The sequence below is a fragment of the Carya illinoinensis genome, chromosome 9, assembly GCF_018687715.1.
Source record: "Carya illinoinensis cultivar Pawnee chromosome 9, C.illinoinensisPawnee_v1, whole genome shotgun sequence".
Lineage (NCBI taxonomy): Eukaryota > Viridiplantae > Streptophyta > Magnoliopsida > Fagales > Juglandaceae > Carya > Carya illinoinensis.
In genome coordinates this window covers 73,709-145,797 of record NC_056760.1, presented here as the reverse complement: position 1 = coordinate 145,797, position 72,089 = coordinate 73,709, and the positions used below count along the sequence as shown (strand labels likewise).

General features: G+C 34.4%; 5 protein-coding genes and 2 long non-coding RNA genes across 10 annotated transcripts in view; 3 read left to right on the top strand and 4 right to left on the bottom strand.

Moving 5' to 3' along the window:
* The window catches only part of LOC122277787 (myb-related protein 2-like), a 3,880-nt gene extending 1,119 nt beyond the window's left edge, over positions 1-2,761 (bottom strand). Inside the window, exons 1-6 of one of the 4 annotated variants that reach the window (XM_043087932.1) lie at positions 1,978-2,761; positions 1,672-1,890; positions 1,506-1,582; positions 372-432; positions 155-239; positions 1-43 (exon numbers count right to left, since the gene is read on the bottom strand). The exon at positions 1-43 is cut by the window's left edge and continues 27 nt beyond it. In XM_043087932.1, the coding sequence (XP_042943866.1) occupies positions 1-43; positions 155-239; positions 372-432; positions 1,506-1,582; positions 1,672-1,882 (477 nt within the window). In that variant the 5' untranslated portion in view covers positions 1,883-1,890; positions 1,978-2,761. The remainder of the gene's footprint in view (positions 44-154; positions 240-371; positions 433-1,505; positions 1,583-1,671; positions 1,891-1,977) is intronic. The other 3 variants (XM_043087931.1, XM_043087934.1, XM_043087935.1) reach the window with 3 other exon arrangements.
* A 19,716-nt stretch (positions 2,762-22,477) lies between these two features.
* On the top strand, positions 22,478-27,783 carry LOC122275011. The gene is made up of 6 exons (XM_043083914.1): positions 22,478-22,631; positions 22,709-22,759; positions 23,006-23,057; positions 23,549-23,607; positions 25,296-25,341; positions 27,491-27,783. The coding sequence occupies exons 1-6, from the start codon at positions 22,563-22,565 to the stop codon at positions 27,616-27,618; spliced, it is 405 nt and encodes a 134-aa protein (XP_042939848.1). The 5' UTR covers positions 22,478-22,562; the 3' UTR covers positions 27,619-27,783.
* A 3,406-nt stretch (positions 27,784-31,189) lies between these two features.
* LOC122277765 lies at positions 31,190-33,231 on the bottom strand. The gene is made up of 4 exons (XR_006229110.1): positions 32,875-33,231; positions 32,666-32,753; positions 31,659-32,590; positions 31,190-31,472 (listed from the first exon to the last, which is right to left on the bottom strand). It is a non-coding gene; the product is annotated as an uncharacterized LOC122277765 (long non-coding RNA).
* A 2,726-nt stretch (positions 33,232-35,957) lies between these two features.
* Positions 35,958-36,957, bottom strand: LOC122275850. The gene is made up of 3 exons (XM_043085138.1): positions 36,891-36,957; positions 36,457-36,543; positions 35,958-36,355 (listed from the first exon to the last, which is right to left on the bottom strand). Exons 1-3 carry the CDS (start codon positions 36,955-36,957, stop codon positions 35,958-35,960), a joined length of 552 nt encoding a protein of 183 aa, XP_042941072.1.
* A 3,587-nt stretch (positions 36,958-40,544) lies between these two features.
* Positions 40,545-42,023, top strand: LOC122274953. The gene is made up of 2 exons (XR_006228467.1): positions 40,545-41,333; positions 41,589-42,023. It is a non-coding gene; the product is annotated as an uncharacterized LOC122274953 (long non-coding RNA).
* A 6,807-nt stretch (positions 42,024-48,830) lies between these two features.
* LOC122277668 (thioredoxin-like 1-1, chloroplastic) lies at positions 48,831-50,997 on the bottom strand. Its single transcript, XM_043087755.1, has 4 exons — positions 50,531-50,997; positions 50,070-50,246; positions 49,796-49,960; positions 48,831-49,418 (listed from the first exon to the last, which is right to left on the bottom strand). Exons 1-4 carry the CDS (start codon positions 50,795-50,797, stop codon positions 49,131-49,133), a joined length of 897 nt encoding a protein of 298 aa, XP_042943689.1. The 5' UTR covers positions 50,798-50,997; the 3' UTR covers positions 48,831-49,130.
* A 20,034-nt stretch (positions 50,998-71,031) lies between these two features.
* The window catches only part of LOC122276713 (tyrosine-specific transport protein), a 3,416-nt gene continuing 2,358 nt past the window's right edge, over positions 71,032-72,089 (top strand). The window contains exon 1 of the mRNA XM_043086619.1: positions 71,032-72,089. This exon is cut by the window's right edge and continues 633 nt beyond it. Coding sequence (XP_042942553.1) covers positions 71,140-72,089 — 950 coding nt within the window. The 5' untranslated portion in view covers positions 71,032-71,139.

The following is a 72,089-nucleotide window of genomic DNA, read 5'->3' as shown; positions in this document are numbered from 1 at the left end:
CACTTCAATTTGCATCTGTAGTGCTTCACTTATATGTAAGTTTCTGGAATTCAAAGTTTTAGTTGTTAAATTGAATTTGAATAGTCAAGCTGATTTAAAACAATAGATAGATTTAACTGAACATAAAGAGCATGAGATGCTATTGTGTTCCTACTTGTTTGTCTGGGGTCCAATACTGAAATTGTTCGAAGTTGTTCCGTTTGCTTCAGATACTCTGTCACACCCCAGTCCAGCCATACCTACATGCAACGAGTCGGATTTTGTTCCACCTCAAATGCTTTGTAGGAAAGATGTCCGTTGTAATTCTAAAATTGCATGTAAATAAATACTTGGAAGTGTTTACACAGAATCTTATGAGATCGTCCTCTTACCGGTTTTGTTGGCCCCACTATTAGCCTGTCCATGCAAATTTTTACTGAGCCTGTACTTCTGCTAACAACAAGGCAGAGTTAGCATTTAGAATATGTGTTTTGGGTATAACAACCCCATCCCTTAGGAAACCCCAAATTAGATGAAGTGTTTTGTGTAGATTTCATTTGCACACTTGACTCTTCTCCAACGCAGTCAAGAAGGACACGTGGAGGCCCAAACCTCAAGTTTTTTTTGTTATACTACCATGTTTGGGCGTAAAGAAACGGATGAAACTGAAAATGTTCAAGAATCCCTTTTTTTTTTTTGTAAGTTGAGATAAAAATTTATGGGTCTTTTGAAAGTTGCGAGTCCTTAAGAAAAATTTGTTTGGATAGTGGGAATTAATCCTACATAAACATGAAAAAAAAGTAATTTTTAAGACCCAAACTTTTTAAAAATAATTGAAGAAATATTAAAATATATATAAATTATAAAACAAAAACAAAAAAAAAAAGTCATCACATTCCCGTGGTGGCATTCATGTTAGGCACCGAAGTGACTTACAAGGGCCACCTCTGGATAGCAGCTGTCATTAAAGTTTCGTTTGGATATTAATAATATCTTAAATAATTTATGAATAATAATAAAATAATTTATAAATAATAAATTATTTAAAAAAAATAATAAATTATTTATTAATAATAATGAAATAACTTAAAAATAGTTTAATTTCCAAACACACGCATGGAGTGGACAAGGGTGGCCTACATTTGGCAAGTCCAACTTGGGCCAATAGGGGATGCGGCTTTTTTTTTATTTAAAAAGTGTTTTAAATAAATGTTCGGTTTTAAAAATGATGTTTTATGTTTTGATTTTTATTTCAATGATATGGTTTAAGTGAGGACAACGTCCACGTGTCAGCTTTTAATTGGCTAACATATATAATATTCATAGGATGGGTTTGTTGCGAGTTACTTAGAAAAGATGACATGAGCCGAAAGTAATAACCTGGGAATTATTTTACAAAGCCGTAAAAATATCAGGATTGGTTCTACGATTAACCCTAAATAAAAGATGAGACTAGGAAATTTCTGTTACTGTACTGGAATTCAAGGAAACTTTCATAACTGACGTTGGCTAGTATTGATATTCACCTGAAGATGACTTTTGAGGTGGTATAAGGTGAGTCCTGGAATCCCCATGAGTTTCATCACTGTTTTTGGAGTAGCCTCTGCATTGAAAGAATGAAATGTAAATTAGCTGAAGTTTGATCACCTGTAATTACTCTCTCATTCTCCGTAGGTTGTTATATACACTCACTGTCTGCTCCTCCTAACTGATTCACCGCTTCTATGAAACGCTCGTGTAGATCTGGGGTCCATTTAAGTCTAGGCTTAGCATCAGTTGAGAGGACAAGTCCAGAATCTCCAGGACTGCTTCCACCTTGCAGGAATAAATGTCTCTCGGGAGGAGTGGACATTCTTGAAGAAGAGTGGATGTTCTTTCCTTGATGTTGGTGATGATGGTACATCTTCTGTCCTTAAAACAAAAACCTGACATAAGTTTATCTTGATGTAGAGGCTCTAACAACCGAAGTGTTGTGCTCAAGATCAGTACTAATTTTACCTTGTGCGTGCTTTCTTTTTTCTTCTCCTGATCCAAAATGATGGCCCTGAGTTTTGGAGCTTGATGATACTCTATTCTTCAGGTACAAGACAACGTCTTGATTCTCAGATAAATAGAACTGCGCACAATTGCTCTTGCTTGTCTGCCTTCTCCTTCGCCTACTTCCCACAAACCAAAGGTGTTCTAAGGCGCGGGCTTTATAAAGCAAATTGGCCGGGTGTGGGGGGCCACGGGATGGAGGTTTCGAGGCATAGAATCTTTGTTAGAGCCAATGGAGTACCTGCCACAATGCAATATTTACAGTGACTTGAAAAGAGATTTTGTCCTTCCTACTTTACTAACCGTGGGTCCTGTCCTCAAGCTCCACTTTCCATTCTCAGAATTGCTACCCATTTGAATTCTTCTGCAGTATAACTTTCTGTAACACCTGACACCTTGTATTAGGTACCAGAACTGATGCGCCACAAAGTCCTTCTGTTTTGCGTTCGTATTAGTCCGCCCGGCATAGGCAGGAATCTTATTCCAGGCATTAAGAGACGAATTTTATAGCAGCTTGGATTAGGAGAATCCACAATTGCTGTTGTCTTGAGACCTTCGAAGCTCACCCCTCACCCTCTCTCCTCATGGAAGATTCTTAAGACTAAAATATTTTTGTTCTCACGGCCTTGGTGTTAAGGGTCCTTTTTGCACTCCGTTGTCGATCTTCATACTAATTGTAAAAAGGTTTTAGTTGAGTGTCATCTGTGTTAAAGGATGCAGATGGAGACACGAAGGAGGAGTTTTATATGGTTTTTTGGAGAATGTAGAAGAAGATTCTGTTGACTGGAGCACCTGCATGCTATGGAATTATATAGTTAAGAAAGAAAAAAAATGATGGAGGTGCTCCTTGGACATTGTTTGGAGGCAAGGAATGGCATAAGGAATACATTCGATCTTGTCTCCTTCAGTAAGTTTGGTACTTATTCAGCGCACGCATATAAAATAGAAGAGGGCCCCAAAACTTTTGCATTCTTCAATTGGCATAAGACAGCCAGTCCCGCACCGACGAATCCTAATCAACTGGGACCCGGTAAAAAGAAAAAAGAAGAGTTGTACTTGCTTCCATACTTGCATTTGATGATAACCATGACAAGTCATCCCTTGAAGAGGACCACTTTCCTTGCTCTCGACTCCTGACTTAGCTTTGGAGATTCTCATGTTTGAATCTATGAACTTTTCACGCTCTATTTGATTACTGCTTTTCTGTTGCTGCGTTTGTCAATATAAGCTGCTTCTTCTTCTTCTTCTTCCTTTTTATTTTTTTTCAGAAAAGTCAATATAAACTTTTAAATATGTTTAATTTGTAAATGTTCAGTGACTGAAAAAACAAATAGATAAATTTCTGCATATTAAGTATTACATTTTGTTATTACATTAAATCTACCTCTTCTAATATCTAATTTAAATTTTTGAAATAAATAGTAACTTCACATAATACCCGTGTAGAGAATATGAGTTATAACTCTGACTTTAGATTATTATTTAATTAAATATAAGTTGTACTCAAGTGTGGATCTTTTTTCTTTCCAGTGCCTTTTTCTTTCAAATATCGTCGGCATTAAGAGCTTTTCCTTGTCTCTGCCCAGGGGGGGTTGAGTTTCGGTGCCACCCTCCCTCCTCTTGTCTGGTGTCAAATTGGCGTAGTATATAATGTTTTTTTTTTTTTCCGGTTTTTTGCTTTCAAGTTTTTCCGTCCATAGCACAAAGAAATGCCGATCTGCTACCTATTGGACCTCTCTGATAGCCATGCTAGTAGAATCTACAACTGCCGATTTATTGGACGATGGAAGAAAACTACCCAAAAGTGTGGGGCGTGTCTCATACGCAGCTTATACCGCGAGTGAAATTCACACACCACTGCACAAGCAAGCCTCTGCCGGTGTCACACGTGGCTTCACAGAGATTAGTAGCCTCAGACCTTTTTCAGTGTATCAGCGCGCCTTCTAGTTGCTATATTCCTATGTTCACACTTTTCCTAATAAATGATCAAGGTGAAGTGGATGAGGAAGACTCCTACAGCCAGTCTAGACAAGTAAGTTGCAGTACACACTGTCTCATTGTGACTAAAAGTCGCAGTTTAATAGTTTGTTAATCAAACTATTCAAAATCGCTTTAAGCGGTTTTTTCCTTGATGGAAAATGGGTGAGAGCCAATTTTGACTCCAAATATCCCTTTTTATTTTTACTAGTATTACATTTTGTTTGTTTTGGGATATTTGTTGGGGTCTCTCACCCCATTGAATCCTATATCATGTAACCTTTAGTTTTATCAATCAAACTATGTGCTTAGAAGGGGAAAAAAAATTACATGTATTGGGTTATGAATTTGTTGACAGGGATAATACAAATATAAATAATAAAATTCACTTTTTCGTATCCATCAACTTAAACTTTTAGAACATATGATAATTTCATACATTTTTGTATGAATGAGTGACTAAAATGCAGATTTAGATACAAACAAAGATTCATATTTACATGACACATATGCATTCACGCATGCTAAAAAATGTTCGTCCCACGACGCATCCTTCCTCACTGCATCTAGGTAAAAAAATTTCTTGCATAGCACTGTCGATGTAATATCGAGCAAAATATAAACTAGCATTGTTCTTTTGGTCTTGCCCCAAGCAAGCTGTGCAAGTGTGGCTTGTAGTGCATTGTGCTAATGCTGTTTTACCGGATTGAAGGCTCTGGCCCAACGGTGATTGTCAGGTATTATTCTAAATCAATTTAAAATTACAAGAATAATATCCATATGATCAACAGCTAATGCAGAATAAATTCGTATATAAGCTGTGGAGACCAAATCTGCCAAATCTCCATCAAATTAAATGCTATACAAAAACAAAACTTATTCATATGAATGAGGACAGAGCTGATACGAAGATACCTACCTAACGAGCACTCTAGATATGTTTAAAACGAGCATTTGCTAAACTAATTAATGAATTTGTACGAGGCTAAGAGTTCGATCATTAAAATAAACAAATGAAAAAGAAAATAATTCGTATTCCTTGAATAATATCTGCAGATTACTTCCGACTGGCCTTTCATAGAAAGATCGTTGATTCCGATTTGTGAGGATATTTAACGCAGTTTGAGAGAATCTATAAAACCGGCCTTTATGTAAAGCGCTCTAAAGCAAAATTCCTAAATAGTTTGCTGGCATGTGGATAGGAATAAATTGCACAAGAGGCAGGGATTTGGTACCATGCTAGATATAGCTCTAAGTTGCTCTCGGTATTTGAACTCATGTCTTACCAACTTGGCGAATTCTATTGGATTTTGATGACTAGCAACAAGGACCTTCAAAATTCTTGGACGTCATTTTATAGCATATTTGAATAATCCATATAATGTAAGGTAGCGTAAGAAATATGACAGATTTATGGATCAGAATCATTTAGAGTTCATTGTCCGAATTGCATGTAAGTTAGATTTAGAGAGGGTTAAACAAAATATGTGGATCTTATGTTATTCAAGTGGATGTTACGCACAAAATTAATTATCGTAGGATCTACATGCATGATGTGTATTTCTATATGTAATTTATTATGGATTTTAATTGGACAAAAACTTCTAAAGAACCGAATCCAAAATGATAGATTTAGTTGTGTCCTGCCAAGAGTTAACAAGTATAAATATTTGGTCGCAATTCGACTGAAAAAGAAAAAAGAAGGGGGAAATTAAAAGAGAGAGAGTGGCTAGCTGCAGGAAATGAAAAACGTTCTCGTTTGGAGAGGTTAGGGATCGATGGATGTCTTATTAATGTGGTTGTGACCAGACGTAAATATAAGAGTAAACATGTTGCTGCAACTTTCATTTCATGTCTCTCAACAAGGACCCAGTGATCTTTCTGATAATGGTACATGTAAAGTACTTAGCTTTCCTTGATATATTGCGGCAATATTGCCCAAATGCCCTCACATACTTCAAATCTCTTTTCCTTTCATGCGCTTCTGTTTTCAACAGTATCAGGGAATAATACTAAGCTTTTTACTGATCTTGTTTGCCAATTGCTATTCCCTTCCTCTCTCTACGATGTTATTCTGATCTCCTCTTTGGAACAGAGAAGGTTTTTTTGTTCTCGTACTTACACTTCCTTTTGTGGGTTTTATATCAATATAAATTTACTTTTGAAAACGAGAAGAAACTGCAAAAGAGAGAAGCACATCATATGTGTATATATATATGTATGAGAATCATGTTATGGACTAGTCAATCATAAGCAAAAACTTTGTTAAGACGCCTATTATTGGCTGTGGCTTGTTGACCACACATGCTGGCAGTGGCTCAATTAGAAAGTAAGAAATGACCGCGGAATGCTATTCCTTGTGGAGAAAAGCTGGGGGCCGAAAAAACGTCTAAAAGATTCCTATGGAATAGGAATTTTAGAATCCTAACTCAAACTAAAGCCAATAGGTCATATTCTCAAGTCAAGAATTTAGTTATTCTTCTCTACCCAAAGCCACAAAAAATGGGTTCTTAGTTCCCACCCAGCTTTTCCACTTTATAAGCTAGTTTAGTTAGATGCCTTCCAACAACATTCAGTATGAGGGCTGTGACCCCAGCTTGTATGTATGTAATGTCACTCTAGTAGAATATAATTGTCATGTTAATTTAGAAACGGACAGGTTTGGGACTTAAGAATTTTCAACTCAAATTTAAAATTCTAATAATGATTTTTTAAATTTCTACACAAAATATAATAAATAATTCAACTTTTTTAAATTTTAAAACAATTATAATACTAAAAAACAATATTTTAAACTTTCATCTTAAATTTAAAATTCTCGTCTCTACCCTCGAGCCTCCCCTAACTGCTTGGTTTTTCCGATTATCCTTATGCTGATGGGCTCGTACGTACGTACCATATATAGCCCATGACATGCATTTACGTACGTAGCACGGCTAATATATACATCCATTCATGTTTAGTATATATAAATTTGTACTCAAGAAACTGTGGCATGCACTAATACAGTGTGTGAGTGCGTGTCATTAAAAGTGATGACAAAAATAAAAATAAATAAATAAAAGAAGCTGATGGATCATACTTGCTTTTGTAATAAAGTAATTATATAATATTGTTATAAATGGTTATTAAGAACGTTATATATATATATATATATGAACATAAATCTATCTCTCGTCGCCAAATATTAAGTTTGAAATTAATTAATTTGTTATAGGCATTTTGTATTATATGGTGGTTTTGACGAAAAAGGCCGGGAGAACGAACTTTATATGCAATGGACAATCGGTCGTGTAGCGTCGACCAAATAATTGAACTTAATTCGTATATCGTACCCAAAATGTAAATTTTGGATCATCCGCTACTGGCCGGCTATATGAAGTTCACTTTGGTTCCTAGCTAGGACATACAACAAGGCAGCCTTCTACCAAAATCATCCTGTCCCATGTCTAGTTGTTTCATTCCTAAAATAGTCATGATAAGTACTGGCGATAATGGTATATATTATACCTTTTTTTTTTTTTTTTTTAATGATTTTGTACAAAACCGATACTGGTACTTTATTCGGCACATTCTTCTTCTATATACACTTTCTTAAAAGAAGCCAGGTGTCTATTTCATGCATATATGCTCTACCATATTCATTCGTTGGATAGTCAAGTTGTTAACAAGAGCGATATATACTAGGTCCAGACTCCAGAGCACTAAACTTTCACTCTGGCCGACTTCTTTTTCCGAACTGTCCCCTCCATCCATTCTTCTTTTCCATTTGACAAAAGGATGTCGTCCAAATGTTTCCCTCTCGCTGCCGTATTTAACATTAAGAAAAAGTAATATAAACACAGTAGGTAAGTTATTGAAAATTTAAAAATATTCAAAGATTTTACAATATTATATATTAAATCAAATTAATTGTAGTTTTGGGCGCTGAGTTAATATTGAATAAAAGCTAGATATGATGTCATTATGATGCATGGGGAGCATAAGGAGGGAACAACTTTTTGGTCAAATTAACTGGCTCGTACTGCAGTAATCGGAATATGTTATGTGTATTAAAAGTTAAAACCAAAAGAAAGAGGCTGTTGATCTATACTAATACTGCATCAATTTTCAGGGTTGGGAAGAGTGAATGTGATGCGACGAATTGTTTAATGGTTTGGATGCTTGGATTACACTTTTTACAGGAAGAGCCACACGTTTGAAGGCCACTTTGTGTGGCCCTGGTCGTTATTCTTTCATTATATATTATTATGCTTCAGGTTTTTCGGACCTGAATAAACAAATAGATTTTGGGATTCCAATTTTGGTACATGCCATCCAACCCCCATAGCCATAGGAAGGGACGGACTAAAAATTTGAAAAACAAAAAGGAATGTTTTGTTTTAAATCGCTCACTCACGTCCTTGTATATTTGTCAAATAGATTGCTAATTATGTGTTTCTCTTTTGATAATAATATCCTTACATTTCCTTTATTATTATTTTACTACCTAATTTTTTTTTTTCATTTTGCTTTTTGAATATGAATTGAAAATATGAAAAAATGACATTCTTGCATAATCTAGAAGAAAATAAATTCAACCAACCAATGTAATCATATAATTTAATTAAAAATAAATTCAATTTTATAAAAATTTACCTTCTTTTACTTTTTAAGTCAATGTTTATAAAATTAAATTTATTTTTAATTAAATTATATAATTAGGTTAGTTGATTCAATTTATTTTCTTGTAAATTATGTAAGAAGTTTATGTTTGAAATTTTTAATCCTGATTCAAATATCGAAAAGAGAAAAAAAAACCAAATAATAAAATAATAGTAAAGAAGATGTATGGATATTAGTAAACATCACTCAAGTATAAAATAATTTTAATTTCAAATTTTCAAATTTTTATTTAATTATTATAACTTTCTCAAACTGTCAAAATAAATACAAAAAATAATCTTATTTTTTAAATTTAAAAATAAAAATAATATTAAAAATTATATTTAAATAATTTTATAATATTTTTATTCAATATTTTTACTTATTTTTTAAAATTTAATAAAATATTTTAACTCGAACTATTTAAATACTATTCACATTCATACTAAAATAGTTGAAGTATCGAAACATTCCATTAATTTTAACTAAGGTAATAGTAGTAATAATAATAATAATAGGCTAATAATTATGTAGGCCCTTCACGGGCGACTTCACCCTCTAGCAAATTAGCAATGCCATTTCTATTAAATTTCTTATAAATTCTCCTATAATTTGATTAAAAAATACACTTCTTAAAATTGTTTTCTAAATTTTACTTATCTTTCAAAAACTTTCTACATTCCACTTCATATTCTATTAAAATAACCTTTTTCTGTTATTTCTTTATTAGTTTTCCTATTCCTTTATTTGTACATCTTTAACTAATTTTTTTTTTCATCTCAATTGTGACATGTTTTTCAAATTTCAACTACAACAAATATGAATATGAGAAAAAATGTAGATGATTGGAAGAAAAATTTATTTTATTTGTTAGAATATATATATATATATATAAAGTGATTTAGAGATGAGTAGTAGATTCCTAAATATAGTGAGTCACTATTCACTTACTAAGACTTTTTTTTTTTTAAAAAATAAGGAACCAGCTGGAGAGGTACTTTTGTTAAAAAATTAAATTTATTTCCTAAAATTTAGGGATTTGGAGGGTTATCTGCTTCCCTTATAACATTCTCATCTGGTCCTCTAAAGTTTTTTCTAAATTTTAGTTAGAAATGACACTCCTTATATTTTTATTCTAAATTTTACACATCTTCAAAAAATTCTAACATCTCATTCGCTATCATTTCTTTATTCTATCAAAATAATATTTTTCTATTATTTTTTATTACTTATTTCTCTCACTTCCATTTCCATTCTTAACTACTAATTATTTTGTTTTATTCTTTTCTTTTCAAACATAACATTCTACTAATTTTATAAATACTTATATGATTTTTTCCTGATACAGTATTATTTTTCGAACCAACATCATTATTAAAAATAATATTTTTTAATATGTGCATTTTCCAACTCGATGATATTTTTTTAATATAATTTTTTCCGCATATATAACAATAATATTTGATTTGCATTTGTCTAACAATAACATTTTTTCATTTTCATATAACAGTAATATTTTTTTCAGTTTCTTTAATGGTAATACCTATACGTGTATTGATGATAATTTCTTTTTTTATTATTTATCCAATAGTAAACATTTTTTATCCCTTATCTAATGGTAACATTTTTTATTTTTTCTCTAATAATAACATTTTTTGTCATTTTTCAAACGGTAACTTTTTTTGTCCTATATGTAACGGTAATTTTTTTTCTCTATCAATATGCATTCTGCTTGCATTCACATTCTCAGAAACACAACTCTCATTTGATCTAATAACCAAAATTCAAAATTTCCCCTATCTCCCACTCCCTTCATCAAATGACTTGTTCTTTTTTTCGTAAATTACTCATATATTTATTATCTGAAAATAAGTTGGATGTTGTTCTTAATGATGAGGTTGATGGAGTGTCATCGAGGCATCGTGACAATCGCCAACATCGTAAGTTTATTCGGTATGATCATAATCAAGGGCACGAGTGCCTTTTTCGCAACTATTTCATAAAAAATCTAGTATATCCCTTAAATATATTTTGAAAGAGATTTCAGATAAATCATCCTATCTTTCTCTGTAATTTAAATGATGTAGTGGCTTACAAGCCCTACTTGGTCCAAAGAAGAGATAATGTTGGAAGATTCAGTTTATCTTCTATGTAAAAGATAACCGTAGCACTTAGAATGCTGGCATATGGGGTTACTGGAGATTTATGGATGAATAAATATGTATAAGAGAAAACACTACAATGGAGAGCCTAAAAAAATCGTAAAGACAATCGTAAGTGTTTTTTCAAATGAATATCTACGTTCTCTAAATGTCAATGATATTTCTTTATTGCTTGTTGTTGGTAAATAATGAGGATTCCCAGGAATGCTGGGAAACATTGATTGCATATCTTGAAAGTGAAAAAAGTTATCCCTTACCCGAAAATGTATGTACTTTGGTCACATCCGTGAACTAACTATTATTTTAGAAGCAGTTTTTTCATATGATATTTGGATATGACATATATTTTTTGGTATGCCTAGTTCATATAATGATATTAATGTGCTAGAGAGATCTTTTATTTTCCTGGAACTTGCCCAAATGCGTGCTCCTCTAGTCAATTACTCAATCAATGTCAATGACTATACCATGGGGTACTACCTTGTGGATGGTATTTATGCCAAGTGGTCAATGTTTGTTAAGACAATTCCATCTCCACAAGGAAATAAGAAGAAAATGTTTACTACAGTACAAAAATCAGTAAGAAAAGATGTCGACTGTGCATTTTGGGTACTTCAACAATGATTTACAATTGTTCATAGACCTTTATGAATGTTCAAAGTCAAGGAACTAATAAATATAATGAAAGCATGTGTTATTCTACATAAGAGTCGGACTACTATGCTGCCTAATTGTTATCAGCATCAGTCCATTTTTTTTTCAATTTTTTTTTCACATTTTTTAATATATTTAATTATTTTTAAAAAATAAAAAAATACATCAATATACTTAAAATCATTTCCTTAATCATTAAATAAAAGAAAAAAGAAGTTGACAAGTGGTACCGTCCATGTGGCATAGTAGCTTTATACTACTAAATAATATGGTCATTGAGGATGAGCGTGATGATAGTTAGGATATGAACATAGAGTATGATCAATTTGATGATGATATTCAAACTGTTGCTCAGTCCAATAAGCTAATTTATCAACTTCATTCAATGACATCATGAAATTAAAGATAGGTTGGCACAACATTAGTTTCAAGCAGATTTAATTGAACATCAATGACAATTTTATTCCCGACAATAAAAGAGAATTTTCTCTTGGATATTTTCTCTTCTCTTTAGTAGTGACTATGTATTCCCGCTTCTTCAATTTCCATTCCAAAAAACATGTTTTCTCCAAAAACATGATGATAATTATTGTAATATTTTCATTATTTGTAATAGTTTAAACATTTGTAATTCCTTAAGTAATCAAGCAACATCTGTCCATGTTAGACAAAATTCTTGTCCACATTTTTATGCTATCTCATTAGATACTTCATAATATACAAAGTATAAAATACACAAATGTGCGAAATGTTTAATAATAACCCTCAACCTTAGTCTCAACACGAATGTTTAAAATGCCAAGCAAATTATACAAATATCATTGAATTCAATAATAAATAAGTTACATAAACAAATAAATTTTTCCCAGCATTGCGTTTTGCCAAGATCTCCCTTTGAAGTTGCTAGAAATATACCAGTTGAACTCCAGGCAATAGATTCACATTGAGCAACATCATTCCCTTCTTTCTCTCCCAATACTCTCTCTTCAAGTTCCCTCTAGGCAATTTCCAGTTTCTCCGCCTCCAACTCCAGTCCCTCGTTCTCTTGTCTACTTTTATTTTCATCTCTTTATCGATTATATGCCATCTTTTCTGCCTTGAGTCGGAAGAATTCTTTCTCCTAAGCACGTGACTCCTTCAGAAGAGTATATTTAAGCTTGCTCAGCTCCACAAGCTCATCTGATGTCCTGCCTTGGGCCATACATTTTCATTTCTCAACTTTTCTTCCCATTAGCCTATCCAATTCAATGACATCATTATCCATAACATTCTCGGCCTCTGTACCACCAACTGAATCAGGTGCAACTGCTGAGGTATGCATCGAGGTCGGGGACATCATCGACTTTCGCTTTGTCCAATCCTTTGTGCAACGCTAAATCCATTTCGATTGGTTTTTCAATAGCTACCAACAATGCTCGAACTGAAAGGCAAGTGATTGACACATGATCTTCGCTTTGTCAAACTTCCAATTCAAGCATAAAATGAAATAATTAACCACCATGCAGATAAAGGAAACATATCGTATAAATACGATAAAATGTGCAGCAATAATATAAAAGTAGATGCTTATACATTGTCTTGCTCAATCATGCCACTTTGATTCAACTTTTCAACTTGGGTGAGTTTAGCACAAAACTTGTTTGCTGCCTTTTGAATGGCTGACCACTGATGTATTAAGAACCTAACACTCCGTTCATTTGTAGTTTTTTTTATACTCATTGAAGTATTGACTAATTTTTTTTCTAAAGTTGGGCGTGTTTTTGGTCCATTCTCTGGATGGCATCAACGCTACTATTTAGCATGCGGATACAAGTAACTTGTCTTGTTCGGAGGTGAAGTTCGCGTCCTTGGCTGCTTTTTTTTGCGCCAAAGGCTCTCTTGGATTGGGGTGAAAAGTCATCCAAAATCACAGAAGATTATTCACTTTGATCACCATAAATGTGGTCAAGTTGAGGCTCCTGAGTCAGAAGATTAGTGAAAAACATATTTCCATGGTCATGTGAATCAATCTTTAATAAATTGTAGACACAGAAGAAACGGTATAGATGTTAGACAATTAAGAACAATATTTGCAAGTGATTTTGGTAGCCAACTGAGGAATCCTATAGTTACATATGAGCACACTTGGCACCCTCTCTCGAATGACTACAACAACCGGTTATCACTGTTTATTGGCCGTCTAGGTTACCATGCCATGAAGATGTGTGCCAAAGTACCAAAAGTCCCCACGAGAATTTCTCATCATCACAGCCGAGGGGTTAGAGAACTCAAATCCAATACTAGGTAGTTTGCATAATGAATAAAAACATAAATACAGAAAATAGAAAATAAGAGCATTCTCATCCGCTTCCCTAAATACTTGTGTGCTCCATGGGGCTCATAATGGTTTAGATCATTTACATCATGTGTGAGACAAGTGCTCAACTAAGATAATGGTTGAAAACGAAAAAACCTTGGTTGCCTTTTGTGAAAATGATCACAAAATAGTTGGTGGCCATCTGAGTTCGGATTACCTTGCCATATCGATGGAGTCCCATTAAAAACACTTGTTGTGACGCCCCCAAATTCCGTTTAGGATCGGACGGACATTTGAAGCGTTGAGACATGCAACACAAGGTTACCTGCTCCCGTTCATGACATATAAGATGCAATGTTCCTAACATGCATATAACATTATGCAATATTCGCAGCGGATAATTTTTTTCTTTAGCAATACTATGCACCAAATTGAAAATATCCCAAATGCTTAAAACATACTTCATACATAAAGACCAATTGAGTAGATCACAACACTAGTCCAAAATGGTTATGATCCAAAAAGTACTAAAGATGCAACTCCATTGTACAAGTAGTAATTTACGTTAACTACTATATTAACATTGACGTCGCACCGTCGCTTAGTCAACTGTGTCTAGTTGATCAGCTCCTGATTCTCCTTCAGGTCCGGTAACAAGATCTACCATTCGGGGGGAATGGTAGTTGGGACTACCAAAGTGAGATTTGATTACAAATCTCAGTAAGTTAACAAAAAAACTTCCATACAAACTAATGATGCATGCATGACAGTCAAAGCATAAATGCATAATCAAATTCATAAGTAATTAAAGCATAACTTGGCGTACAACATAGCATAATTGACATAACTTAAATTGAAACATGAACTGAACTTGACTTGACATGAACTTGATCTGAAACTTGACTTAACATGAAAAATACATACTCCACAGTTGTTGTGGCCCCATGTATTCTACGTGTAAATACATACTCCACAGTTGTTGTGGCCCCATGTATTCTACGGAAACTTAAATCTTTAACTGTTTAAATACATATTCCACAGTTGTTGTGGCCCCATGTATTCTACATGTCACAATTGCTGTGTCTCACGTAGTGTATGCGTCACAATTGCTGTGACCCCATACATAAGTAATCAAGATGAAACGTGACTGGAATACGAAATGACTGAAGCCCTGACGTAACATAACGTGACTTGAATATAACTTGAAATACATGGCCAACTTGAGATAGAAATATTTCGTAACATTGCATAACATATAATAGACAACATATTTAACATGACATACTTGCAACAGTGAATATTACATGACTTGACATACATGTAATAGATGGCATACTTAACATGACGTACTTGTAAGGTACAGTAATATATGACAGAATATATTATGTAATAGATAAAAATTGACGACAGAATAAATTCTGTATAATAGACAATTACGTGATAACTTGGCATGGCATGACATATATGATAACACACATACATACACTGTAGTTCCTTTACTTAGCACACATATACAGTAGACTGCTAGTAAGTTAAAAACTAACTTACCTCGATCTCCGCGTTTCTTATAAAACTTCAAGTGCGACCACGAGGAACTGTAATTAGTGATTCTAAAAGTTAGAACTAAATCACTAAATATTTGAAATATGGAAAATACTAACTTAAAGAGTAAAATTTTCATTTTACTCTCTACATATGGGAAAATGACCGTTTTACCCATAACTTAAGGATTTTGCATACTAATTCCAAAAGTTTCTAAAATTTACATTCCTCATGTAAATTTTGTCCTAAACTTAAATATCAACTCAGAAAAATTTAAAACAAAACATAACTATGAAGAACACACTATGGCCGAAACATCCATAAGCCATTTCCCTTGATTTTTGTTGCAATTCCTTCCAACTTCAAAACTCATGCTTAAACCAAAATTTTGCAACAAACATCTTCCAATCCTAAGTTCAAAACCATACTTAAAACATCCATTTAGAAAAAACTAATAATTAACACCAAACTTTTTTGTAAAAAGATCCAAGCACTTGAATCACAAGTTTTGACCTTAAATCAAAACATCTCCAAGAATTTCAAAAATCAAATCTTACTTCTAACATATTCATAATATCATCCTAACATCAACCATGCTTTAAATCATCAAACTAAAGTCACCAAAATCACAAAATAACATTTGGAGTTTTTGGTTTTACACTTAGTCCAAAAACAGAAACTTTTTCCTCAACTAGTTTTGATAAATCTCTTGATCTATGACTTATAAATATATGATCTTCAAACCAAACCATCACATGGTTTAAAAAGATGTCCTAAAATATATATAAGCTTCTAATTCAAGATCACATGGTTAGAAATTAATCAAAACATAAATTTAGCCAAGAATATCCACACTTTAGCTTATCTGAATATCTCTTTACATAAAATTTCATATATTTGAAACTAACATCAAATATCTTTAAAATAATAATATAACATGTATATAAGATGTTTAGGATCCTCCAATAAAATTATCAAAGTCATTGGAATAGGTTTAGACCACCAAAGAGTTAAATTTTCTCAAAACAGAAACTGTTTTTCCTCTTCCAGTTTCTAAGTTTCTAAATCTAAGAAAATCTTTCATCAAAACCTTTAATCATGCAAAAATCCTCAACAAATAATCATATACACATGTTAACAATACTCCATAAAAATTTCGGACCAATATCTATCCATTAGCTTGGTCAAAAATTCCAAACTATAACATATTCTCCAGTTTATCTCCTAGAATGACCTTTCTATAGTTTATATAATATTTGACTAACCAAATGATCTTCAAATGGGACAAATAAGATATCCACGTAAACTAGACTAAAAAAGAAACAAATTATATGAAGGAGACTTTATGATAAAATACTTACAAAAGCTTCGAAATGGGTGTGCAAAAGACCTCCTAAAAGCTGTCCGAGAGAGAGTGTTTGATATTCTTTCAATGGAGTGTAAATGAAGATAATTTCGTGGGGAGAGGTGGCTGGAGATACTTATGGATGAGATATGGAAGAGATGAGGCTGGAGTTGAGAGTTGAGTGTAGTTTTCTCCTACCCAAAATATCTATAAAAGATTATCTCATAATATTCTATCCAATAGTATCTACAAAAAATCAACTTAAGATATTTTTATCTAATAATATCTATAAAAATCAACTCAAAATATTTTTACCCAATAATATTTATGAAAATTACCTCAAGATATTTCTTTTTATCCAATAATATCTACAATTTTGAATAGACGTTTTGTCCGAAAATATGAAAAAAATGTTATTGCGCCATAAGACTTTAAATAACCCTCCGAGTCTAATGGCACAAACCATAATACATTTTGACACTTCTAACTATCTCCAATAATCAAAAACACACTTCTGATACCATAGTAACTAATAACACTAACTATGTAGTTAGACAAAAACCTATACGATTAATGGATTCGTGAAAACTTATGGGGTTTTCACGAGGTTCCTAAAGTTAATAGAAATTTCACAATTGAATTTCTAGCGGGCTGTTACACTTGTGAATTAATCCCTTTCCATGAAGTAATTCTAACCATCATCACAGTCTTACACTAGACATGCAGCCTAGGAGAATAGGCCTAAATCAGTACCAAACAATGTATGAATGCATACGAAAGCATTGAGTAGAATTCAATATAACAGTAGCTTATTTAATCCAAACTAGGTAATTGAAACCAATAACAAGTCTGTGGTAACAATAGAATAGATACCACCATTACAATTAATAATGATAATTAATAATTACTAGTGATAATTAATGATACCACAAATAAACTGATAATTAATAAGTTCATGCCAAAACAAGTAAGTCCAGCTCACAAATGTTATGATAATTAATAATGATGTACAAACTTATCACAAGTCCATGGCCAAACAAATGTCATAATATTGCAATTTAAAATGTCAATTGCATGCTCTACTTCGAACCTCCAAAACAAACTGTCCGTACTCTTGTAAAAGCAAGTAACATGGTGCTCAGAGAAACTAAATAGTGTGCCAGGAGGGACAAAAGCATAAATAATTGAAACATGCTTATCTCCCTTTTTTAAGAGAGTAAAACTTGATTATTTCTAACTTTAGGGCAAGAAAAATACTTCCAAATTAAAGCCACATTATGAAGAAAAGTACTTTAAGCAATTGAGATTCATTTAAAATCTGACTGTTTTCTAACACACTAATCTGACAGGTCTTGTTTTTGGGGCAATGCATGGCACCCTTTCTATTATTATAATTATAGCATGTATATATATGGTTAAATTGTTTTTATGTGATTCATGTTCAAATAAAAATATATATAGCAGTTTCGAATGAAAATCCACAAGATACTAAATTCAATATTCAAGTTTACTGCCAGACAGATCATAGGTTGCAATGAAAAGCTAAACTATGAATGATAACTTTGCAAGCTTTCAATATTCTTTGAGTTGTCTATCCTCTGGAAGTAAGTTAGTAGTAAGTTATAACATGTATAATAGGTATTCGTTCACAGCAAATTTGCTGCAATTTTGCTGCCAGAGGACTAAGTTACTGCATTAAACTATAATCTGAAACTTATAGTAGTATGGTATCAGTTTATAAAATAGGGGCCAAAAAAACTACTTTTGAAGATTGTAAATTATGATATCAGAGACAAGACATATCAGAACAATATGCATAATGATACTATAAAATGCTTATGGAGATCTACTCAAGAAATCCAAACTCAGCATAACATTCTGCAAGCACAGCTTGCAATAGCATGGAAAGCTCTCCCCCCCCCCCCCTCTCTCTCTCTCTCTCTCTCTCTCTCTCTCTCTCTCTCTCTCTCTCTAAGCAGTGAAAAATAAAATGCTCAAACAACAAACAATTGAAATGAAATTGCTCACAGCAACTTAAGAACAAACAAGAAGTCTAAACTCAGCATAGGTCCATGCAAAAAAAAAAAAAAAACAATTTTTTAAAATGCCAAGCACTTGGATTGAAAAAGAAAAGCATATCGAGATGCATAGCTCTAAGAAGTCAAAAAGGTAACATAGAGCACAAGCCATGACAGATTGTTTGTAAACAGATCCAATCGAAACGCCAAATCCTAGAGCACTGTCAAGGACACAGGATCAAAAATACACATTTTAGTGGCCAAAGTTAGATCCAAATGTAAGGAAGCGTTATACAAAAAAATATGCATGAGATTCAGCCATGGGAGAGGGATTTATGTGTAAAATCGTGCGTTAGAGAAGATAGAGTCCAGCCATAGGAGGGGGCTTCAGTGAGTAAAATTGTGCTAGAGAGGAGTCCAACTTACATATATTCGGGCTGATGAAGAGAAATCACCGTCAATGGTGGCAAACGGTACGACAGAGGGCAATCGAGAGTGGAGAGAGAGGAATACGCTGGACCAACAATCCAAAAGGGATGAGAAAAGAGATTGGGGATGTACAATAGTTTCCCAAATACCTATATTTGGGGAACCACTGTATCTCCCCTAAATCAAAATTCTAAAATAGGGAATGAGGTGGGAGGGGATTTTTGATGTTCTTCCTAAATTTCTCCCCAAAATTTGAGAATAACAGTGGTTTAGGAAACTAGATGGGAATGCTCTAAACCCCCTAAATCTTAGGGAATAAATTTAATTTTTTTGACAAAAGTACCTCTCTATCCGGTTCCCTATTTTAAGGAAAACTTTTAGAATGTGAACAGTGGCTTTTTATATTTGGGGAGCTACAGTTCATCTCTAAATCAATTTATATATATACATATTGTTTATTCTAACAAATAAAATAAATTCTTTTTCTAATCATCTACACTTTATTTCATACTCATATTTGTTATGGTTGAAATTTGAAAAAGGGACTACTTGTGAAACTATGCTTTTTTTAAAATATTATTATTACAAAAGCACTAATTTTAAAAATATTATCATTTAGAGAGATGAGTAGTTTTAAAAAAATCGTTACAGATGAAAAATTGAAATTATGAGTACAACAAATAATGAAATAATTACGAAAATGTGAAAAAGATAAGTTAAAAAGTTTTCTTCTTATCATTCCCAGGCAGACAAAAAAATGAGTAGTTAAATATGTACATATAAAGGAGTAGAAAAAATAATAAAGAAAGTATAGAAAATAATTATTTTAATACAATAGAGAAAGAATAGGAAGAGATATATGATGTTTTTGAAAGATGAGTAAAATTTAAGAAAAAATTTTAAAAAATATATTTTTTTAATTAAATTATAGGAAACTTTATGAAAATAAGTCAATGGAAACGCTCTTGAGAATTCAGATTTGGAAGTCTAAAATTCAAGGACGTTGATATGTCCATAGAAGATTTCTACCGAAATCCACTACCAATTAGTTAAATTTTTTTAAAAAATTTTTTCTTTAAGCATTTTTTAAAACTATTTAGAAATTTTTAAAAAATAAAAAAAATCACATAGTCATTTAAAAACACATACTTAATCACTAATTAAAAAACTAAAAACAAATTTCGTTAAACAATCCTTTGTAAACCTAGTGTTTTCCATAATTCAAATGGGATGGGAATTGGGCCCATAGGTGTCGTGGCAAACGCAAATTAACTCAACATAGACGCCAAGCGGAGAGACGGTAGGGGTGTAAAAAAAAATTAGTGAACCAGTAAATCGGACTAGACTAGACCAAAACGGTGGGATTGGTCTGGTTCCGAATTTGATTCGATTCAGTACTGGTCCTGAAACCGATCAAAATCAGTCTTGTTCCAATTTTTTTTTCTAAAACTGGATTGGACCAGTTTATATATATTTTTTAATTTTTTCTATTGTATATAATTTTTATATATAATAAATTACTAATTAATATAATATTAAATTTTAAAATTTTATATCATTTTATTTATTGTATTAATAGTTATACTAATATTATATAGTACATATTAATAGTTATACTAATACTATATCACTATATATTATAATATACTATAATATATCACTATATTATATATTATAATATACTTTAATATATTATCACTATAGTATTATATACTATAATATACTATATTACATTAAAACAGGAAAATCAGACTGAACTAGACTAATAATCGGTAAAACTGGAATATTGGTTTAGGAGGATAACAGATGCGTAATTGGTTTTGAAAAATACAAACTCGGTGCATACCGATTTAGTCATAAATTTTGTCCAAAGTCAGATCGGACCGGACCGGTTACGCTATAGGATAGGGGCAAAATATCAGACAAGGAGAAAAACTTCAAGAAATAGTGCTTCTTTTTCTAGAGTCGAGAAAAATGGCTATAAAATGTCTAGTGTATATAAGTTAGATTTATTTAAATAAAGCTTACAAGAAGATAGAATGGAACGGTTAGACTTCCCACCAAAGAGGGATAGATTTGATAAAGGACATGAAATGTACCTAAATTGCTTCTCTTTCGGTTCTAGGACCAATAGATTTGATTAAACATTCAATAGGCTGAGATAGGGAGATCATCTTTTATACTTGCTTGATGCATGTTTTATATGCTAAAGGATTGCAGCTTCTTTTATATGCCGAAGGATTGCCATGTTTGTTGAGTTTTTTTCCCCCTCATCCTAGTCGAGTCATCTACGTGGCTTATAATGCCATTTGGCCTATCATCAACAAAGTAGCTCACAAACTAGCTTAATATGCAAGAATAATGAAGGATATGGAAATTTATAGGTATTTTATGCCAGATATAGTTGATGCAATGCATACTCTTCTTGACATTATATAAATGAAAAAATTTTCTATCTAAAATCTAAAAATATTAAATTTAAAGAAACTAAATTTTAACAAAACAAAACACATTTATTTAAATTTAAAAATAAAAGAAAATAATTAGAAAACATTGACAAAACATCTATCTTTTATTTTATTATATTTGATTTCAAGATTTTAAATTTTAATGATTTAATACATTGCTTTTCTTCTTTTACTGGTTTTATTTTTAATTTAAAATGTAAAATTTTTAAAATGGTTTGTGAATTTTTGATATTTTATACACGTGAAGCGTTATTGGCATGTTAAGTAAAATTTTTCCTGGGCTTTCTTAATCGAATTCAGAGTGTGATTGAGGCTTAAATTTCTTCCTCAAAATTTTTGTTAAGAGCTTTACTATATAAGTTCACACATACATTACATATTTTTTTTTTTAAAAAAAAATTTATTCATTTTAAACTAATTAAATTATTTTACTTATTTTTCGTATTCTAAACATTTTGGCAAATGAAAAAAAAAAATTTGATACTTGTGGATTTATTTTTAGAATTTTTTTTTTTTTATTAATTAATAGTCTAGGACTTATATCGCAGATGCAACTGAGAAATCAACCCTAGGTTTCTCTGTGCAACAAAGGCAGTTTGGATCAGCATGGTTTGCATTGATTAGTTGTAAAAAAAGTTTCTCTTATTTATCGGTTAACTGCAAATTTCTGTGGCGTTGTGTACATCAAAGTCTTAAGCTTAACGCTGCTCCGACTTGCTTCAGTGGTGTTTTGCTGCGTTGTGTTGTGTCGAACGGCTGAAGGAAAACCGAAGGAAGAGGAGCTGCTGGAGAACCGAAGGTGGAAGGCACGAAATATGAGCTGGTGGAGAAAGAAGCCATCTATTTGAAATAAGGGTAAAATGGACAATATACACGTTGCTGAGGTGGAGGGTGTGCCAGGTGTGTTGAGTGGGCTTCTGAATCATTTTTCAATTTTATTTGCGGTCGCTAGGGGTTTATTCTGGGAGAGGGTAGAGAGAGAGAGTGAGAGGGAGTATTTACAAGGGAATTATGGGGGAGTCGAAGCGTGATAGCAGTATGAGATGCCATCACTGCGCAGGTCCCCTTTCCAAGGAGATGGTTCGTGCCTTAACTTTCTTTTATCTCTTCACTGTTTCTGATTCAAAATTCAATTTCCTGCGGCCTTTTGATTGCAGGAAACTAGTCAGTGGACTGTTCCACCTCTTATCAGGGATAGCTTTTCCATGGTATTTTTCTCATATCCTTTTATCCTTCATAACCAATTTGGTCGTTTTTCTCGCCTAAATTCTGATAATTCGACAATTTGAGGATCTCGGTCAAATAGGTCTGTTTAGATCATCGTCTATTTTCACATACCCACTTGTGACTTACCACAATTATAAAATATTTCAATAAGCTTCTTCGACTATCTCTTCTTATTTTTGAGTGTTGGCTTTTAATAATGTTTTTTGTCTTTTTTTTTTGTGACGCAGATTGGCTCTGCTGTTGGTGGTACAACTAGTGCATTTTATGGATTCAACCACGGTACCGTATCCCACCCTTTCTTTTACTTTTTATTTTTTTTATTTTTTTATTCTTTATATAGCTTGTTATTCATTTATTCATTAGATGTTTGATATATCAGTTTTTCTTCTCTGCATGATGATTTTTGTTTCTCTGGTGAGTAAATTTTTTTTTTTGATAAGTAGACGATCGTATTAATCAGAATAGGCATAACCAGATGGTATACAAGAGGTAAATGGGTTTTACAAGTATGCAGTTGAACACTATTTTAACCCACACATGTATCTATATGTATTCGTGAACATGAAGCACAAAGCTTAATGTTTAAATATTCATTTAATGTGAACGCATTTATGATTTGAAAATCAACTATTATCTCTGTCTTCTTATGCAATATTTGGCTTTTGTGCATATATATGGACTTAGCAAGCAAGTTAATGCATTATTTTTGGCGGTGTGAACATTGATCCAGGTTAGATTCATTGTCTTTATTTGTTTATTTGCCATTTCAGTGATGCCAATAGTCCGGAGATGGGTAAAAGGCCCTATGTGGTTGCATTTTCTCATTGGTGTAAGCTTCTCAATGCTTTCATAACGAGTGCATTTCCTTAATACTCTCTTTTTCCTTTTGTGGTTTTGTTTCCCGTGAAGTCCTTGCAGGCCTATGCTTTGAGGGTGTATGTTAAAATCTTAAATCTTCATGAAATTGTCCAGTTGTTTTTTTTTTATAGGAGTTTTATGAAAATGGCACTAGACCTCTTAGGAAACAAGGGGTCCATGAACTATGTTTGTCTTTAATAATAGACCTCTTAGGAAACAAGGTGTCCAGCCAAATATGTAAGTCTTTAATAATAGATAATGGTGTATGGGTCCTGGAAATAATGTCAATATACAATATACATGTAGAGATGCCTGTGTGCAGTGTTTTTATGGGTCTTTAATTTAATATATTTTTTGATAAGTTTTTTTTTTTTTAAAAACTGATTTAGCCAACATGGGGGAATAGAATTTGACCACAATATATACTTGTTTATTGTTAGAGGTGTCTATGGGTAAGTGCATGTGCTCTTATTTTTCTTTTTACACCTCTACTAAATTTCTGCTTCTCTTTGGTTTGCTTGGCGTTATGCAACTTAGGGTATGCCTGTGGCAGGTCCATAGGTTACCACAAATTGGGGGATTACCACAAAAAGTGGTCTACGGAATGGGATCACATGAACAATTTATTTTGGGGGGGTGGGGTGAATGAAACATCAGGGCTAGGATAGAATAGTGAAGGGATGTGAGTTTGCTTGTGGTGGTCAGCGCAACAAAGGAATTATTTAGATTTGCTTCCAATTATGTATCCAGGATAGATTTGCATGGATAACCCCTTTGTGCATTTGTGTACCTGTGATCAATAGTGCATTCATAGATAAGAAATAAAATGCTGATAATCCTATCTCTCGGGTGGGACAATGTTTGTTGGATTTCCAAAAACCTTGAGATCATCAACTGATCTGATCACCTGGGGCCACTAGGGGCTTGTTTGTTGCTCTCAAAGCTGATGTTCTGCTTCTCAAGTTTAATTTTTGTTGGTCATTGTCTCATTGTGACCTCTCTGTCAAGGTTGTTACTTTGCATTCCTAGAATCACGACTTATGGGGCTATCGCATGATTAAGTTTAATGTATTTGTTATGATCTTGTGATTCCCCCCATCGATCACAACATCCATTTGGCTTGATTATGGGTGTATCGCTTTTGGCATCATGATACGTTAGCACAAGGGTCATATGACTCATACCTCATCTGAAAAAAAAAAAAAAGAAGCATTTTTTAAACATCGTTTATGTGACATTCTTTATTATCTTGGAAAAGGAAAAGAAAAAAAAAAGGAGGATGATATCTCATGGTGTGAAGTTTATAGTCTTTTGATAGTTATGTTTTGGCTTAGTGTCATGTTGGTGCTCATTAATTTCGTTCATTTTTTAGAGAAGTGATATATCATGTTGGTTGCTAGAGAGGTAAATGGGGGTATGACTTTAGAAAGGGTTGAGTGACATAAAGGAATTGCTGCCGTCCTAATTGGGATAAGAATTTGCTGAGTTGTTGAGTAGATTATGTTGGTTCTATTAATGGATGTTCTTCACACACACAACTTCAGAATTCAGGATGTTTATGATGCTTCTATTTTTTTCTTTGTATTTTTTCATGTGTTTTGGCTAGATACTGTTGAAACATACTTTGTTCTGAACAGAAACTTCATTGTTCAACTGCAGGCACCACCTGTGATAGTATTCTCTTCCGCTTGTGCAGGATTGTCAGGTCAGACATTTTTCTCAGACGTCAATTTTTGTAGTCTTAGTTTAATTTGTTAATGATCTCAATACCATCAAAGTGACAATTTTCACCTTGTTTTATTTATTTATTTATTTATTTCCTGTTGATGACTAATGGTTCAATTTTTTTTTTATACAATACCTAAAAACACCCTTGTGCTTCAATGCCGGCAAACTCTTCTGCCAGAGACCTTTTAGGGCCCGTTTGGATACTTAGAATATTTCAATATATATGTGAATAGTAGTGAAATGGTTTGAATTAAGATATTTTATTGGATTTTAGGAAATTAGAGAAAAAGTTTAATAAAATATTATAAAGTAAAAAAATTGTTTGAATATTTTTTTGTTTTGAAATTTGGAAAATTTGTATTATTTTTGTGTTTTGTTTGGGAATTTGGAAAATTTATAACGATTAGGTAATGATTAAATGAAAAAGTTGCAGATTTGAAATTGAATGGTGTTTTGTGTTTAGTGATGTTTGGGAAAGAAATATATGATAATACTTAATAATAGTTGTGTTACTAAATGGACCCTTAGGGGGATGATTGGGGAATGAGATGAGATGAGAATTCTGTGAATAATAGTGAAATTGTTTGTGAATAGTAATAAAAATTGAATAAAAATATTATAAATTTAAAATATTGTTAGAATATATTTAATTTGAAAAAGTAGTATTATTTTTTGTGTTTTGTTTGAAAATTTGAAAAAGTTGTAATGTTTAGATGAAAAAGTTAAAAATTTGAAATTAAAAACTATTAGTATTTGAGTACTTATAAAAAAAAAAGTATTTGTATTTGAGTGATGTTTGGGAAGAAAATTATAAGAAATTTTGAGATTAGATGAGATGAAATATGTTTCCCGAACAAGCTCATTGATGGGCTTAAGTTTGGGGCCTCTTAGGCATGCTAAATAGGTTTTTTATGGATGAGTGACTTAACCTAAATACATGGAGTTAAGTTTTCATTAATCCAATCTATTTTATTTGAGGAATCTTCTTCTTTATGGGTGTCATCATAACTTTTCTTGGAAATATCTTCGAAATCATCAAGACAAGTTTTATATTGTCAGGGTTTTACTAGTAATTCCACAACTAATGTTGAATGCTGAAAATGTATTGTGGTAGTATGTAATTTAGAGGTTCGTCCTTAAACGACTTCTTAGACGATTTGGTCACTAGCGTTCATAGGTATACCATCTTGGACAACCCTTTTTATTTACTTATTGTAGAAAGACAAAGAAACTTGAATTGAGAAAACACTTTAAGACCTCATGTTTTCCCCCACGAAATGCTGGAGAGCTCACTATTGTACTTTTCTTTAGTTCTCCGAGTTCATAATTTAGAATCTTGTTCCAGATAATTAGCCTTGGCCCATGTTTTCATATTAAAATGAACACAGTTTTTGGCTATTGTCATACCCACATAGGCAATGAAGTATGATCCTGGGGCCTAATTAAAATGTATGCTCTGTAAAGCATAAATAAATGGCTAGGGACTCGTGGAGGCCAAGAGAGCTGCTGCAGTAACAGAAATAGGAGCTTCATCCTTTTTCTCAAATTACACTAACAGCTGCAAAATGCATACAGGGAGACATAGCAATTAATTGCTTGTTATTGATCTAGTGTGGAATTGCCGGGGCTAGCATCAAGCATTTACTGATATTATCTAACGATCCTGCCAGTGGAAAGAACATGGGATAATGTTTTCTTTCACATTGGACATGGAAGCTTCCTGTACATAATTATTTTTGTTCCATCACCACTTTTGTACTTGTATTGGCAAGTCACACTGGCATTACACAAAGCTAGTCTTAGGAAGTATTGCCAGGGTATGGTCGGATCTTTGTCCTGATGCCGGGAGAAGCAGTTATGCATTCCAGGTGCTTACATTGGCTAGATAAGATGCATACCGAACTTTGAACTTCAGCCGTAATTGACACTATAGATTTTTTCTTTTTGTTTGGCTGTGGCTTGGTCGTTAGGCATTTACTTGGTGCTGATTGAAAGTTTTATAGGACTGAGATCTCTTGAAAATTAGGATTGTGATTTTTGTCGTCCTACTAGCTGATTACTATGGCACCGTCTATGTTGCTTGCATCAAAGGATCTCTAATGAAACTATTAGAAAAAATTCTGCAGGTGGTGCTGTTCCCGCCCTAGCCCAACTTGCTTCTTCATCTTATCATGCAGCAGTCTCAACTCCTCAATTGCCTCCACCTTCGCAAGATGACACGCTGCACGATTCCCGAACTTCCTCTACCCTGTAATAAGATCTGCTTTCTTGTTATCTGCGAGTCTGAGAGAGGAGTCAAGTACACGTGGATGCCCACTTTAGTAAGGTGCCTCGCGAAGTTCCATAAGCATGCATCCGTGTGCTCTTTTGATTATACAGAATACTAATATTTAATTGGGTTAAAAATTTTGTTTGATAATTATTTATTATTCAAGTCAATAAAACTGGCATGAATAAATCAAGGAAGGAGATGAAAGGAAAGCATTATAAAATTTCGACATGGATGCAATCTGTCCAGGGAAAGCAATTAAAAATTGAATTGGTTTTCCGTCGACAATAATTGCTAGTGCTAATTAGTCAGTTGCTTTATCTCAATTGAAAGCTTGAATCATGATATCAAAATGGTTCCTTTTGTTGAAGAGATATATCTGGTCGGATTTCCTTTTGTTGTTGGCGATGGCGTCAAGCGGTTGGAGGGATTTCCTTTTGTTGTTGGCGATGATTTCAAAATGGTTCCTTCTGCTTGGAAAAATTTTAAACATCAGTCCACGCACCATATTTTTTTTTTCTTTTACCAAATGTAAAATCAAAAGGATATAAAAGTAATTAAACATAGATTTTATCCCTTATTCCAGCTGGGGTTATATATCTATAAATACAAATTTAACTACACAGCAACCACAAGAAGAAGAACGGCGGCTTAGCAGATCCCTTGACCCTTCATTCTATTAGAAGCAAGCAAAGCGGCGTGAGAAAGTTGTTTGCATCTGCTTCTTTCCCCAAATCCTCTCTGCCTTTTTTTCTTTTAAAATGAACAAATGTACTCTATTGCTTGAACTAGTGGTGGTGGTTGCTCTGTTTTGGGGAGCCAAAAGTAGAGATAATTCTATTTTTGTTGTTGGCGATAGTGTCAAGCGGTTGGTGGTGCAAGTCAGGGTGGCTGAGCAGAGGATGGAGGTTGCTAGTCAAATCGAAAAATTGGACAAGATCAAAACCGGTAAAATCAAAAATACAGGTTTAGGAGGGTAACGGGTTCGGAATCGGAATTGGTTCTTAAAAATATAAAATTGGTGTAACCGGTCCGATCATAAAATTTGTACAAAATCAGACCGAATCGGATTGGTTACACCTCTAGCTAGAAGGTTACTAGAGCTGCCATTGATGCAGAAATCGAGAGGTTTTTGTGGAAAGCTATAGAAAGGTTAGAGTTCTGGTACTGCATGTTTGCGAAGATTGAGTGGGCCACTTGTGGTGTTATAAGCTAAGTTTAGCTACTACAAAGGTTTTGTGAGTTCTTATAATTTGGTTGTAACAAACTAAAGTTTCTATAGTGGATTTGAGGTGGTGATTTACACTCGGAATGGTTTTAGATTTTGAAGTCGTTCTTCAAATAAATTTTCACTTCATGATTGAGAATCCAAATTGTCCCCTATGTATACAGGAGTTGGAGATAGTAGAGCATGTACTATGGGAGTATCCTTTAGCTCAAGGTGTATGGTGTCGAGTCCCAAAAGCTCCAAAAATGTAAAATTCAGAATTTAGCTTTCAAGAAATTATTGGTGGCTATATTTAGCTTAGTTTTGTTTTTTTTTTTAATTTTTAATTTTATCAAAAAGAAGAACTAGAAGAATTGGCAGTAACCTCATGGTTGATATGGAAAAGAATGAATGGAGTCATTTTCAGAGATGAATTTATTCACCCAAGCTTGCTAATGCAGCAAGCTATACAACTTATGCAAGATATGAAGCAGATAGCCCAAATCAGTAACAAATCAGAGAGGAGATCAGCAAAAGAATAAGGCACTTAGACAGCTCCACCACAAGGAACTTACAAGTAAATTGGGATGCAGTTGTGGACAAAACACATTATAAGGTTAGAATTGGAGCAATTGTTAGGGATTGGGAATGAGTTGTTTTGGCTACACTAAGATTGAACAAAGACCTATCTCTAGACGCTTTTTTTAGCAGAAGTAATGGCAACTCAACATGCATTTGTTATTTGTCAAAACTTGGGGCTTTAGCACATATTTTAGAATGTGATTCTTTATAAGTCGCAAAAACTTTGCAGCAGAAATAAGAACATTGAAAAGGCTCTGGAATGATATTAACATATTCGAAGTCATTACTAGCCACTTTTAAAAACTGGGACGTGAATAAAGCAGCACATGTTTTGGCAAAAAATGCAATAGGCATATCTAATTTCATTGTTGATGTTGAGGATATTCCTTAGTTTATTTTTTCCTTGTCTAGTGAATCATAATAAAGTCTGTTTTTTATTTTGTTTTTTTTTTTAATTTTTAACTATCCCCAATTTTCTTTAGCTTTCCTAGTAAACATAAAGATGAAAAAATACAATGTATTTATTTTTCTTAAGACTGTTCATTCGGATTCTGGGTAGTTCTAGGACTAGGTTAATCTGGGTCAAATTCGAGTTTCGGTTTGTATCTGAGTTCCTTTTTTTTTTTTTTTTTTTTTTTTTAAGCCTATATAGTTAATACGAAATTTGTTACAACATTGATTTGTTAATTGTTTTTAAAAAGAAAAAGGCTATATATGTAATGAATCTCAACCACGGTAGAGCATGAGTCTGACCTAACTCAGATGCAAGCAAACTTCTTGAATAAATTCTCTATCCACCTACGGCACCCCTCATGGATGAATCGTTATTGTTTATAGCTATATATATATATATATATACTAGGTAGGAACAACGTGCAAAGCACGTTTGCTTAATTAAGTGTATTAACATTCAAGAAAGAAAATCACCAACCGTTCCAAACACACCTAGGATGATGCATATGGACGCTGCAGGACACTGCAGTTTGTTATTCTGTTAGCTGAGCTGTATATACATATTGGTTATTTTTTTGCTTCTTATTTCCATTATCTTGTAACTATAAATAGACGCATATGTACATGATAGTACACAGTCAATACAAAAGAATATTTTCCATACTCTGTTATTTCCTCATTTAGCAAGTTGCATTGCGTCTTCTTTCACTGCGCTATATCATTCTTGATAAAGTGAGGCAAAATTTTTAGTAAAAATAATATGATTTTTTAGAAAAAATTAAGTGAGAGATAGTAAAATTTTTTTATAGATGTAGACACACTTCAATGGGTACACACCCACATTATGCCATGGTTGGCTTCTCAAACAAGAGAGAGAGTTCTGGTACCTCATTCCAAACAACCAGTCAAATTAGCTGGCTTGCCCAATCTTCTTAATAGGTTGATTTTATTTATTCATTCATTAATTTGTAATCAAGAATACCTTTAGAAACCAGATTTCCTAATCTAATCAATCTCCTAGGTATACAAAAGATGAAGAGAAGTCTACCATATGGATCGAAGAACTAAAAATTGTTGCTGTCCCAAGGTCAAGTTATTTTGGGAGACTGAAAGCCTAAATAGGATGTTTGTGACAAACATGGCCACACTAAAATCATGCTATAGAATGTTTGGGACAAACATGGTCACCACGAAGCAGAGTAATTTCATGGAACATTTTAAAGCAATCAATAAATCCTTAACTGTATACACAGAAAATTTAAAAAATGATAATGATTATAGTATATGGTTTGCATAAAGAAAGGGGCCGAGGTATCAATATCCAACACCCTAAAATTATGAAAAGTTGAAATTTAGCAAATGTCATATGCAATACAAGTATGGTGAATGTGCAAGTTTCAATCTAGAGGCTTCAATAAGATTTAGAAATCATTTTGACAGTCTAGAAAGCAACCACAAAATCCACTCTAAAGTCTACCCATGATAGGTTTGCTATTCCTTGCCTAGGATACTTTACTGGTAAAGTTTTCTTCAACAATAAAAAGGCATACTCATAGAATCTTCAGGAATCAACTGATCAGCTGCAATCGGATATCACCTGCCAAACAAGTTTGCAATAAGCATTCTTGTCAAAGCCAACACACATATACAAGTTGAAACTATTACATATACAAGTAGAAAATATCACATACATATACAAAGAACAATAAAACAAAGATGCTGACATAAGATAGTAATATGGTTCCATTAATGAGCAGAAAAGGATTATTAAGGGTAAGGAGACCTGGATAAACTCTTGCTCTTGCTCGCGCTATTGCTTGCACTGTGCCTCTTTGGGCTTTTACTCTTTTGTTTCAGACGCTGAAAAAGAGGTAAGATGAAGTGTTTTCTTTAAAAAAATATGTAATAGAAGGTCGAACTAAATCCAATACCAAGATTCTAGGACTGGACATTGATTAATAGAACAAGTCTGTTAAAATAGCAGGTAATATAGATACTATTCAATCACGATACTTTCAAGAACATTTTAAAAAACTTACCAAGTTAGATGAGGCTCTAATAATTAAAATATCCCAGTACCATATCTCTGTACCAATGATCCAGCCACCCATTAAATGAGGGCATGTTGCAACATTTCTAATCAGCCTATTAATATTCAGAATCACAAAAATAATTGTTCAAACAGAAATAGAAAACATACCGAAGGCATTGAAGATTTGGATTTTGATCGAGATCTGCAAAAGTTCCAGAAACAACCCATTTTAAATCCACACGTTCCTTTTACCAAATTTGATCCAAGAGCCCTTGATGCCTCTTCCACAAAGTTACCATATCCAATCGGATACATGAAAAAGCCATAAATATTTAGCAGTTCAACAAAGAAAAATATCAGGTCAATATATATAATTCCAGCCTATAAATGCAACCTAAATTCATAAAGAAAATATCTTAATGAAAGCATCACAAGGTATTTTCAAGACACCAGTGGACTAACAGGGAAGAGAATTTGTTGCTACTGTACCACAAAAATCCAGATAAGCCAAATAGTGCGGCCTATTAACTTTGGCAATGTTGGAGCAGAAAATGATAATGAAATCGTCTCTACTGCTAATTGTTGGTGCTATTCAAATCCCAATGGCGCTTAGTTCACAAATATCTAGCTTTAAAAATTGCAACCATGATCTCCTTTGTTCCCAATGTAGCACCCATGGACAGCTGCAATGCTAAAAGAATTAGAACAAAGAGGCACCATCAAGGTTTCCAAAGCTGCCCATCTAAAAAACAGCATACCTCCATAACCAAAAGAGTTGCAGGCAACTAAAACATATCCCATCAAGATCCTAATTTCCAATCCCCACTTCACAGCATGTATCCATATCTAAAAAACAAAAAGGTAATTTTCACACAAAGCCTAAATAGGATTGATTGCACGCGAACTCTAGAGCATAGAAATAAAATATAAAAAAAAAAAAAATTAAGAGGGAAAAAGGACCACATACCATTTTCGTGATTCTTCTTCGCCATAACTCTGACAACCAAAGACGAAGAAGTGCAAAGCCTGGGTCTCCTCAAAACTCTGATCTCACACAACCCCCCATTTCTCTACTTTGGCAGAAGAAGTGGTTTTTCTTCCAAGGTTCCAAGACATGGGTTTCTCAGAAAACGAGTTTCTAAGCAAGAGAGGGGTTCGAGTGGTGTTATTGACACGAACGACCCACAGATCCATTCCTCTACGACCACTTTACCGAAAAATGAACTCGAATTTTCTGGTGCTTTCTTAGTCCTCTCTCTCTCTCTCTTTGAGACTACACTCCGAAGGAGATTCTGGGGCTTGACAAAAGCCATTGACAAAGCACATCAGGAACTGGAACTCTCATGCAGAAGACAAAACAACAGCGATGAATACGAAGAGGCACTCGGTGCCGGAAACCTTATTTTCCTTTCTCATAAATATTCTTTTACAACAACCAAAACCAATGAGACAATTGAAGTCGATGGCCAGACGGATTTAACGGCAAGTTAACGAAAAACATTTAAAATTACTGTAGCTCCGTTAAAACAACAAATTTCCGTTTCATAGCTATTTTTTATATATAAAGATATATATATGTCTCAATGACATCTTCGACATCATAAGCAATATCTAATTAAACTTCTTATAATTCTGATAACTTTTTTTTTAATAAAGAAAGTTTATTTATGAATAAAAAAATATTACAATTTTGAATAAATTCAGCTTGAAAGTTAAAACTGATTAGGTGGTTGAAAGAAAGAAAAGTACAGCCGCATCTAGTAAAGAATTATATAAAATAATTTTAAAAACTAATGTGTCTTTGTTTGATCATTTATTTTATAATAAAAGTAATTTTATAATCTGACGAACCATATCAAGTTACATCAGTTTATGATATTATTTTTAAGGTTAATTACACTTGTCCCCTCAAACTTCTACTCAATTCACAATGTACCTCTAAAACTAATAATTGCATCAAGGTGGATTTGCTTACTTTCAACACTTTCCAATCCTGCCCTTGGGTCTACCGACAACGTTAAATTAAATGGAAACGTCCTCCACATGCTGCTCACATGTATCTCCTTCACTGCAAAGACAAAACCAACCCTCACTGAAGGAGAAATTCAAAAACCTCCAAATGCAAAATTCGAAAACCCTAAGCCTGCAAAATTCGAAAACCCTAAGTTGAAAACCACTGACTTCCTCCAGACCAGAACAGAGCATTGATTGATTGCTATTCTCATTGGTGTTCCGTTCGTCTTCGCCTTGATCTGAATGGCTTCAAACATTTTTATTTGTCTTCATCGATTTTCTCTCTATCTTCTTCACGCAGTGGGTGTCAAAAAGGTGAAGCCATCTCAAAATGAGTCAATCTTATCTTCATCAAATTTGTATGTTCTTCATGTGGAAATGAGTAATTTGGCATGACAAATGTTTCAGTTTTGAGGATGTTTGTGTCCAATGTTGCACGCAAGTGGGTCCAATGTTGTATGCTTCCTAATATGACGCTAGTGTATTGCTGAGTGGTTTTAGTGGTCTCAGTTTGAGAACACAAAAACATGGGGGTGTTTTGTTGTAGGGTTTTGACAGAGGTGGTCCCTTGCATAGGAAAATGCACAAATTTATCTATTTGATCCAATAGTTTACTTTTGCTTACTTTCTGTTTGGTCTAATAATTGACTACAATCCATGACTAATTTAATTGACAATATTTTGTAAGATGACTACGAGGAATTTGTTATTTCAAATCCATCATGGTGGGCTAATTAATAGGCACTAGAATGAGGAATATGTTGGGAGTAAAACTAATGTGTACCATAAACCATATGATGAGGACCAGTTATCATTGATTGAGATACAGACGATTGTGACCAAGTATGGTTACAATCCAGGTGACTTAGTCTACTATAGATAGCCTGGTTTGGGATATACAATGGTCTTAAATTGCTTACATCTGACCATGATGTGAATGAAGATGAGGAGGAAGTAGAAGCACGTCGCCTTGGACTTAATGATCCATTTTGGATAGAGTTGAGTAGTGAGGATGATTTGTATGACATTGATGCCAACACAGTGAAACATCGAGGTCGAGGTCAACACCTATAAACCAGTGTTCACTGATGTTGTTGGTTAAGTGCCACTTGATGATAAAAAGCTACAATTTCCCTCAGATACTAAGGATGAGGAGGACAGAAGTGGTCCAAGGTGGCAAGAAAATGATGACAATGGTATAAAATACTCCTCTATTCTCTTGTTTATTATTTTAGTGTTCATTTTTCTAAAGTCGCTAAACAATGCTTGGTTTCACAATTAGCAGGTAACTTATCTGATATGGCACCAAATGATGTCTTTCAATCTCCTGTTCATAGTAGTGACGAAGGATATCGTGATTTTAGGTTCCCTGAGTTTCAACATGTTAACTTGGAGAATCCAAAAATATCCGTTAGAATGAAGTTTGGATTTACAACACAGTTTAGAGAGACAATAAGGAGGTTCAACCTAAATATTGGTAAGTTTATAATGTTTGCAAAGAATGATGTAGATAGGGTTACTATTGTCTGCAATACCACTAAATGTCCTTACCGGGTTTATGGGTTTTGGATTAGGCAACAAACTTTCCAGATAAAGTCTATGGATCCAAGACATGAGTGTAGCATGAGTTATAAGAACTTCATTGTCGCATCATCCTGGATTGCAGATAAGTTGATGCCACTGTTTATGAGCCAACCTAATCTGCCTATCCATTCACTTGCTGATGAGATTAAGAGAAAGTGGGGAGTGGAAGCTCCTAAAATAAAGTTGTATCGTGCTTGAGTGAAGATTTAGTTTACCATATTTGGCATCCATAAAGAATAGTATGCTAAGGTATGAGACTATTGTGAGACCCTAAAACTAGGGGTGGGCAGTGGGGCCCCGGAACTCACTGCCCCGCCCCAACATAGGGCGGGGCGGGGCCCCCCGGCCCGTATGGCCACCCCCAGCGGAGGCGGGGGACGGAAACGGACTCCCCCCGGTCCGTTTTTCCCCCGCCCCGCACCGTTTATATATATATAATATATAATATATATATTAACACCATCTACGGGACCTCTCAACACCATCTACGGGAACCGAACTGAAAATCCACCTCTCTTCATCTTCCCATTTCGATGGCAACGTCGACCGTCCGTTATTGAAAGGTAGCAACGCCACGTTTGCTGGCTGCCTCCGATTAGTACTGGTTTGCATCGGTACACGCTCCGAGCTCCAACCCTTTTGCATTCCGATGCCCGCTTGACGATAATTCGGTGTCCTGGGACTCGGCAACAAACCAGACTTGCGAGATGACACAGCCGAGCTTTTTTTCATGGTTGCCAGCCGTGGCAAAGAGGAGGCGACGGTAACATTGTTGAGATCCAATGAAGCGGGTCTTCGTCTATCTGGCTTCTTGGATAGAGCTTCAGATCTGGATCTCCGATCCTGACATTCTGCGTAGACAAAGGGAAAAAGTTGTACAAATCAAATGCTTAACATAAACAAGGTAAAACCAAAAGCAAAAGCTTTCAGTTTTCTTGTGAAGGAAGCGTACCTTTGAGAGCTAGAGAGAAGGAGCTCCTTGTAGAATCTAGAGGCTGATTCTTGTCTTTAAAATCTGTGTCGCTGTCTTCCTTTAGAACTGCGTAAGATACAAGGAAACAGTGAAGAGTGTACTGAAGGGGGGTGCGGGGAGCGGACGGATTGCCCCCCTACCCTGTACCCGGTCATGCGGGACGGGGTACCCCGGCCCCGCACACCTGGGGCGGGGGGCCAGGGGGGGTCTACCCCGCACCGTATGGTGCGGGTAGCACCCCTACCTAAAACAAATGTATCAAGGTAGTTCTTTGTTAATTAGGGTGGAACGAATAGCTCATGAGTTACCTCATATTTTTCAATAGATGTAAGTAGGATTAGCAGCCTGTATAGAGGGTTTTAAGGCTAGTTGTAGACTATTGATTGGTTTGGACGGTTGTTTCTTAAAATTACCATTTAAGATGCAGCTCCTATGTGTTGTTAGTAGGGATGCAAATGATAACATGTACCCCATTGCCATGACCATGATGGAGGTAGAGTTAAAGGATAGTTGGGGATGATTTATTGAGACACTTATACCTAATCTTGGATAACAACCTAAATGCGGGTGGACATTTATCAGTGACAAACAAAAGGTAATTTTGTAAATCTTTTAATATATTCTATTAAGTCAACCAATTAAATGACTACTCATCCAATATTTTTTGTAGAGTTTAAAGCCAGTAATGGAGGAGTTGGTGCCTTATAATGACAATTGCATTTGTGTGAGGCATTTATATAACAATTTTTGAGATACTGGCCACAGGGGTGTGGCTTTGAAGGAAAAATTATGGCAGGCGACCACAACATACACTACGAGGGACTTTGAGAGAGTTATGGAGGAACTGAAAGCCCTTAGTGAGCCTGCATATGACTATCTAAAGGTTATAGATCCATCACAATGGTCTAGAGCATGGTTTTACACATTTTGTAAGTTTGACATAGTAGTGAATAATCTCAATGAATGTTTCAACATGTATATTATGCAAGCATGGGAGAAGCCAATTATGACTATGGTGGAGACCATACGGAAGAAACTGATGAGGTGGTATCAGTTGAAAAGCGAAATAATTGGTAAATGAGAAAATACAATAACACCTTGAATAATTGTGAAGTTTGAATTTATGCATGACCTATCCATCTATTGTACTTCAACGTATGCAGGAAGTTGTCATTTTGAGGTTAACAATGCTGGTAGGAAATATGTGATTGATTTAGGTAAGAGGACTTGCTCGTGTTTGAGATGGGGCATGATAGGTGTTCCATGCCTTCATGCATACACATGTATTGTGTATTCTGACCAAGACCCCAAGGAATATGTGCAACATTACTAAAATGTGGAGATATGGAGGGCAGCATGCGAGTTTTTAATTTACCCTGTGCATAGTGAGGATTATTGGTTCACTACTACATGCAAGAAGTTCACTACTTTTGAGGTTGGGAAACAACTTGGGAGGCCAAAGAAATATCGAAGAAGAAATGAGGACGATTAACAAGCAGCAAACAAATTGAGAAAAACTGGTGTGTATATATGACTTGTTCAAGGTGTAAGTAAGTTGGTTACAACAGAAGAAAATGTTCACGTGGGAATGCAGGCACACCCTTCTTCACTTCTGCAGTAGATTTTCAAGCTGCTTCATTTTCAGATGAACTGGTTAGTGGCTAATTCTTCTTTATTTACTATACAATATTCATTTACATATATATTGAGAATGTTCATTTATATTTAAATATGCTATTAGGTCATTTCACAACCGCCACTGTCAGAGGCTTCATAGCCAACAACCCAATCTAGGCAAACTGAACACATTCCATCGTCGTCGCCTTTGTAGACAACATGAAAAACAAGTCCAACAGTGCAGACTCTTTAGTCAAAGCCTTCGCAGGCAGCATGGCAAATAAGCCAAACTAATCAACTGCAAGCCAATGTGGGTCATGTGCCAAAGTTGATTGCCAAACGACCACCTAGGAGGCAATTTGCAAGACTTGAGGGCCACCACTCACGGACTAGTACACAACCACTTGTATTTGTGGACTTAGACGTTGATACAAGCGATCCACCACAAGGAAGACTGCATTCTTGGGGCAATCCTGGAAGGGGAGGTATGCAATTTAGAGTTAGTCAATTGCCATCCAACATCCAAGTGCTTCTTGTCAAGGCTAATAAATTAGTGCATAAAGGGAATGGCGTAAAGTTATCTTCATGTGTGGAGATGATGAATCAAAATCAAAAAGGGGAAACAGAAGAGATCAAACTGACAATATTGACTACTGTTGTAATGATGTAGTTAGGGTTTTATGGTGTTACTGGTATTAGAAAACTTTTATTGTAATGGTCCAAAACTAGTGCATTTTTTATTTTATGGTGTTATGGTGACACTCCAATTAAGGGATTTGGATATATATGGTGACATTATTATTAATCATTATTACCATTACTTGACTACTATGTACTGAGGTTTTTTGGATAGGGAACAACCTACTCTTGTTATGTGTGATCTTTAATTTACCATATTTATGCTATATGATAAATGTATGAAATAAATACTTTGCAGTAGTTTGACCTAATAGTCACCAACATAACACAGTAAGTTGTTGCCACAAAATTCAATGCATAACCAAATTATATACAAAAACCAAAGTCAACACAAGTGATGTTCAATACAATAATCAAATTCAAAATAACAACCACAGTCAATACACATCCAAAAAATTACATTAACCAATTCTAAACTATCATCAAGTTCTTGCGACCTTCATCACCATCATGGGACATTTTTATGTAGATAACAACAACAACCAAAAAAATTATTGTGACATCACACCATATGCAGTTATTGAATTTCTTGTGCAAGTCCTTAAATTTTTCCTTCTTTTTATACAATAACTCTTGGATATTCTCCCTCCGCTCCCTCTCAAACACCAAGTTAGTCTCCAATTCTGACTTCTCAATCTTCAACTCAAGACTCTGTATCTGGAGTCTATCTCATAACTAGCCAATGACATCTCTGCACGTGGAGTAAAAATCATCATCTACCCAATCAAACAATGTATAACACCTGTCTCCACCCCCATGTTGACAACCAGGAGTCCAATATGGGCATCTCTTGAACTTTCTTTTGTAGTTATCGTCTATTATTGACACTCTTAGACATGCCCACAGATTGCAATGACAAAATTCCAGTGGTGCTTTACCACTCTATCTTGTGCTAGATGAATCAGTAGATATCTTTCACAACCTGTTGAAATATACGTGTTGGTCTATATATGAGTCCAAGTCATGGCAGAATTAGATCCAAACAATATATCATGACAAATAAACTGGAACATTGTCTAAGCATGATGACATTAAGATTAAGAAAATATTATGGCAGAATTGGAATACTTGCATCACTTGCTTATACTATATTCTTATTTTACATGAAACACAGTATGTAGCTCTTGGGTGTGTGTAGTTGCTACAAACAACAAGAAGTATGAACTCATTTAAGTTTTAATAGAAATTTCTTGTGCAGATTAATCATTTGGATATAAAGAACCAAATCAATTTGAATGTAAACAAAAAAAGGAAAGAAAGTAATTTCACCTTTATTTCTCAACAACTCGATGAAGACGAACAAAACACCAATGAGAATAACAATCGATTGATGGTCTGGTTTGAAGGAAGTCAATAGTTTTCGACTTAGGGTTTTCGAATTTTACATTTGGGGGTTTTCGAATTTCTCCATCAGCATGGTGACAATGAAGTTGATAAGGTGAGGAATGATTTTGTCTTTGCAATGAGGGAGATGCATGTGAGTAGCACATGGAAGACATTTCAATTACATTTCACGTTGCTAATAGACCGAATGGGGGGATTGAGAAGTTTTAAAAGTAAGCAGGTCTACTTTGATACATTTATTAGTTTTGAAGACATATTACGAATTGAGTGAAAGTTTGAGAGAGTAAATTGTAATTAATTATTATTTTTATATAATCCATTTGTGAGTAGAGTATTTTTTATTTTTTATTTTAAAAACCGCACTGAAATTTGGACCAGGGTGATGCGGGGGTGGTTTGGGAATTTCGGAATCCGTGAGATGGGCAAGTTTGGGTCCTGGGAGCATAGAGGTGTATATAAAAGGAAAGAGCTGAAACCCTAGATGAGAAATCATCAACTACTTGATCTTATCTGAGCAGAGTGTGAGAGCAAGGACTGGTTGGTATGTGGCGGTCTCAAATCGAAAAGTTCCCTTCTTGGATGTCTTTGAATATCCGGCTGAAGCTACCCTCTCCCCTGAATTTTGTAACGAAGATCATGGGGGCTGCTGGCTGCTCAACCATAGAAAGACCAAGAAAGATATGCGGGCTTTTCTTTGACTCCATTTGCCATAAAGTCTTTAAATTTCACCCTTTTGCGATGAAGACTGCCTGCACGCTGAGCCCTTTTCTTTACTTTAAATCGAACGGGCAGTGATGGTCTTGCGGGCTTTAAAGTTCCGAATTTGTTTCTTTGGCTGTTACTTATTTGCTGAACTGAATGGTTTTGTTTTTGTTTTCTTCATATATTTACGTGTCTCTATGAATGCGTGTGTATTTGTATGTATGTAGAATGCCTGTTTCAAACAGAGTGGTACTTGTTAGCTGCTGGTAGTTCTTTTTATTTTTAGCAATTTATGGTGATGGGGTAGCTATTGGACGATTTAATGTTAAATACAATCTTATTCACAAAGAAATAATGTTTAAGACAATCTTGACATGGTTAATGTTTCATTGTTTCTTTATTATGAGAGGGCAGGAATGAAGATAGACAGAAGGGGTGCGGGGGTCAAGATGAGAACGCAGACGATGCTTCCTTCTACAAAGGACTTTGTTGGGGTACAATTTATGCATTGCTGCTCTGTTTGTCGAGTGGGAACCTATTTTTACCTGTATTCCCTCACTCCGACTTGTGCGAAAAATATTTCACCAGTTTATTTTTTTATTATGTAAAAATGTTTCATTTTCCCTCTGATTTGTTTACTTTCTTCATCGAGTTATACAAGATTTTGTGCTGAAATGCCACATACAGTAAGTGCTGTTCAATCGCTTTGAACGGATATATTACTCTCCTATTATAATCTCTTGCTTCAGAAAGGATATATTGAACATTGCAACGAAGTCTGCCCATCAATCACCGCAACACTTACTACCATTCCCTTCCTGAGTTTCTACCACAAAAGTACAAAACAGAGCTTCCACATACTACCGCTCCCTTCCCGAAGTTTATACCATAAACAGAGCATCAACGACGAGCTTGAGGGAGGGAGGAGGGAGAGAGAGACTTGGGGGAGAGAGAGCCTTTCGGGCTTGAGCCTTGAGGACAGAGGGCTTTTTCAGCTCAAACCAGTTCTATGTCATATATCCTACGTGACTCCCTCATATTGGAGGGTGTAAATTTGAATTTATCACTGCATCCAGTTTGAAGTTTTTCTCTTAACTTTAATCATCGAATTATGTAAGATTTTGTTCCACGTCTGTTATGAAGTGTTGGCAGAGAATAAGAAAAGGTGAAAAAAAAAGAAGTAACGGAATTGTATAATGCTAGATATAATTTAGGTGAGTTTGTTATTATTATTATTATTTATTTTTTATTTTTAAATTTTAGATTTATTCAATTTTTTAAAGGAGTGCCTGAGTTTGCAATTGGGCTCGAATATCATTTTGCATACTGCATTAACAAAGGGAAATCTAACAACCATTCCCGGACACATCCAATACAAAAGAAGGGAAATAACGTCAGATACGCGCGAAAGGCCCACTGGACTTAAACAAGATAAAGTAAATGGGCGAACCGAAGATAGAACTACTCAGTCTGGATTGATTCCACGATGACCGACCATCATAGAAAGAACTTGGCCCGACTAACCTAATGGGCTCTAATGAGTCTAAGCTAACGACAGCTGCAAATTAAAAACAGAGACTATCTTCTTCACTTCTGCGAGTCTCCAGATTATCTTCTTAGCTCCAAGTCCCAACCAAGACTGAAAAATGATTCGATTCACGCAGGTTAAAATTAAATCGGTAAGAAATTGGATTGATTTTAGTGAATGTTTTGAATGGTTCATTGAATCGCTTGATTCTAGCTGATTTTAGACTAATTTGAACCAATCCCAATAGATTTAAAACTGTATTTATTTTTAAGTTATTTAACAACTGAGTGTTTTTTGTTTTAATTTCTTGTACAAAAATATGATAGAACTAACCATATATATTAACTTTTTTCATCATTGTATTCAATAACAATCGCAAAAAAATTAAAAGATAAAATGTAATTCATTAATTTTTTTAGTTGAACAAAAAATTAAAGAGATGGATTAGTATTTTTTATTAAACTTATGGTTATGCATAAAATATTACTTACCATGTATTTATAACTTAATGATCTTTATCTTATTCATATATAGGGCAAGAAAATGTCGACAATTTAGATTAAATACATAAATTATTTATTTATTGAAACTATTTAGATTCATATCATATTTTTATTGAAATTAGTCAATGAATTCATATTTTATACTCTTTTATACATAATATAATATGTTTGAATTGCATCAAATATAATTTTTAATATTTTTTTTTTATCAACATTGAAATAATTGATTTAACATTGTCATGAATCGCTCGATTCATGGAATTGGTCCTTACTCAAAGTTTGATTTTTGGAGCCTTGGTCCCAACACGTTGGATATTCTATAGAAAGTGCGAGAACACCACAGGCTTTGCAATGCCATGGTGCCACCTCATGGACTCTCGTGTATCCCCCCTCACATTTAGCATCGAATACCGGTCGGTTCGGTTTTGTTCCCAAACTGGAAACCGATTGATTTGTCACTTTTACCACTAAAAATAAGTCGAAATCGACCAATATGGAGGGGTCAAACCGGCCGGCGCACATATTTTTGGGTCCTTTTTTTGCCTAATTCTTTTTTATTTATTATTTTTTATGTTTTTGTTTTCCTCAATTCATTATCCAAGATCTTTTTGACCTTTTTTAGAGTTGATTTCAAATTCAAATTTACTGAATTTGTAAAACCTATTTTAAATAGTCAATTTCATTTTAATTTTAATGTCGCCTGTAAAGTTGTACTATTACTAACTAAGTATATACTGACATATTTCCCATAAAAAAATACTACCATACTAATTACTAGATAATTTAAAAAAATAAAAACTCTACTAGATGTTTAATAATTAATACACATTACAAATAAAATTAAATTGTCCTAAACAAGTAAGCAACAATTGCTCTTGAATAAGATTGTGCTAAGTCTTCAACATCCAATTAGATGCCTAAGCAACATCCAAATTGTCATTAGTCTTCAATAGTTGTGATGCCTAATGGTGCTCCCAACTCTATATAGAAACATTAATAAAATTAAAATATCAAATATTAATAAATTTGGATGATGAAAAATACTTAAATTAATTTATAAAAGTAAATTAATATTGAATGAGTAAAACATTACCAGATTCTACCAAAAAGTTCTCCACGTTGTCCATGGACTCTCGAATATCAATTGGTGTTGACAGATGTCGCAACCAATTTTGAGCACAAATAAGTGTCTTAACGGTTCTCGAAGCCAACGACTTTCGAAAATGATCAAATACATGACATCCCGTATTAAATGCCAACTCTGATGTAATCGTAGAAACGTGCATGACCAATAAGTGTAGTGCAATCCTTGTAAGTATAATTATACACATTATTTTTCCACCAAATCAATAAGTCAAAAGATGGATTAAGTGCCTTACAACCATATGATAAATACTGGTCTGCCTATGTTTTGGCAAGTGAAGATCTAGTGGTGGAAGATGCTTGATACACTCATGAAACAATTTTGACTCAAGATTTTCTTTATCATCATTTGTGGTTGTAGATGTCAAAGGGGCCTATGTTCCCAAGTAGTCGAGATAGAACCAAACGTAGCATTATTCTTTGCTTACAAGTCTGTTAATAATTATCTCACACTCGACATCAACTCTTCAGCATGAGTTTCACAATAAATTTTCTTCAGGTGGAAAGTAAGAAGATCTAACTTACTACGTGGATCAAGCACAATTGCAATCAACAATAACAAGTTTATCTTATCTAATAAACTCCAATACTTATCTTATTTAATTCTTATGCTTATGACCATGTTTATCAAAGAACTATTATCACTCTTGCTAAGTTTACATGTTTATCAAAGAACTATTATCACTCTTGCTAAGTTTAACTAACTCTTTTTGGAGCATACAAATCTCTTAAAACTGGTAGTTGTCGTGTCATATAAAGATCTAGAAAATCGATTAGTGGCATCATAAAATATTTTTAAAAACTTCACAAGAACCCGCATTGTCTCCCACTCCTAAACTCTAGGAGGTTCCATTTGTCCATCATTAAAATGAGAGAGAAAATTATAGTCTTCACTCTTTATCTACCTGAAAAGCCTTCTCAAAATTTTCAGCCACCTCCAACATCATGTAAGTTGAATTCCATTGGTGTAAGGGGGGCCCAAGGCCCAATGGGATTAGACCGCAGGAGATGAGAAGGCCCTAGGCCCATCAGGCAGAAACCAAAGTAGGCCAAGGGCTCAGACCAGGAAGTTGTGTGCCGAGCCCAAGACGCGCCTACCCATTCGGAAAGATCAAAGCACCGAGCCTAACCCAGATGAAAGGCCCACCACTGGTAGTGAACACCAAAGACCTTGGTGGTCGACCGAGTCCTGTAAGAGAGTGCAAAAACAGGCGTTTGCCTAGAGCCCAAGCGGCTGGGTGTGTTTGGTAGTGGGCGCACCTAGCTAGAAACACGCTTTATGTAATGCATGTCAGGGAACTTGAACACGCAATGGCATGCTGCTTGAGGTGATGTAGGAGGCCATGACCTTGGCTTGACACCCTGCCATAGCAGGAGGCTGGTGGCAGGTCTGACCAGAGCATGATCTGACACACCACAATCTCTCTCAGCAATTGAGTTCAAACCAGGTATAAATACCTCGATCCCACCCAGGGGGAATCTCTCTGAACTCTTATTCTCCTTAATTCTCTCGATTTTCTCTATCACTCAAATACTCTCCACTGACTTTGGTATCGGAAGGACCACAGATCTTATATGAGCCCACTCTTTTTCCTTGTTGCAGGCCTTGGGAGTTTGGAGACTGTAGAATTGCTCGGATTGCGAAACATGACATCAACATTGGTGCTGTTTATGGGATCTTCTTAATAGAAGCATGTACTTCACATGCTGGCAACAACACGATCCCAAACCACATGACCGATCAGCACAGTGTTGAAGATTGCTATGCCCTAAAAAGAAGAAGGGAGGAAGACCTATGAGGCCATGTTCATATTTCATTCGTATACTTATGACCATCTTCTTAAATCCTTGTCTTCCAACAATTATAAATGACAATTTAGCGATAATTATAATCTCTAAAATAGCCAATCTCATAGCCTCTTCACTATATTTGTTGGTTATAAGATTCCTTACGATGCTACCATCACTTTCTCCAACCCTCTCCTTAGATCTTGCCTCACCTGTTAATATTTTTTGGTATCTATCCAAAGGCCCATATTTGTGAAGATTTTTGGGACATGAATGCTGGTGGTTTTGCATGGTTGAAATTCCGTTCCTGTTTGAGGGACAAGTGTATATCTTTCTACAATAATTACACTTGGCCTTATGATCATTTATGGGACAACTCTCGACCTTTGTAAAATGGTCCCAAATAATTGACGGATCATTTCCTTTCTATTTTTTAGAAAGTTGACAACTACTACTGTTAGGGGCACTTGGGGGAGTTGGTGTTTGCGTATCTCCCAAATTAATGGTTTGTTTATTCGAATCAATATCAATTGGACTTGACGAAGAATCCATTTAACATGTGAAAAACTAATTACATATTTAATTAATAAACACAACAAATTAAAACAAACAAAGAACAAAATCAAACATCAACACAATTACACAGCAGCTAGTTTGCAACATGACAAACATTACAAATCTACAACTCTAAGATTTTAGTTCGCTCATCAACCTCACAATTTATTTTAAAATAATTTTACAATAAACTTATTAAATCAACATCCAATATTAATAATTTGATTTAATGGTAAGTTAGTAACAGTGACAGTGGGAATTAGATATGTTTCAAATTATTGTTCACAGTGCAAAAATTAGATCAAAAATTTTTCTATCCCTGTACATACACAATAAACTCATTAGACAATAAATAATATGAAAAATAACTTAATATAATAAATACATCAAGTTAAAAACGTGGAGAAAAAATTGCTCCTCAAAAAATGGAAGAGGAGACAACGATCACGGTGAAGGCATCATGCGGTGGGCACTTGGAGTGGGGGGTCACTGTGCGATGCCACGATGATGCAGTGGGCGATGCCACGATGATAAGGAGGGACTATGGGCTAGAAGTGGCAGTGGGTGTGCCGCGACGATGCACTGTGTTTGGCTGCTTAAATCTTCAAAGTGGAAGTTTGGAAGAGAAGAAGTAGGGGTGTAACCGGTCCGGTTCGGTCCGATTTTAGAGAAAATCTAGGACCGAACCGGTAGGCACCGGTTTTACATTTTTCAAAACCGATTACGCACCGATTACCCTCTTAAACCGGTATTCCGGTTTTACCGATTTCCGTTCCGGTTTGGTCCGGTTTTAATAAAATATATATTTATTATAAAAAAAAATCTGTTTATAAAAAAAAAAAAACTGCTATGTCAAAAAATTCTACTTAAAAAAAAAACTACTATATAAAAAGACTGCTATACAAAAAAAAAAAAACGCTATTTAAAAAATTTATGCTATTAGTATAGCTTTGGTATGGCTTTATATAAATTATATGCTAATATATATAATTTATATTTATCTACTAATGTCTTATGTACTTATCAAAAAAAATATAAAGAGTTTTAAGTGTGTTAGGCCATTAAAATTTAGTAATAATATTTGAGTGATTTTCTTTCTTTTTAGGTTCTTACCTCTTATGAATTTATGATAAAATGTTATTAATAAATAATATATATTTATAATATTATATATTTAAAGCATATGATCAATTAAATTTTCATGTTTGAGATTAAACTTTTATTTTATAAATTAAAATAACACTATCTTATATATAATTATAATTTATATTATTATATATTATATATAAAAAATTATATATAATATAAAATATATAACATATAACATTAAATAAATAAAAAAATATACACATATTAAATAGTACTAGGCCGGTCCGGTCTAAAAATGGCCGGAACCGAAACCGGACTGGTTCCGGCCAGTTTTTCATTTTATGAAACCGGTTCCGGACCAGACCGGTTCAAAACCGGCACAACCGGTCCGGTCCGGTCCGGTTTTCCGGTTTACCGGTTAAAATTTACACCCCTAAGAAGAAGAGTGAGAGGAGGGGAGGGGAGGAGACTTGGGGGGTTATTAAATCCTAAAAAACTCTATGTGCAGTTAATTCTGTGCACTCTTTGCACACTCTACTAATATGTTTGGCTACATCACTTCTATTTAACGTGACGCAACTCATCATATTAACAGAGTGTGCAAAGAGTACTCAAAGTAACTGCACATAAAGTTTTTGTTTAGAAAAATTATTTTGTCATATAAAGTCGCTTTTACATATTCATTGCGCACTCTGCTAATGTGATTGGTCGCGTTACATTAAACAAAATAGATGTAACCAATTACATCAATGGAGTGGAAAGTATGCAAAAGTGATTGTATGTAACATAATTATTTTTTATCATCCTCAAACCACACTACACGTAATGTTTTTTATATTTTTTTACCAAATGTATGATTTATAAATAATGAATAGAAGAACTTAATTAGATTAAGATAATTAATCAAAAAATTTAAAATAATAAAAATAAGTGGTGTGTGAGGATAATGAGTAACAAAACTTCAAAATTTTTGGTCTCCAAACTAGTAATCCTATCTAGAACTAGAAGGGAGTGTCACTCATTTTACGGTTAGAATTACTTGCTTCCTGCAAAAGGCCTGTAGCCCGATCGACATAACCCCTAACCTCCGAAATAGAAGTCTTGGATTCAAAACCCCCATTCAAATGTGCGTGTACATATATATATATATATATATAAGAATTACTTGCTTGCTCCTCTGTGAAGTATTCCTTGGTTAGTAAATAAGCGTTGAGACGTTCCATGATTGTAAATATATTCTTTTCCCTCTTTCTTCTCCTTATTTTTATTTTTTATTTTTTATTTTTATTTATTTATTTATTTTCTTTTAAGCAATCATGATTCATGTCCGATTAGTGAGGATCACATTAAGATTTACCGAAGAAAGCGGCATCGAAGAGAAGACATTTTTAACTGAATGAAAGGATGGGCATTTTTTAACAATCTTAAAAAGGGATTTAACATTTCCCTCCAACATAAAGCAGCACCAACAAATACACAAGTGCTTGGTATTTAAACTCACCAGCAAACCACCAGGCTAGGATCCTAAAAATTAAATCCGACGGCCTGCGACTCCCTAAGCAAACACGCGTACAGTATGACTTCATCTTCACTAATATGTTCAGTAATCACATGGATATTACATAAAAACGGTTCTGTACAAAGAGAAAAGGGAAGAGAATAGGGCCGTTAAAGCCCGACTGACATCACCTCCCGGCAGAGACTAACGGCTTCTTCTTGGAGTCCTGGGCAGACGTTGAGGGTGTTGAAGGAAGAGTAAAAGGTTCTGAGCTTAAATGAGATGGTGATGTTTCTGCGATCACCTCTTCGAGTGCAGGGGCAATAACTGGTTGAACTGGTTTTGGCATGTAGTTGAAAGACAGATCCTTGTTGGCGGACAGTGCAATGAGCTCTTTCTCCTCCAGCCCTTTTGCAGGCCCAAGACTACAACGATCTGGGGTGTGCTTGGCCAATGCGTCTTTAAATTTTTTCACCTGTTTCGTTGATGCCATTATTTAAAAATCAGCAATGTAATGATGTAACAAAGGAACATCACGAGTGGCTTCATAAGAAACTGAGCAAACTTTCAAGTTTTCAAGTAAGTTCACGGGTGAATGCACACAAAATTTAGATACGAATTCATTTGTGGATAAACAAGACTACTGAGTTTGAATGGAGTAAGTGCGTAACTCCAAAAGAGACATAAGATGAAAAAGTTTGAAAATCCAACCTAATCTCGGTGGAAAACACAATTCTTTGATTAAAATCCAGCATTGGAAATGAACCAGCCAACCAAGATAATTAGCACAGTACAAACATATAAAATTTATCATCTATTGGCAAGCAAACTTGGAAAGTTATGAACACTGACCGTGGCGTTAGTACAGCTAAAGCTGCATAGACGACCATGAGCGCCTCTGTAGAGACGAAAGAAAGGCAGGACATGGACATTAAGGCTGTAACTCATGGACTTGTGCTCCTCATAGTTCACCTGAAGGAACTGCACATCTGGGTGCATATCGGCCAATTGACAGATCTGACACAGAGAACAATTAAAAATCATGTCAATAGCGATGGGTTTTAAATGTAAGTGAAAAGATAAAAAACAATAACGATACGGGTAGAGAGACGTGGGCCAGTACTACCTTGGGGTGGAGCGCTTTGCAGCCACCACAGCCAGGGGAGAAGAAATTGACAACAACCAGATTATCCCCGGCGTTCAATAGGGAGTCCACAAGGTCTTGTGCGGAAGTAACCTCTTTCATGTTTGGTTGAAGCCCCTTTTCCCACCATTTCTGAGCCTTCCCAATACGAAGGCCAGTCTGCAAATTCCGTCGGAAAAAGCTTACCACATTAAAAACCAATGGTGATATACGTGATAAATGTCAAAAAACATGACAAAAATATTGAATTACTACTAACAGTGTTCCCAGTTTCACAGAGAAACAAAGGAAAATAAACAGGAATGTGACCTAGAAAAGACGAATCAAAGAAACCTTAACTGAAAAAGAAAAAAAAAAAAAAAAAACCTATTTTTCCCAAAACCTGACCAAACTGGAATGAAAAAGAAGGCTTGAGGAGAGGATGCGACTAAGAAATTAACAACCTGAGCTTTAATTGAAGGCTGGAATCGGTGATTCCCTTTCCTGGGGATGGCTTCGTTTCCATGAAGAACAACTCTTCTGCCATGATAATCACTGCTCGATGAAGAAGACAATCTGAGCGCCTGTGATTTCAGTTTCAGAGGCTGAAACCAACTCACAGAAGATGATTTGTAATTCCAGCTCTTCTTTGGGAAAGAAAAAGAAAACCCATCGCGTTGACTATGCCGACACGATGAAAACAGATTCGTTTTGCTAAGTAGATCCGCCATGGGGTTCCAATCCCCCTTAAACAAAATCCCTTCTTTCGATTGGCAGGAACCCACACAATGGAATTTAAGCCCCACAATTCAGACAATTGAAAGAGAGATTTATTTTCTCTTGAAGTTGAAGCGAAGGTGAGGCAGAGAGTTTCAAAGGGATGATGGAATCAGAAGATAAAGAAAGCATATGAACAATGGGTAGTGATTCTTCCGGAATAATGCACACGACTTATGTACCGTGGATGATGTGAATCCAACGGTTGACATATGATTATAATACGAATAATGCAACTGATATTTCATTGGATAATGTTTGTTTATCGCTTTATATTCTTTTTTATAATTTGTCAAGTTTATTGTCTCAAAAAAAAACTAAAAAAATAAAAGAGAGGCCAAGTTTATGGTGGGCGAGTGGTGCACGTGAACTACTCACTTTTTGCCACATGTTACCATCGCGATACTCAACAGATCTTATGAAATTTGTTTTTGAAAGAGAAATAATATTTGGAATACGACTGATTGATACGAGATTTGCAAGACGATTCATTAAAAATATCATATATATTTTTAAGAACAATTATAGGATTATTACTTTCTCTCGCTTATTTCTTATATTTTCAAATTAGTAAGCTTATCATTATTTCTATTTTAAATTGATATGATATTTTTAATAAAAAAAATAATATTTATATTTAGAGAATGTGTCGATGTATTGTTTTTCAAAAAATGAATAAATTTGAGATTTATATAAAAAATTAATTTTTTAATAATAAATCCTTTTAAAAAAAGCAAATATGTGAAGGTTGTATAATTCTTGATTACATCTAACCTTACTTTTCTAACTATGTTTGGATTGAAATGTACAGTGACCAAAGAATTTATCTTTTTAATTAAAAAAATCATATGAAACAATAATAAATAATTTTCGAGTCATGTGAAAGAGACTATTCTTGTATGTTCTTAGAACATCCCCATCCGGTTCCCCAAAGCATCATATTCCCCATAATTTAGAGTTTTGATCAAAATGTCCCCACATCCGGATCCCTATTTTAGGAAAAAGGTTTAGGGACTAAACAGTAAGTCCCCATATTTGGGGACTCACTATTCATTTCTTAAATTATTTTTATCAATATTTTATTCTAATATATCAAATAAATAATTTTTCAATCATCTACACTTTCTCTCATATTCATATTTATTATAGTTTTAAATAATAGTTTTAAAAATAATTTAATTAATTACAAAAATATAAAAAAATTAATTTTAAAAATATTCTCATATTCACAAAAAAATAATTTAAATTTTTGTTTAAAATATTCACTAGAGTAATAGTTCAAAAAATAAGAAAAAATATTGAGTAGTTAAATTTGTAAATAGAAGTGAAAGAAAAAAGTAATAAAAAAGAATAAAAAAAATATTATTTAATAGAATAGAGATAGGGATGAGGAATGAGATGTAGGAGGTTTTTGAAAGATGAATAAAATTTAGAAAAAAATTTGAGGAAAAGTGATTTTGAGTTAAATTATAGGGATGAGGAAAAGAAATGGGATGTGGATGCTCTTATGGGCTATAACAGACATGTCATGTTAACCTATCAGTATTGTTTTTGTTTTTTTTATTTTTTATTTTTTGTTTTCTCTAAAGACTGGAGTAAATTTGTGGCCTTTCTTTCTTCGTAGTAATAACAATTGTTCTAGGGACAACCGTCCCTGCGGCCTCTACTGACGCAAGCCGATATTATTTAAAAATAAAGATGAAAAATGAAACAAAAAATGCAGAATGGAGGGAAAACACGATTTTGAAAATTTGATGTAGAAATCAGATAGGAGAAAGAAACCAGAGAGGGAGATCTCACCAGGGTGTGCATTTGGTCGTCGTCGTGCGTGTCTTTGGTCGCCATCCCATTGTTGCGTCGATATCCCAGCTTCCAGATCTCTGAGTCATGGCGTCGTGGGTGAGAGAGGTCTGCAAATTTTCTATTTCTTGTATTTTGTCCTCAAACTCTGCCATTTTCATCTTCCCTAATTTCGTGCCCTAATTTCATCTTTCCCATGAGTTGTTTATAATATACGTCTTTGGTACATTCAAACGCAGACTCATGAGTTATTAGCTTCACAAAGAGTGGATGAAAGTATCTTTGTGAAATTCATGCCCCAGGTATATATTCGGTGCAAGGTATATATTTGGTGCAAGAATGTTGTGCTATTGTTTAAATTTTTGTTTCCATTGTCTTTTATTACTTCTAAGGTTTATCAATAAGAAGCTATTAAATGCATTGTTGAAGATTTTAGCAAGCCAACCACCGTTGTCTTTACTAGTACAATGGCAAACAAGGTGGTTCTTCCATTTAAATACTGATTTCTCAGGGGAACAACCTCAATGATCTTAATTTCCAGCTATTCAATGTAAGAATTCACCTATGTTGTTATACATTTTGTTAATACATGTACTCCTGGTTTTGATATAAGAAGTACTTTTTTTCAGTTGAAACTTTCATATAGAGGAAGATACATATTTGTTTCTGCTAGTTGTCTTGGTTAAGTGCTTGTACGGATGCAATGACAGATTTAGGCAAGACTATTGAATTTGTCTATAACTTTTTTTTTCCCACTTCAAGAGGCACATCTTATATATTTTAAGCACATATAGTATACTTATTGTTTTAAATTGCTTTATGGGAAGTTGTCCTCAAGCTTTAATTCTTCACGAGTATGTATATTTCATGTTTTAACTTAACAAGTTCTAGGTTTTCATTGTGTTGGTTTCTAAATGTCTTTTACATCATACAGGCGTGGTCTTGAGATGCGTAATGCATTAATAGAACATATAGAATCAAATTCTTTCCAATGGACCCTTTCCAAATTAATTTCTTGTGAAGAAGTTTTGATTGTGCCGATAACTATAGATTCATTTTGACAATTGTCATATATGAGTTTTCAATAATTTATAGATTGTTATTTTGGCTCTTCAACCATATCATCATCATCCATTACCACATTTTGGTGTAATCGATTGGTTTGTGTTATTTAGAAATAATAAATCTAGTAATGGGTTAAGTAGATGGCTAATAAATATATATTATTTAGTAAATTAATAGAAATAAAATATAATTACGTTATTTTAGAAAATGAATAACATGATAATCTTATTCTATCATAAGAGATATATTGACAATGCATTTGCCTTTCTCTCAGCATGGGAAACGGGAAAGAATAGCCATCTACGCTAACACCAGGCAACTCAAACACCAAATCTGTGGTATATATCAATAACGTTCGAATTTGTTGAGTTGATATTTATTTTCAAAATATATCAATAACTTTATCTAATAACATGTTAGGGCATACAATCAACTAGTCCAAACATCCCAAATTACATGTCTGGTTACTATGGACCAGTTCCTGCGTGGTCACCAGCTTTTCTGCCATATCCAGTTGGCAACCAATACCCATTTCCACATGGCATGGAACCTCTAATTCCTCACATCAGTACAAGCTCAGCTACAAGCAACTACGAATGTTCAGAGGATAATAACCCTAATGGTGGGGAAACTGAAGTGCCATGTACATTTCCTAGAGTTGAAGAAAGTACTGAGGATAGATCAAATCCATGGGAAATTGAGGATGGTAGTGCCAGAAAATCTCAGAATGTGGTAATGGATGATGATGATATGGTTGAGGAGCCAAAGTCAGGGATGGAGTTTAATTCTCTTGAAGATTTAACGAGTTATTATAAGTAATATGGTAAAAAATGAGGGTTTGGGGTGATGACGAAAAAGGATTGAGAGGGGAGAAGATGAAACTGTTAAATATGTCACCCTTGTTTATGCCCATGGTGGGAAGGCCTGGAATAGGACTTTCAATGTTGCCAACCCATGTTTGACAGAAAGATGAAATGTAAGGCAAAAATTAATGCCTTAAGATGTGATGGAAAGTTTCAGTTGATTATAATATATAATATCCATAACCACGATCTTAGTCCAAAGAAATCTCACTTCTTTCGATGTAATAGAGAAGTGAGTGACTGGGTAAAAATGATCGTAAATACAAATGACTTGGCTAGTATCCGAATGAATAAGAGTTCGGATCTCTTGTTATTGGCGCGGGTGGATTCGAGAACCTCCCATTTTTTAAAAAGGATTTTCATAATTATATTGACAAGGTAAGACATCTACGATTTGGCGCAGGTGGTGCTGGAGCACTTAGAGAGTATTTTTTACGGATGCAGTACAAAAATTCTGGGTTCTTTGCATTGATGGATTTAGATAATGACGGGAGGTTAAAGAATGTCTTCTGCGTAGACCCCCGTAGTAAAGCAGCCTAACAATATTTCGGTGATATGGTCACATTTGACACCACTTAACGAATAGATATGAGATGCCTTTGCACCATTTGTGGGTGTAAACTACCATGGACAGTTAATTTTGTTGGGAGCAGGCTTCATTTCTAATGAGGGTATAGAGACTTTTGTGTGGTTATTCTAGACCTGGTTGTAGTGTATGGATGATATAGCTTCGAAAGCTATTATCACTAATCAGAATAGTGCAATGAAAAATGCAATTGCTATTGTTTTCCCAGAAACCCGATATAGATTTTGCCTGTGGCATATATTAAAAAAAGTTCCCAAGAAGCTTGGCTCATATGGTTCGTACAAATATATGATGAAAAATGAATTGATGAAATGTGTGTATGACAACAATGGTTTTGAAGAGTTTGAGAAATGTTGGGATCGATTAATTACCACTTACAACTTGCAAGATGCGTGGTTGAAAAACCTATACGTTAACCATGAGCATTGGGTACTGACATTTTTGAAAGAGTCTATTTGGGTTGGAATGAGTACAACGTGGTGGAGCGAGAGCATGAATACATTTTTTGACGGTTATGTTCATACTAAGAAAAACCTGAAGGAGTTTGTCGACCAATTTGATTACGCATTGAAAAAAAATTGAGAATAAAAATGCCTTGGACTTCTACTAATTTAGTGTCACAATTCCCTACATATCTAGATCTCCAATTGATAAGAGGTTTCAAGAGTTATACACGAATGCTAAATTCAAGAAAGTTTAGAAACAAGGTATCGACATGATCGATTTGAATCCAAAGTTACAAAAGAGCAATGGTGCAGTAAAGACCTATGTGGTTCAGGTTGAAATTCGTTTGGAAGAGTTCACTAAGCCAGTTACATATTCTGTGGACTTTAGTGAGGTAGATGTAGCTGTAAAGTGTTCTTGTGGATTATTTGAGATGAGGGGGGATATTGTGTTGGCACATTTTCATTTTATTCAGATGTAACGAGTTTAAAGTTTTGCCAGATAGGTACATTTTAGATTGATGGAGGAAGGATATTAAAAGGCGATACACGTTAATCCACAGTAGTTATGATGCAGGGGAACAACGTGCAGATTCTAATAGATATTCAAGTCTGTTAAATATTTGTTATCAGATAATTACTCGTGCATCGGGTTCTAGAGAGCATATTGAGGATGCGAAAAATAAGTTATATGCAATGATTGAATTGTATGATGCCAACCAAGAACCCTCATCGATAACCCAAACGGGTTTCAATGTTGGTGGTATGGCAAAGGACACAACTATAGTTGGTGGTTTTAGGCAAGTATGCAGTCCACATGTTGTATGAGGGAAAGACAGACTCTTTTCTTTGTGGAGAGCATCCAAGATGGAGATAGACATGCAGAAGCTAATGTGAAGATGAAGAAAGCACCAGCAAAGGGAAAATGTAAATAGGTTTAGATTCTTACCTCGACATTTTTATTTATATTTTATTCCTTGCAAACATGATTTAATGAGTTCTTATTTGTTACTTGATTATTAGCGAGATGAAGGAAATACACCAGTTGTGGACCCCCTTAGGAATTTATTTGACAATCCTGACATGGATATTCCCAATGTTCGACATGTGCAGGTATATTTAATACATATGTATTTGTATTTGAATTCCAATTTATTGGTTTGTTTATGAGAAAAGTATTTATCACCTGGGTGTGCCAGGTCTGAGAAACAGTGATTTAGAGTTAAGAATGTGTAAGTCGATTTAATGTTTTCCTAAGATTTTAATGTATTTATTGACACCAGGTTAATATTTGGGTTTAATTCTTTACAGATGCATTTTGGGTTTGATGGGTCACAACCGCTTGATTGATATGGATGAATTTAATGTACTTTTCCAGGGATTTAATATTTGAATGTAATCCAGGAAATACGAATGCTTGATTTAATGGATTTTAGTGGCTTGAATGAAATTCAAGAATTATTTTGTGGATTTAATGTGTTTTAGTTGCTTGAATGTAATTCAGGCATTTTTTTTTTGGATTTAATGTATATTTGTTTAAAGAATGTAATCTAGGAATTTGTTTTGTGGATTTAATTTATTTTAGTGGCTTGAATGTAATCCAGGCATTTTTTTTTGTGAATTTAATGTATATTGGTTTAAATAATGTATTTATATGAATTTTTTGTGTATTTAATTTTTTTTGTGGCTTGAATGTAATCTAGGCATTTGTTTGTAGATTGGATGTTATATTTGTGGCTTGAATGTGTTCCAGGTTTTTTTTTGCTTGAATGTGATAGTAGGAATGGCAGCTTCATACTTCATCTGGTGCATGTATGATATACCCATACATGTTGTTTGGCTTGGGATCATTGAAGGATTGGTTTGGAGGTGAAGTTGGTTTGGCATGGTTACACAAAAGTGCAATTGAATTGCAAGAAAGTACAGTCCATGAAAGAAAAAAATTCCTGACATTATGCATGAAGTTTGTGAAATTTTTGGTACAATATGCATGAACAAATCAAAAGGCTTATTTGTCCTATGATTGTAGTGCATATTTGGGTACATCAAGCATGAGCAAATAATAATTTCTATTCAACTGTCCATAAACTCTTGGTTAGCCAAAGGGAACAAATCAAAAGGCAACTTGGAGTGCATATCTAGGTACATTACTTTGAACAAATCAAAATTCACATTGAATTGACATATCCTATGATTGTAAAACACATTTAGGGCATATCTCCATCACTCCAATCTAGCACCAAAATCTGTTGAAGCATTGTAACGAACTCAAAATTCAAATGCAAATTGGTCAATGTGAGTTTAAGATTACAATTATGCACCAACTTTGGACATAATCTAAGAACTTAATATATCTATATTGAGTCCAATACAAATCCAAACCTCCAATATATATATATATATAAATAACAACTAACACTAGGCAAAAATTACTTAGATACTACCAGGTAACATGCAACTACAAATGCAACATCCCAATACACCCGGAGTAGTGTGCGTGAACGCGACATTTTATTTTCTCTAAGCACAAGCACCAACTCCTTCTTCCGAACCTTCTCATTTATATTGGCTAGCAGCATCTCTCTCTTCTCAATCTAATCCGATCTCTTACGGAGCTCAATCTCCCTCTTTTCAACATACTCGAGTCTTTTCTCAAGTTCTTTTTCCTTCCTCTCCAATTCATTAGTTCTTTCTTGAAGTTGGAGCTCATTCTCTTCATTACTATCTACCCACTTGAAAAATTTGCAATATGATAATCCCTGATCATTTCATACATATATAAGAAATGTTAGATGTACAACATATTAATCATTATATATAAAAAAATGTTTTATGTACAAATAATGTAGTCAACTCTGTGTTGTAGTTTGGACACCCTAAGAAGGGTCGTCCTCGATTTCTTGTAGTGTTTGAGAATTTTAGTGTGGTTTCGACCTTACAGAAGAAAAATAGTTGACCCAAAGTGCATTTAGGAAAGGATGAAGAAAACGTTGTTGATGATGATGATGACATTCTAAGATGAACCAAAATAACGAGATCAGTAGTAGTAAAGGGTCAATTTGGAGTAAGGATATAATAATTCTAAAGCCAAAATCAACTCAAAGTTTGAAATGCAAGTGAGTCAAATTAATTTCAAGTGTCAAGCTTGTGCGAGTCCATACCTCAACAATTTGGTATCATGGGCTATCAGTTACACTGATGCCCCAATTTTCATTTGTATGACATTCCAATACAACATAGAAGAATATACATGTGATAGAAATAAATCCTCAATTGAAGCACCATAAATCCATAAATAAATTTAAAGAACAATTAAAAAGCCAAATCCACATGGGAAAATAAGATTGATTTCTATATATTAAAAAGACAATTATTACTTGACAGATCTGATTTAGCACTTAAACAACCAAGAAAACCATATATCCAAGATAATACAACAACCCATATTTGGTTGCATAGAAAACAAATGAAAATAAAATTAAATCATATAACAATTATTAAAACACGGTTTGTATCAATTTTGGTTCCAAATTATGGAGTACTGACCTCAAACCAATCCAATCCAAAGGTAGGATCGACCTTAAGCCTATCAAAATCTTCATAAATTCCCAATTCACAGTAAATCCAAAAGACTCGAGATTCTTAAAACTTTTCAGTATTAATCCCACAATTTCTAAGCTACCAAATAGAAAAGAACAAAACATTATACACAATTCACAGAAAATCCACAAGACTCATAAGTGTTCTTAAAACTTTTCAGCACCTAAACTTTTTAGTATCAATCATACAATCTCTAAGCTACCAAATAGAAAATAACAAAACATCAAACTCAATTCACATAAAATACAAAAGACTCGAAATTCTTAAAACTTTTTGTATCAATCCCACAATTTCTAAGCTACCAAACAAAAAAGAACAAAACATTATACACAATTCACATAAAACCCAAAAGACTTAGAATTTTGAACTTTTCAGCACTAAACTTTTTAGTATCAATCCCACAATTTCTAAGCTACCAAACAGAAAATAACAAAACATCAAACAGATTTTTGAATTTGAGAATGCTAAGAAAGAAGTGTGGAGATTGTGTGGTATAGGGTCTTACATCTGAGAGATCGAAAGTCATTAGTGAAAAGCGTTTGAGCAAGAGGTAAAGCTACAAAGAGGAAACACCTAGGTCGTAGTGGATGACCACGCTAAAAATGCAATATTTATTGTTTCGAGTTTGGGTTAAGGTTTAGGGTTGGGCTTAGGGTTTTGAGCCTATGTGTGTTCGTGTATTTTAAATATGGGTGGAGAAGAAGAAAGAAGGGGTTTCATGGAGAAGAAGAAAGATGGGGCTTCATGGGGAAAAGAAGACGAAGGGGGGTGCGACGAAGAGAAGACCAGTGGCTTCGGTGGGTTCGTGGGTGTGACTCTGTGGCTTTATGGAGAAGACAAAAAGAAGACCAGTGGCTTTGTGGCTCTGTGAAGAAGACGAAGAGAGCGTCTATTTCATGTCTTGGAGACCAGTGTTTTCGTGGCTCCATGAAGAAAATGAAGAGTGCATCTGCGGCTTGGAGAAGATGAATGGTAATCGTGGGGATGGAGAAAATAGAAAGAGAAGATAGAAAGTGCAAAATGGGGATGAAGACCAGGGCCCCTTCTCTTCCAACACCAAAATAACAAAACGACGTCGTTTAATTTTTTTGCCATGTAGGACTCTAGGACGCGGCGGGGACGCATGTCGGTTGTCCATATCATTTTTGGTAGTAAAAAATATGAGGGTAAGACTATAGATTTTAACTTCAACAGATGGTTTTCTCGTTGTATAAATAAAAAGTAGAGATAAAAATCGCCAAGCTAATTGTCACAAAAAAAAAGTGTAAATCTAATCGTTACTTACGATACGTGTACTTTAAAGATATACAAAATACTAAGAACAAAAAAATCTACGTTTTGATAGGTTATCATAAAATTATAACTGCCATGTAACAAATTTAAAAAATAAAATAAATAAGACTGATAAAATTAGAGTTGGCATAGTCATATCTTAGTAAGTATAAACATAAATATAAATATAAACAAAAGCTTACTATAATTTTTTCTTATACACTGCCGATATAATATATCTATCCATAAACTTTGACTCTCTATTTTTAATCATATTTTATGAGGCCCAGTTCACCGTAAAGCCATTAATAGAGTTTCAGGAGAGAAAGGAAGAGGAGAACAAGATATGACAAGAGTTGAAGAAGGAAATCAAGTTAGACATGTAAAAGGGAAAGATGAAACAGATTAAAGCTGACAGCCACTTCCAAGAGGCTTCGCTCAATAAAAAGGGATCTACATACCAGATACGACTGGCTCTTTGAGACTTCATGACTTCTAGGGGCTTTTTCTATCATCATCTTGAGTACTTGAGTGGCATTACTCAGAGAATCCTTAACCTCCATTGTACTATCCATATTGTACCGAGAGATAATTGAGATTATGAAAAATTGTATGAATCACAAAATATAGTGAATTTTCTCTCTAAATATCGTGTGGGCATAGGCATTATGCCAAACTATATAAATCTTGTGCCTCTCTTGATCTCATTTACATTTTATTTGTTATTTATTGCCATGGATGAATGCAAGGCCTTAGTACTGACGCTCAACCCACTATCGTGGGCTGAAGATGGCTCTTCATTCCTTCTGGCTTATAACAAAAAGAGTAATGTAGGATACAATCATGAGTTGTATAATTGCCACACATTCCTTTTGAAAAAAAGTGGACTCCATCATTAAAATTTATTTATTTTTTATATAAGTTTCATATTTACTTACTTTTTTTAAAAAAAAGTGCGAGATGCTTACACATTCTATGGCTACAAATATCATTTATCTATATATAAACTATGGAAGCCATGTGTAATGCATGTAATTTAAATAATTGGTAAACATTCAATGCATAAGTTTAAGCGGCAATGTCTAATGCATGGAATTTAAATCAATCTGTGATCATTGACGTGATTAGCCAAATTCAATGCATGTAGGCCAAAAGTTGAATCAAGTAGAGGAATAAAAAGGTTTGTTTGGAAACAAATTAAAAAAAAAACTTTTTGATCCCTTTTCTCTTGAGTCTCTCTCGCCTCCAACAAAAAACCAGGCCAGAAGTTTGGAAGCCCTCTCCTTCTCTGGAGGGTAGAAGATGAAATATTTGTTTTAGGCAGAATATTGTCTCTCAGACGGTTGTCTGTTGAGAGTTATAGAAGTTAAAACCATACCAGTCACAAAAGAATTTGTGTATTGGGGGAGCCCAAATTGTGAGTAGTTGGCTTGTAATTGTATCAAGTTACACATATAACTTCGCTTTCATGAATGAATGAAATATATTTCTAAAAACAAAAGTAGGAAAATAAAAGAAAGAAAAGTTCTCTTACTCGGCTTACCGAGTCTTCGACTAGCTTTCAATTAGGGTTACTAAAGTTAGAAATATTCCTCGATTTTTTTAATTATTCTATTTTCAAATCAATGTATAAATTATACTATCCACATCATTTAAATAAGAAGATTTTATTTATAAATACACACCTCCATGGCCATTGAAGATTGACTGTTGGAGATTTGACTCATCTTCTGCTTGCTATTTTCCTAAATTTTCCTTTTTTCTAACTGATGATCAAGATAAAATGGTAGTAAAAGTCTCATTCAGTCAATTCAGATCAGCAAATTGCAGCACACAACAATCTACTACGGCTTCTAGTCTTAGTTTTACAGTCTGTTTATCAGACTGTGTCAAAACCGTTACATGCAGCTTCCCTTTTGTGGGAAATGGGTGAGAGCCAAGTCATTGGATCCAAATCCCTCTTTATTTTATTTTTCTTATGTTGTAATTGCTGATTTGTGATGATTGTTGGAGGTCCCACCATACTGAGTCTTATATCTTCGGTGGCGGACCAATGACCCCCCAAATGTTTTTGAAAAATCCAAATATACACTAATTTTTAATCATGATTTTATAAATATAGAACATGGCCTCCCAAAAAAATTTATAATTTCTATATGTTTTTCAAAATTTTATATAATTCCAATAAACTTACAAATGTCTCTCCAATTTTCTCTTATAGTTTCAGAATTTTGTATAATTTTATCTATTATTTATTTCCAAGAATGTGGTCACACCAATTTTAAATTAAAACTAAGTTTAGGAGAAATAATAAAATTATTAATATGAGTCTCAAAGTTTTTTGTTATACAATATTAGAATTCTTAATGTAGAATTTAAAGTGCAAAATATAAGAAAAATAATTTAAGGTTGATGATCTATATGGAAATAGTTGAGAGGTTTTATTCTCTAGAGTTTATTAAGCAAGAAAAAACTTATTTAAGGTCTTTATTGTAATATTATATGTTTAATGTGATATGAAAGTATATAAAGTTCACATGAAACTTAATAAACTAGCTTATATATTAGAATGAAAAATGATAATCTAAAAGATCACTTGATAGTTTCTATGAAACAAATAAATTTTAAATATATCTTTACAAAAATAATAATGAATGAATATTAATTTATGAAACATTACCATAAAAACTCTGAAACATATTGGAGGGGATAAAGTATCTTAAGCTCATAATGGGTCTCCAAGCTCAGCCTAAGGTAGGGGTCTCATTAGGAGGAAAGAAAGAGAGAAGGAAGGAGAGGACAAAAGGGCGAGGAAAGAAAATGTGTCAGGAGGGAAAAGAAAAGATGTGATATAAAGTATATGAGGTTTGATGTAAAGAAGGCAGGAGGCAGAGGATAAAGGAAAGAGACCAAACTACTTTAGGAAATGTTGTCCAGATGACTAACACAATAGGGAGGTGAATTGAGTTGTATTTAAAAATTAAAAATTAAAAATTAAAAATTAAATACACAATATAAAATATAAAAAAAATAGGAATCATCAATAAATATAAAGAGTAAAGGTAAAAGAGAAGCAAACTTAGTATGTTAACGGGTTTGGCCCCACTGCCTACGTCCTCACCTCAAACTACCCCTTGATGATCCTCAAATTCACTATTCAACCTCATTCAGGTTGAGATAAAAACCTATTACACCTTTAAACAATACTGCTACAAAGGATCCCTGTAGAATACTCTCTACACTTGCAATCACATTACACATAGCAATTCAACTATTTCCTATGTAGAATACTTTCTACACGCACAAGGGTTATACACGCCCTTTTACTGATACAAAAGCTGATAGTTGGTAGGTTATCAGAAAACACTCTTCAATGAGTGAAATAAAAACAATAAAGTGCAAACTATATTTCTCTCAAAATGAACAAGGATTAAGGCTCAATGCTTAGAAAAGAGAGAATGAAAATTTTAAATGACTGTTATATGCTTTTGGTGTAGTAAAGTTGAAATTCTCAAATGATCTACTTTTAGGCATATGAGATTTCATATTCAAATTTAAAAAGATTCACACGTCAAAGACAACATCATTCATTTTTTCAAAAAATTCAAATAAAAGTTTATTCTTTTTCAATTATCAAAGACAACATCAATAATTTTTCAAAAAATTCAAATAAAAATTTCTTCTTTTTCATTTGTCAAAGACAACATCATTAACTTTTCAAAAATTTCAAATCTATTTTTTTTTTTACTTTTCGCATATGCCAAAAGGAGTACTATTTACTTTTCAAAATTTTCAAACAAAATTATCTACCTTTTGTATATGTCAAAAAGAGCATTAATCACTTTTAAAAATATTCAAATAAAGTATGCACATGTGAAAGATGACAATCAAAATTTTTAAATTTAATTTTCAAAATATTCATGCACAAGTGGAAAATGTATTTCAATGTTTTATGATAAAATATTAATTTTGAGTCTTAATCCTAATTTTAAATTTTTAATAGATTTATAACATTATTCTATGAGCTTTAATGTGAATTTGTTCCCTTCTTACTCATGCTTGGTTTCTTGATGTGCTTGACTCCATTGTGTAGACAACTTGAGATTGAGACTTCTTTATTCTTTGAATTCATTTGTTATCATCAAAATTAATGTGTCGATATGTAATTACACAAAATTTGAAACCTTGGCGGGGTTCAATAGGAAAGCTTACTCCAGACGACTTTTGGGCCAGACTACGTCTTTAGTTTCTTCAACTTGATGACAAGGACTCTAGCAATAACATCTCCTTCAGAAGATAGATATTCGATCTCCAATGTATAGTAAGGTTGAGAGATTGTAAAACAAGCATATTATAATAGATTTTCCTTCTCCAAACGCTTTGTGGACATATGCATTACGCCGAATCACATAAATCAGAGTGTTTCCCTCTCATTTATTTTTCCTACATATATTTTCCATTAACTTCCATCGATGTACGTATGGACGCCACACAGCTTCACCGAACCACTACCGAGGGCGCCAAACTAATGTTTTGAATTTCATACCGTATCGACCAATATTTCTTGTATTAGAATAGTGACCAGTATAGAAAATGCATTTGTTTCATACCAGGTCAAATACTGGCTGTCCCAGTGCGTTTCAGTCAATATCAACTGTACTAGTGCGTTTTGGTCAATACTGGCTATTTTTGGTGGATCGATACTGGCTGAAATTAGTAAATTTTTGTAATCTGATTTTTTCATAATTTTTACTCTAATTGTCAAATCAATATGTATAGCCTACTGGATAAGCAAGGACCCTTTGTTGCTATAACTAAAACTTTGTAACATATGATATATAATAAAGCACACTTGGTCACTAGAGAGAGAGAAAAAAAAAAGTCACAAAAATCACTTTGAGCGACGAAGAATAGGCTGAGTAGTTGAGAATCGATGAAAAAACTTATAAAAGAGCGATGGGTTGAACGAAGATGAAACGAAGGGGATAACAGTTTGAAATTTAGATATTGAAGTGATTTTTATCATTCCTACATATTATACCTTAGAGTTCTTCTATACAACTATCCATGTGCACTCAACTTTTGCACTCCAGCCTACATGGCTTTTTTTTTTTAAGTGAAAACTTGCGTGTTTTGGTCCAGAAGGATAATTTCAATTCCCCTCCCCCCGCATTCTTCTTCACTTCTTCAGAACTCTTTCCCCCGCGTTCTCTTCTTCACGCCCCCAGCTCGTGTCCTTTCGCCAGCCTGACCCTCTGCCTGCCCCGTGTGGCTCCATCACTCCGGCATCGTGTAATAAAAGTTCCCTTCTGGTTCACCATTTCCATACGGCTTCTCCAACTTCACCATTTCCACACTGTTTTAGTCCTCTAGTGGTATTGTAGCTGCTGAGACCCACCTTCTGTCATCTTACAAGGGTAAGAAATTAACGGCTACGGTTTTTATTTTTCTCTTTTCGTTTCATCTCTCCATTTCTAGCATTACTCATATTGTGTGTTTTTGCGTTTATGGATATGCGATTTGATGTTTGTTTGATCTGTATTTTGTGGTGTTTTTGGATTGTATGCATGCCACTGATTTTGTGGTTGTTGATAACGTTTGAAATGAGTGAGATTTATTGGCTGGGATTGGTTGTAAGGGAAAAACACAGAGGCAATATACCACAAAGAGTTTCACAAGCTTGATATACAACATGGTATAAGGTTCATAAGCATGGTCTCAATTTCTTGAATAACTAAAATTTATACCTTTTACTAGCTCCTTTAAACAGAACCATACATCCAAGATAGCAAAAAGATCTAGAAGTGGCTTGACCCTTTTTCATAACTATTTAGAGGCATGGTGAGATCGAAACTCTTTCCTATGTTCATAAATGGAAAACTAGTTTATAAATAAGAAAAACTATAGGCGAATATGTAAGACAAGATGACTTAAAATCACATCATCAAAGAAATAATTCTTTAAAGGTACACAAACCAAAGAACTGTTTTAAATCAGGGTAGAAACAATGGCGTTATTCTCACCAAACCAATTGCAGATCCATTTCTTGGGCCCTTTCTATCATCTTCATTCTCCAAATTGGAGGTTGGTCTGTTGGAAAGGGAGAGCATCTTGCTTTTGCAAACGGAAAATATGTTAGACATGATGGAAGCAGCTTGCAATTGTAAACAATCACAAAACACTTTGGAGTCATTTCAGTTGCACCAAAATGGCAGCATTAACTTATCTTAGAAACTTGGTGACACACCATGATGCCATTCCATGTTTATTTTAAAATCAACCACGAAATGCATCTACATTTGTCCTCCAGTATGGCACTGCATGCACCAGATCTAGTTCAAGTTAAGCCACCATCTGCTTATCTTCATGCACTTGTCCGGATCAATAAAAACCCTATCACTCTCTCTCTCTCTCTTGGATTTAAAAAAAAAAATCTTTCAATAATAAATATCTGATCCAAATTGTACGAGGTTAATTTGTAGGTGTCATTTTTTTAATCATTCGAAGCAGATCAGATATAGTCAAACAATCATTATGTTCTTGAATTGGCCAATTGTTTTGGTAAATTCTAACAAAGTAATCATCCTTTATGTGAAAATGGTCTGTTATGTTTAGCATAGCTTTATTTTAAACACGAAGTCTAGATCTATTCAAAATGGAGAATAGCAATGATGTAAAAACAAGAGGATCTTTACGCAGTGTTCCTATTATTGGCTGCCAGATTGTAAGCCGAGGGGGGATTTTTCCATTCTACTGTTGCTCTGATATGTATGATCTGAAGCGAAGTATCTGTAACGCAATGTAGTCATTTACGTCAGTGACTTCTCACCTTTTGTTACACAGCATCGCCTGAAAGGCATCAGCTACCAACCCATTCTAAATGCTTGGCCTTCTCACTGGTTGAATTTTCACATTTTGGCTCCCCAACACGGCACCTTTCATCCATTTTAGCCTCTGGAATAGGCATAGCTTAACACGTGTTTAGATTGTTAAAAAAACAATTCATAGCTAAGTCTACCAACCTTATGCAGGGCTTTTAATTCCCCCACTCTTAACTTCCAAGCTATAGCATGTATGCGCACCAACAATGATGTTTCTTGTACTCATGAAATATGCAATCTTCTTAAATCTAAATCTACCATTTCCTCTAGAATTCTGGACTCGTGTATATATATATATGTGTGTGTGTGTGTGTGTGTTCCTACAGTTGGTTTAGCACAAAATCGTCAATATATTTATAGCTAGAATAAACAGTTATTTTCTGGATTTACTTAATTAATGTTTATCTGTATATATTTTCAAGAAGTACTCATGACTACTCGATTATCTCAATGTTTTTAGATCGAATCAATATATACCTATATATCGGGAAGTTTTAGAAATTGTAAGTTATATTTGTGTTTCAGATGAATCTAATTAAGGAAGAAAGGTGATGATCATGAAGTAATAGTAGTACTGAAACACCTAACAAGAATGTTAGCTGAATTGAAACCTTTATATATATGTTAGTTATTTAATTAATCTGTTGGGGGCTATATATATATTTATATAAGATTAATCGTGTAAAACAATAGGGATGGGTTGGGCAAGCAGGTAGCTGGGTTGACACTTGACAACTGGGAAAAGGGACTTGGATTAATTGGCAGCAGGAGGCCGGGCTCAAGGTGCAGCCAGGCAGCCTAAGGCCCCTACCCCAAGTAAGGTCCCTCACTATTACTCCTAACAAATTAAAGATAAAGAAGCCCAAATTCCAAACTCGCAGATGGATGATCAGTACTGGAAAGTCATGAAAGTTATTAATATAAATTAGAATATGGGCAAAATATCGATGAGAAATGATATATTATTAATTTGTCATTTAAGTGATTAATATTTGAAGTAACTCGAGACATCTCATAAATTTTAAGATAAAGATATGTACAAATACAAACGTGTAAACATGATCAGGAAAGGTAGCCAAACTGAACATGATGATCTCCATTGATGATCTCTAGTTTGGTCATGATAGGACCATCCTAGCTATTGTAATGGGTGTAACTGGGATCATGTGATCACCTCTCCCAAAGGGAATAAAGATGGATGCAGAACGAGACGGGGGTGACAAGGAGTAATCCTAGCTAGGGTTGTCTTTTGTCTGCAATTTTTTACCGGATCGATCAAGTCACTTTCAATAGAGAAATACTTTTTGCAGTCGGCAGATGCAGTCGGCGTGCAGTCGGCTGTAAAAAAGTGAATTAATACGGGACCTACATGAAAAAAAAATTATTTTTATAACTTTTTTTTATTCATATAGGTCCCCCTGAATATAAAAAAATATTTTTTATTCATTCCGTACAGCCGACTGCACGTCGACTGTATTTGCCGACTGTATGTAGCAAAGCCCCCTTTCAATATGGGGACACTTAACAGCCTGTTCACCCAGCCTCCCCAAAAACCCTTACAAAACATTTACAACAAAAATCAAGTATACACAAACACAATGCTGGGGTATGCCGGCGTTGGATCGAACTTTGTAAAAAAATTTAAAAAATTAATTAATAATTTTAGCAGCACATGAGATGGACCCACATCAACAGTCTTATTAAACATATCGGCCCAACCCTAATAACTATTCATCACATGCATGCAACTTCTTCTGTTTTGAACCTCTGGCCAGCCATCCATGTAACTTGTGACAAAAACAAAAGGAATCGAGAAGTCTGAAATAGCATATGATTCTTTAGTCGTGATGAATCTTTTGTTTTCTGGTTGAATAATTGGTTAAATTTTTATTAGTAACCTTCTTCATTGGGTGCAACTTGTTTAAAATTCAAATGCTTGTGGTATATCATGTTCATGGGTACCCTGAAAAGTGCAGTTATCTCCCACACAAATGTTGGAGGCCGGGGTACTCATGCAAAAGTTCTTTGGCTATTTAAATTCAATAAAAATGTTATTCATAACCTTTTTAATTATTATTTTCATATTTTTAAATATAATATTATGTCCAAAGCACTGTTGACAAGTGGTATGTGTTTGCAGGGTGTCAAATGCTGTAGATTTTAAGTAGATAAGTTGTCTACTAAATTGTGCATTAGATATTGTCCCCAATGTCTCCTCAAATAGCGTGATCAGCAAAGAGTAAGATGGAAGGCCACTCAGGCCTTCTACATTGACTTCATTGACCTAGGTATGATCCACACATTGGTTATTCGAAAATGCTCACAGTGTTAGATATTGTAGCATTTACTTAATCCATTGTTTATTTGTATATTATAGGATATCATGGTACTGTAAATTCATATAACCCACTATATAGGATGCCTCTAAATACATATCCAAATCCATATTCGTATACTTGGAGCTAAGTCATTCTAACATAGTGGGTAATTGCAGCATCTGGCAATACCACCCTTTGAGCTAACCATGTCATTTCCTTCGTCGAGTAATCCGGAGGAGTTGAGACGAGATGAAGATACAACTTAGGTAGTTCTTTTGAGTCACTTTTTATGATTTTTTCTTGTACCTCTGTATTTTCCTTATTGAATAACACAGTAAGTAAAATAAAGCATTCAACAATGCCACCATGCGGACCAACTATGCCCTCCCCACATTGCGCAAGTGATTCATCATCTATGCCATTTAGTGTTGAAAGTGAAAAGAATGTTGGAGGTAAACTTTTATTTGTATACCTTATACTTATTTTTATTTATTTTTTATTTTATTCTTTTTAAATTAATTAAATTTTTTTACTCATTATTCATATACTACATATTTATATATGAGTAAAACTACAAAGCATCTATTGTAGCAATGCACACAATACATGTCATTTTTTTTTTCTCCTTCTGAGATGCTGGTTTCAATTACCCTTACACCATTTCGAAATTCATTTGAACCCATCCCATGTTCGCCCCTCCCTCAACCTAGCGTCTCCCCTCTGCCCAGCTATCTCGCACTGGGGTAGGGCTGAGGTCGTGATAGGGAGATCTGTGCTTGGCTTTGATGGCGGGAGAGACAGTTGGGGGGTGCTTGCTTTGAGGGCTAGGGAGGTAGGGGAAAATGAATCAATGAAGGGAATGAGGGCTGAGAGATGGAACAAACCAAACTGGTTTAGTAGTGTTAGTGAACCGGTTTACACATCATCTGTGTATTGGATGCATTCAAATAGTGGCTGCTGTATAACTTTTTTCTTTATATATATAATGTGATAAAATTAAAAAAGAAAAAATTATTTATAATATATGGTTTGAGGATAAGATTAATAATATATGGTTTGGGGATAAAATTTTTTCTAAAGTGAGGCTCAATCGAGTACTGTACATGAGGTTTAAACTTAGCCTTTACACCATATGCTTTGTGAAGGTGCTCTCTTAATTTGCGTTAGATGGTAAGCGTTTGGTCAGTGAGTTGATTTTAAATATTTTGAATAGTAGTAAAAAAATAATAAAATATTATATATTAGTGAATAATAATAAAAATTATAAAAAATAAATAATAATAATAAAATATTGTGAAAATATTCCTATTCTCAAACTACCCTTAAATTCTAACGTATATCTCCACTGTCTGACGAATCTGACTCTCCTGAGCCTCCTCCAATAAATTCGTAGACCTTCCTTCCCTTCCCAGATATTATATCCGAGGAGAACCACGTTGTAAAAGAGATTCCTCTGCCCACCAAGATAATGTTTCACCTTGACCTTCCCCACCCTTTCAAACCTACAAACTCAGTCGCACATCCGAGATCCAACCACGCCGCCCATTTTCATTTTCATAGCACACAGCGTCCTATAACACCACCCAATCACAGGCCTATTCTTGTTCCCGTCAGTCCCGCATTCAATCCCAGAACCCACAATTTCAGCCGCATCGCAAGGTGCACAACTAGCAATGGCCAGGCACTTCCTGCCATTCCTGTTAACTATGATGCAAAATCGGATGCTGATAACCTCACTGAGCCTCACAAATCTCAAGGGGTTCAAGAAGGTACTGATGAAAAGAACTTCTGGGGTGCCGTAAGTTTGATCATCGGCACTGCCGTAGGGCCTGGAATGATGGGTTTGCCGGCTGCCACCATCAGTTCAGGTCCATTTCCCTCGACCATTGTCATCCTTCTCTCGTGGGTCTATGTGGTCTCCTCGATTATTCTTATTGCAGAGCTCAGTTTTGCAGCCATGGAAGAAGACGGGTTGGAAGAGGTGAGCTTTACTGGCCTTGCGGCAAAGGCTGTAGGAAGTCGTTTTGGTGCTTTTGTTGCACTCGTCTATGCCTCCTTGAGTTTTTCGTTGTTAGTGGCATGTGTTTCGGGCATCGGTTCGCTTGTCTCTCAGTGGTTCCCATGGATGAATCTTGTTATGGCCCATGCCTTGTTTCCTCTAACTGTAGGAACCGTGACTCTTTTCTTTCCGTTTAAGGCTATTGATGCTGCGAATCGTGTTTTATGCCTCGCCATGCTTTTATCCATTACTGCACTTGTGGTTTTTGGTTTATCTGTGGCCAAAACAAAAATATTAGGCTCCTTTGCTTATGCCTCGTGGGGCTTTTCGTCCATCTTGCCTGCTATACCGCTTACTGTCCTCACATTGGGGTTTCACGTTATCACCCCCTTCATATGTAAGATTGCAGGGAACACGGT

Bases quoted from the DNA above. Each gene is read 5' to 3' on its own strand.
- LOC122275011 (XM_043083914.1), top strand. From the start codon at position 22,563: ATGGGGGAGTCGAAGCGTGATAGCAGTATGAGATGCCATCACTGCGCA. The intron at 22,632-22,708 runs GTTCGTGCCTTA...TTTTGATTGCAG, and splicing joins GTCCCCTTTCCAAGGAGATG to GAAACTAGTCAGTGGACTGT. The intron at 25,342-27,490 runs GTCAGACATTTT...AAAATTCTGCAG, and splicing joins CGCTTGTGCAGGATTGTCAG to GTGGTGCTGTTCCCGCCCTA.
- LOC122275850 (XM_043085138.1), bottom strand. From the start codon at position 36,957: ATGGCAATGGGGTACATGTTATCATTTGCATCCCTACTAACAACACAT. The intron at 36,544-36,890 runs GTAATTTTAAGA...TATCTTACGCAG, and splicing joins TAGGAGCTGCATCTTAAATG to TTCTAAAGGAAGACAGCGAC. The intron at 36,356-36,456 runs GTACGCTTCCTT...TTGTCTACGCAG, and splicing joins CTTCTCTCTAGCTCTCAAAG to AATGTCAGGATCGGAGATCC.
- LOC122277668 (XM_043087755.1), bottom strand. From the start codon at position 50,797: ATGGCGGATCTACTTAGCAAAACGAATCTGTTTTCATCGTGTCGGCAT. The intron at 50,247-50,530 runs GTTGTTAATTTC...CGGAATTTGCAG, and splicing joins AGCCTTCAATTAAAGCTCAG to ACTGGCCTTCGTATTGGGAA. The intron at 49,419-49,795 runs GTCAGTGTTCAT...TCAACGAAACAG, and splicing joins TTAGCTGTACTAACGCCACG to GTGAAAAAATTTAAAGACGC.